Source organism: Gigantopelta aegis, chromosome 3 (assembly GCF_016097555.1).
Source record: "Gigantopelta aegis isolate Gae_Host chromosome 3, Gae_host_genome, whole genome shotgun sequence".
Lineage (NCBI taxonomy): Eukaryota > Metazoa > Mollusca > Gastropoda > Neomphalida > Peltospiridae > Gigantopelta > Gigantopelta aegis.
The window spans coordinates 66,630,732-66,702,820 of NC_054701.1; the positions used below are offsets into that span (position 1 = coordinate 66,630,732).

Sequence of the window (72,089 nt, forward strand, 5' to 3'; positions counted from 1 at the left end):
GAAACTTAAGCCAATTAAAAAGAAAATCTTCTTCTTTACTTCCAGAAATGCAATAACCGAACAGTAATCATAACTGTAACGGTCAACAGATGATTTGTCTAATTTGTTAATGTCACTGACGTTGGGTCCACCGTTTGTCCCCGGAGGGTGAACTTTACTGTAATAGAAAGTTAGAAATGCACATCAATGATTACTTCACGCTACTACCTTCAACTTGAGTTATATGGCATTATGTTTCCACTACCTTTAAATGTTGGAAATTCCGAAAAACCTCAATATCACAAAGGTCGAGCCATTATTTTTTTTGTCGGAAAAAGTTGACTAAACATGAACTTTTCCTCTTCTATTTGTCCAGAAGTATACAAAAACTGTTTTAAAAATATGATAAATCACATTTTATAGAAATAATAGAGTAATCTGATCAAAGAAAAATGGCCCAATTGTAAGCGTCAGTTAAACAGTGACCTAATTAATGAACCAACCATGTAAAAATGGAGATCAATGATTACCTCCTGTTATCACTTTCATTGTGAGTGGTAATATGTAATCCTTCCGTTAACACGTTCAGAGTTATGTGCCATTATAATTTCCTTATCCTTAAAAGTATACAAAAATAGTTTAAAAGATTTGATCAACCACATTTTACAGAAATGCTAGAGACGTTTGACTAAACAATGGCCCAGATTTTAAGCGCCAGTCCAAATTGGTGACCTTTTGACCTCTGCTGACCTAATTAAAATATTGACATTGTTTGAAGTTTATGAATTGATAACATAGACCAGTAAGGGTCATTTGTTATTATATCGTGTATATTGACTGAACTACAGACATTTTAGTTATCACTAACCCTAATTCCTCCATGGCGCAGATTTCAACACTGTTATTAAAAACATCAAAATTTTGAAAAATCGGAATAGATTTGGCAACTAAGAACCCCAATTCCATAAACTACATATATTAAGGTATTCAAAAATACCCTCAGACCTTTTGGACCTTTGGGGTTAAATAAGCACCCACTAGCTCTTGAACCAATACATAATCAATCACTCTGTCTGTCTGTCTGTCTGTCTAATATTCACAGACAGTGGCTTTGGCAACACATGTATGTATTAATTGATAATTAATTCAAAATTATCGTTATATGATGTGTTATGATGTATAGTTACTGATATTAAAGTTATGGCTTAAATACATGAAATTAATTCACCTCCTTTACATGTTCCATGTAGCTTAGGTTAATTAATCCAGCTAACAATAAAATATTACGTTTTTAACTGAAATATGGTTAGACACTAATATAATTTAATTATCAGAGTTATATAGGTTGCACTATACCAATTAATTTCCGGCTGGGTCGAAGTTCGAGGTGTACCGAACTTTTGATACAGAAGTTAACACCACAAGTCCTGTGATTGGTTATAAATGTGAGTTTGTTGGTTGTAAAAAAAATTAGTTTCATCTGGGCTAAAAATGTATGCAATTTTATTTGATGTAGTACCACCGTGTCAAGTAGCCTTGTGCTTGGAACATGTATGGGGTACCTGTAAAAAAAAGTACTAAAATTTTGTGCGAAACTAGGGGTGTTGCAGAAACATCTGGTTATACCGAAAATGAGCCATGAAAGGTACCATTTTCTGCAGTTAATACTTTGAGGTAGGGGTTGTAGTACTGATATTTATGGGTCACAGTTTGGTTGATATATTGCATATAGTGTTTTTAAACACAAACGTTAACATGGTCGCCTATGGGATTTGAATTGGTATAGTCCAACCTATAGCACATATTCAGTGCATAATAAAAAAGCGTTATGATTTTTGTGATTTAATTCAATTAAACTACACTATTTGATTAATTAGCCGTCACTCGGCCATGCAAGTTCACAATGACCTTGACCTTGACAATAATTACTGTACATAGCTCTGAATGGAGTTTGAACAAAAATTAGCACTGAGGAAAAGTTGGTTTTGGCCTATAATTCATACTATACAGATTTGAATGTTCTTATTTACATGGTGTTTGACTTGCCATATACAACTGCTCTTAAATATGTTAATATATCTAGGCAGTCTGAACTTAGATTTTAATAGCAATTTATTTTTATATTAAAAATAACATGTGCCAATATTGGGGATAATGTCTTTAACTTCTATAAACATAGTTAATGTTTCATGTGTGTACTTCTGATAGCTTAACTTTTTAAAGACCTTGATTTTTATTGTCCTTTTGGCATATTTATAGGGTGCTAAGTCATATTTTAGACAAATTTGTAGTTTTAGGGGAAACATTTTTTTACTTTGAAGAATTTTTTTACCAAAGCCATAATTAAAAATTTTGTCACTATTGTGCCTTCTGTTCTCATTTATACATAACAATAAGCTTGTTAAAACATATCTTTAGGTCTCCAGATCAAATCTTTTTTTAAAATAATCACTTAGTTTGCTCCCATGAAGTGTATTTTAAGTGTATACTAGATTTGGAACCAATTTTTCCAGATTTGATTATCTACCTTGGTGTAATTTGATGATTTATTTTATTGTTAATGCTGTATTATCCAATGTTAATAGCTAAATGATATGCTGGATTACAGATTGTAGGAATACATCCAATATACATATTGTATTGATCTGGATTAGAAAATAATGCAATAAAATAGATGTTCGGGTAATTATGTCACTTAAAAAAAACAGTTTTTTTTAGTAATGAATCAAAAATAAATATGCGAAAGCTGCATGATAATTCCAGATATCACAAATTTTTAAAACCTCCAACTGCAGTAGGGTATACATAAAATATAGTCAGGAATATTGGTGGCTGCCAATGGTTTTGATGGTCCAATTTGAAAATCTGCATAGCTGATGGATTTGAAATTCCCGCACATGGTAACTTGAAGATGCCCACACTCAGCATACAGGATTTTCTTCCAACAGTGATGTGCAGGACATTAAGTCATTACTTCATACAGATGCAGTCATGTTGGTTTTTTCCTTCCTCAGACATTGTATTTTTTTAATACTGATATTTCTTTGATGTGCCTATTGAGGTCTTCATAATCTAGGGGTCAGTCAAGTACATGTGTTTCAATGGAATAAGTTTAAGGAGTTGAGGTACTCTGAATAGCCATGCTGTCTCTACATATATAGCTGAGCACACACACACATCTGACAATAAATATCTTCAGGAGTATTATTTTTAAAAAAATTATTTTTTCAAATATGACATATTGCATTTGTACAAAACTGTACAAAATACATGTGTTTTTGTGAGGTGTACATTAAATTAGGTTGCACTGTAGAAACAACAGTTTCAGTGAGGTTGTCAGTTTATGTCAGAAGACACCAGATCCTGGTTGTCATAAAAACACATGATTCACCACCTTTTGAAACATGTATGTTATCAGTATAGGTTGCACTATACCAATTAATTTCCGGCTGGGTCGAAGTTCGAGGTGTACCGAACTTTTGATACAGAAGTTAACACCACAAGTCCTGTGTATTGGTTATAAATGTGAGTGTGTTGGTTGTAAAAAAAATTAGTTTCATCTGGGCTAAAAATGTATGCAATTTTATTTGATGTAGTACCACCGTGTCAAGTAGCCTTGTGCTTGGAACATGTATGGGGTACCTGTAAAAAAAAGTACTAAAATTTTGTGCGAAACTAGGGGTGTTGCAGAAACATCTGGTTATACCGAAAATGAGCCATGAAAGGTACCATTTTCTGCAGTTAATACTTTGAGGTAGGGGTTGTAGTACTGATATTTATGGGTCACAGTTTGGTTGATATATTGCATATAGTGTTTTTAAACACAAACGTTAACATGGTCGCCTATGGGATTTGAATTGGTATAGTCCAACCTATAGGGACTTCTGATTAAAACCCAGCTCTTATGTGAGCGAAAACACACATACACACACGTCCATTATGTTTAATTATAACTGAATACGAAATACACAAAATAGAAAAAGACAATTCGGGCAACTTCATATTGATAGATATCACTATAGAAGGAGAGAGAATTATTCTTACGACCTTATACGGACCAAACGGAGATAATCCTAAATTTTATGAAAATATTTGTAACAATTTAGAAGATTTCCAAACTGATAAATATATAATTTGTGGCGATTTTAATTTAGTACTGAATCAGAATTTAAATACCAAACACTATAAATATATTAATAATCCTAATTCATGTAATACAATTATAGAAACAGCAGAAATGTTAGATTTAAAAGATTCGTTTAGAGAATGTTATCCAAATTTAAAACGATATACATGGAAGAAGAAAACTCCAGCAAAACAAGCCAGATTAGACTTCTTTTTACTTTGAAATAATTTAATACCATACGTACAAAAAATTGTAATCGAAAATAGTTACCGATCTGACCATTCTGGTGTAGTTGCCCAATTGAAAATAAGTGAGGTTGAAAAAGGAAGTGGACTTTGGAAATTTAACAACGCATTGTTAAGAGATAAAGAATATGTAAAAGTTATTAAAAATACAATTGAAAATGTGAAAACGCAATACGCAGTTCCTGTCTATTTAAGAGAAAGTATAAGTACAATACCCAATGAAGCGATACAATTCGTAATAAATGACCAACTTTTTATGAAACTTTATTAATGGAAATAAAGAGGCAAAACGATTTCATATTCTGCTTACAGAAAAAAAGAAACAAAATGAATTAGAAAAACAAATATGTGACGAAATTAGAATGTTAGAATGCAACGAAGAAATGACTATTATATATTATATATATATATATATATATATATATATATATATATATATATATATATATATATATATATACTGAACAAAAAAAGAAACTTCCGATTTGTACATATAGTATTTGTTGTGTTAAAGAATTCATTGTGTAATGAAATTATATAGGTAGTATTAGCCTTGAGCTGTATTATCAGGATTCATGAATTTTATCGATTATTTTTGCACTGTTAATCGTCGACAACGTGAAATTCAATTTGCACATGCATGCATGGTTCGACATGTCCCGTGTAGTATTCGGTCAATTTGTTTTACTTGTCTTACTGACATTGTTGTCAAGTGAACGAAAACGCTTCAAAATTTGTAAATAAATTAACGTTTTTTACATTGTAGCATTTTTAGTATGCAAAGAATACCCAATAATTTACGCGAACGGGCGATTGGCATGCTTGATGCTGGCATGTCGACACAAGACGTTGCAAGGCATGTTGGGAGTTCTACTCGAGCGATACGAAATCTTCGCGTAAGATTTCAAACGACAGGAAGCACCAACGACTTGCCACCTCGTGGACGTACGCGTGTTACAACACATGGTCAAGACCGCTATATCATGAACACGCATTTGCGCAATCGATTCCAAACTGCCACTGCTACTGCTGCTAACACACCTGGGCTTCGCAATAACCGAATCAGTGGGCAAACTGTTCGTAATCGTCTGCGGGAGAACGGTTTACATGCACGACGTCCTTACGTCGGATGCGTTTTAACGCAACGTCATCGTCTAAATCGTCTTAATTGGGCACGTGTACACACTCGTTGGATACGGCGACGCTGGAATACCGTTTTTGTTTCGGATGAATCCCGATTTTCTTTACAACGTGGTGATGGCAGGGTGCGCGTCTACCGTTGGAGAAATGAACGCTATGCTGACTGTTGTGTTCTTGAACGAGATCGTTTCGGGGGTGGGGGTTCTGTCATGGTCTGAGCAGCCATTGCCCATGGTTATCGTTCACCACTAGTCGTCATTGATGGCAATTTAAATGCTCAACGTTACCGCGATGACATTCTCGCTCATCACGTCATTCCTCTGTTCCATAACAACGCCAACATCTCGATTTTTTAGCATGATAATGCCACCAGCTAGAAACACTGTAAATTTCCTTAGGACAAATAACATTGATTTCATTGATGACTGGCCCTCTAAAAGTCCTGATCTCAACCCCATCGAGCATGCCTGGGATAGTCTAGACAGACGATTGAGGCGTCGTCCCAACCCACCCGCTAACGTCAACGAACTTCGTCAAGCGCTCATTCAGGAATGGAACAATATTCCACAGGCAGAAATCAACACTTTAGTCAATTCTATGCGCCTGCGATGCACTGCAGTGGTCAATTCAAGAGGTGGTCATACCAGTTATTAAGTGGGTGTTTTTATTTTTATCCCCTACCACACTTGGTCAAAATTTCTCCCAGTTTCTGTTAACCTATGGCCATGATTTTTGCACCAAACGATGCATCATGGAACACTCTTTAAACGCATATATAACACTTATTCCCCTGGTTTGTTTTCATCAAGTTATGTTCAAGCAAAATTAGCGGAAGTTTCTTATTTTGTTCAGTATATATATATATATATATATATATATATATATATATATATATATATATATATATATATATATATATAATAGAAGAACAAAAACTACAACTAGAGAAATTAAGAGAAGAAAAATCAAAGGGGCATTATATAAGATCAAGAGCGAAATGAGTTGAAGAGGGAGAAAAGCCAACGAAATACTTCTGCAATATGGAATCGAGAAATTATTACAACAAGTTGATATCAAGACTAGAGTTAGAAAATGGTGAAGAAATAACAAATCAGAAAGAAATACTTTTAGAAACCCAAACATTTTATAAAAAAACCTGTATTCTGCGCCCCCAAGTGAAGTAAGTGACGAGATTATAGATAAATTAAATGGACTTAATTATAATAAGCTAACTGACGAGGAAGCAAATGCACTGGAAGGAGAAATAAAATATTCAGAAGTGCTATCATTTTTTTTTAAATATGAAAAATGAAAAAAAAACCTGGGTCTGATGGATTCACTGCTGAATTCTTCAAGTTCTTATGGATTGATTTAGATTATTTTATCATTAGATCAATAAATTATAGTTACATTGTCAAAGAAATGTCTGAAGTCCAAAAGCTGGGTATCATTACCTGTATTCCCAAACCAAATAAACCAAAACAGTTTTTTAAAAATTGGAGACCTTTAACATTGCTTAACTGTACTTATATAAACTAGCTTCAGGCTGTATTGCCAATAGAATAAAAACAGTACTTGATAAAATAGTTAGTAACGATCAAACTGGTTTCATTAAAGGTAGATATATTGGTGAAAACATTCGATTAATATATGATATCATACACTTAACAGACGTCCACGATATTTCAGATCTCCTGCTTTTGGTAGATTTTGAAAAAGCTTTCGACTCTGTATCATGGGTATTTATTGAAAAATCATTAGATATTTTTAATTTCAAAGCCTCAATTGAAACCTGGATTAAAACTCTATATAATAATTCAATGTCGAGGGTGATTCAAAATGGCTTTCTGTCAGACACATTTAAATTAGAAAGAGGGTGTAGACAAGGCGATCCACTTTCTCCTTATATTTTATTATTTGCGCTGAAATTCTAGCTATATTAACAAAATAAAAAAATAACGAAAAAATAAATGGAATAACAATCAATGGTGAACAATATTTAATATTTCAATACGCAGACGATACAACTTTTATATTGGACGGAACTCCTGGATCTCTGTTTAATACTTTAACACTATTAGAATATTATGCCACAGTATCTGGATTAAAAATAAATTATACAAAATCAAAAGCTATTTGGATAGGCAGTAAAAAAACCTCAAAAGATGTTTATCACCATTCAAGATGGAAATTGGAATGGAATTCAACAGAATTTAAGATGCTGGGAATAACGTTTACAATAAATGTACAATTAATTGTTAAAGCGAATTACCCCACAAAAATTAATGAAATTAAACTATTGATAAAAGTATGGTTAATAAGGAATGAATGAATGAATGAATGAATGTTTAACGATACCCCAGCACGAAAAATATATCGGCTGTTGGGTGTCAAACCATGGTAATGCAAATAAATAAAGCGATGATCAACATCAATATAAAAATTCAAGACCTAAACAAACACAGTGTAAAGAACTGTGCAAAAACACAAATATCACAGAATTTTACGGATACTGAATTTTAATCAAAACTTAATTTTGTGCTGTATTGGCCATTCTCAAAGAGAATGTTACACCCCTGCACAACGGTGAGGTTACAGCACACGCAGGGGGGTTAATAAGGAAGTTAACTGTCTTAGGAAGAATAATCGTATTAAAAACACTAATAATACCTAAAATTACATATTTACTAACTGCACTACCAAATTCATCCAAAAAAGAAGTTGACAATTTGAATAGATTATTTCATAAATTCATTTGGCAAAATAAACCCGATAAAATAAAACGACTCTTATTAGCTCAAGAAGGCGGATTACAAATGTTAAATATATATAATTTCATGATTAGAGACCTTGTAATAAATGGAGATTATTATTTGAATATAAAAAGAAAGAAATTAAAAAACATGTTTTGGAAAGATGTTTTATACAGTTGGGACTTAATTCAACAAAAACAAATTTGGAAAAAAATAGAAGACATTTTAAGCTCAAATATTTGGTACAACAGCAATATAACAATAAATACAAAACCATTCTGTTATAAAAATTATCTAGAAAAGGGAATAATATTTATAAACGATCTTCTTGATGAAGATAGAAATGTCTTTACATTTGAGAAATTAAAAAATATATATAACGTAAACTCACACTTTTTAGAATATTCATCGTTTATAAACAGCATTAAGACATTTATAAATAAAGCAGACAATGTTAGAAATGACCACTTTACATTGCTAACTAATCCTGTATTTCCGGTAAAATTTAATATTATTCTTAAAAGTCAAACAGGTATTAAAGACAGATATAAATTATTAAATCACGAAATTATTACACCACCATCACAAATAAGATGTAGAAATCAAGGTTTTGCTTTTGACTCAAAAGAATGGGGAAACTATTATAAGGTGCCTTTTATAAGTCTCAAACATACAACTTTGATATGGTTTCAATACAGAATTATACACCAGATACTAACAATTAATACTTTTTTACATAAAATTAAATACATAAATACTAATGAATGTACGTTCTGTGGCAGTTCACCAGAAACATTAACACATTTATTTTACTATTATAATAAAGTGACTGATCTGTGGCATGCTGTTGTAAATTGGATTTTAAATAAAAAAGGAATTCGAATAAAATTAAATAAAACAATTATTTTATTTGGACAAATAGACGATATGAAAGACATATTTATAAACTGGCTGTTAATAAATATTAAATATTATATGTACAAGACAAAAATAGAAAAAAATGAAATAAATATAATAGCTGCTCAAAATTTTTTTGCAAAATAAATACAAAATAGAAAAATATATTCTTTCTAAAAAAACTGTAAATATTAAGAGTATAATACAATCTGGGCACCATGGAAACGACTCTTCAGTCAAGAAAGTAATTTGATGGAAGAAAATAGAAACAATTATCAAGCGAGCGCTTGACGTGAATTTTGACATTATTACTTATCACTATAATTACTACTATAGCTTTTCTTTTTAACAATCCTTCTTTCTAAACGTATATATTTATTTTATGTCCCCATTACATCAACCAGCCTATTTAAATATATTTCTATTAACTAGCCATTTATAATGTGTTATTAATATTACTATCTACAAGTACATATGCATTAATATTAAATATATCATCATCTACATTATTTGTAGAAGTATTACTATTACTATAATCAGCATACCACCACAATATGTATGTACGCCTAGTATTTAGCGTGTATAATTTAATTGATATTTTGCGAGGTGATGAATCAGGCACCCCAACCCAGGCAACGTCAAAATGAGCTGGGGACAAAATATTTAAATAAAAAAACAATTATTTTTTTTTTTTTTTTTTTTTTTTTAAACAAACTTTAACGGCGAACACAGGAAGTCTCTGGTGTCAAGGCTTGGCAGCATAGGTTGTATGGTTGGTCTGGCTAACAGCTTTGCGACTGTAGTACCATAAGAAAGAGAAAAACTTAAAGGAGTGATCAGCTTTATATATATAGGCTATAGCTAAATTTACGATGCACCGAGTAACTTTGTGAAACACTTTATTAATTAGCATTCATCTATTATTAATGGTAACGTATAACGATAGCCATCTAAGCAGATGTCTTGATATTTGCATTAACAAATCACACACACAGGAACACACGCACACGCACATGTAAACGTACACGAACACACGCACACGCACACACACAGAGAGAGAGAGAGAGAGAGAGAGAGAGAGAGAGAGAGAGAGAGAGAGAGAGAGAGAGAGAGAGAGAGAGAGTTTATTACAGGTATTTTCCATAGACTTGAGTTCGATGTCCGTGTTGGTTTTTGTTGGTTTGTTAACACCCAACTGCCAAGCATATTCCATTGGATTCATTACGATAAAGATACTGAAATATGCTGGTGATTTGAGATGCAAATAGCACATCATTTTTAATTCTACCAGGATTTCCTCGGCAGAGCCTTTCTTGTACAGTTGTCTGGATACATCTGTTGTCCATCAACTTTTTCTTTAAAGTCTTCTCCTAGAGTTTTAATTGACTATTTATGAAACTACAAACTGGGACTTTTCCAAGCAGGTAGTACATTCTTTCAGTTCATTCTACGAACGTTCAGCAAGATAAAAATATAATGATAATTTGAAATTAAGTAAATAAATTTGCTTTATGTTCGGATTTTTTTTCATTATTATGTCAAACATTAAACCTTGTTTGTATTTATGAAAATTTGATGTAATATTCAGTGTTATCTAAGAGCCCATTAGTGGTTATGATTATGGTTAATAACACTACAGAATATATATTTTTAATTATATAGGCCTATTTAAAAAAGCGCATTGATGACTATCGTTATACTATACCATTAATAATGCCTGAATGCTAATTAAACACGTGTTTCTCAAGTACCACAATATTTATTCTTTTATATATGTTTTTTAAAAAGTCTGCATTGAAGGCTATTGTTTCACAACTGGTGTAACAAAGGCCGTGGTATGTACTATCCTGTCTATGGGATGGTGCATATAAAAGATCCCTTGCTGCTAATCAAAAATAGTCCATGAAGTGGCGACAGCGGGTTTCCTCTCTAAATATCTGTGTGGTCCTTAACCATATGTTGAGTGCGTCGTTAAATAAAATATAACCTTCCTTCCTGATGGCTATCGTTATACGATACCATTAATAATGCATGAATGCTAATTTAAAGCAGTCTGCATTGATGGCAGTTGTTAAACGATACCATTAATAATGCATGAATGCTAATTTAAATCAGTCGGCATTGATGGCAGTTGTTAAACGATACCATTAATAATGCATGAATGCTAATTTAAAGCAGTCTGAATTGATGGCAGTTGTTAAACGATACCATTAATAATAGACTAATACTAATTGTGTTCAATAATATATATATATATATATATATATATATATATATATATATATATATATATATATATATATATATATATACTCTTCAAAAAAGTAGGGGAACTCTAATAACATTGTACGGTATAACAGCTGTGGGGAATGGTTATATGTAATAGTGAATTAATTGGGCAAACAATACAATCAGTTTTTCAGTATTACAGTAGGTTTTATGACCACCAAAGATCTTGAAGGACTATTGGGGTCAGAAGTGAAATTTGAAAGTTGACGTTTTTTATCACTAAATCGCAAATTCAAACAACAAAAATGACTAAATCAAAACAATAACAACTGCATGATCAACAGAATGAAAAAGATTGACAGAAATAATGTTCCACAGTGATTAATGAACCTTCCTGGAAATTGTCAAAATCGAGAATGATACCCCACGCACGTGTACGGGGAAACTGCGTGATGCATGCACAAGCTATGGAATGTGTTTCGGTGTGTTGATAAACAGATCTGAACGTTCTTTACTAGGATGTCTGTGGTCAAAACGTATGTTTTAATATTTCAGGTTCCCTACTTTTTTTGAAGAGTATAATATGAAGATCAAATAACCTTTGAGAAATCTAGATATGGTTTTAGCCGATATAAAATGAAGATCAAATAACCTTTGAGAAATCTAGATATGGTTTTAGCCAATATAAAATGAAGATCAAATAACCTTTGAGAAATCTAGATATGGTTTTAGCCAATATAACATGAAGATCAAATAACCTTTGAGAAATCTAGATATGGTTTTAGCCAATATAATATGAAAATAACCTTTGAGAAATCTAGAGATTAAAGACGTACCTGTCGCGCTGGTAGACGGTAATTGTTATTCAAGATGCTCTTTACAGAAAGTTCAACTATTTTTCTTACACACCCGTTGGTGAGAACACCATGCGTTATTTTTGATACGTCTTTTAACAATTTCAAGACGATTGGATGCTCCTAGGTAAAGACCAGGTCACCACTGCCATACATCCAATGAAAACCTACACGATGGAAATCGATTATATTGTGACGTATAGTTAACCTGACAATCATGGGTCTGTGACGCGTAAGTTAGCTACAAGTGCAATGGCTGTAAATAACTTTTAGTCGAAAAAGATGTTAAAACTTGCGTAAAATCTGGTTTTTGACGATATGTAAGAAATAGAATAATACATTCATGTTCGTTAGATACCATTTATCTCACAACTCGTTGTTTAAAAACGTATCAAACGCACTTTCGCTCGTTAGATACATTTTAAAACAACTCGTTGTGAGATAAAAGGTATCTAACGGCCACCCATGTATTATTCTCTATGTACATTATCATAAAAGCAAAAAAAACATTAAGATTAACGTTTTATGTCACAATTTACCATTTGTGACACCCAATAGCCGATGTGTATTTTTGTGCTGGGGTGTCGTCAAACATTCATTAATTCATTCATTCATTCATTTTATGTCACAACTGAAGAAGTTGGTTAAACATTTAAATTGATAAGAACATATTAGACTATGACATGCGTATGTGTCTGTCTGTCTGTGTGTGTATGCGCGTGCGTGTGTTTTAAAATGGTGTTTTCGCTCTCATAAAGAGCTGGATTTTGATCAGAAGTCCATATATAACTCTAATGGGCGGGATGTAGTCCAGTGGTAAAGCGTTCGCTTGATGCGCGGTCGGTCTAGGATCGATTCCCGTTGGCGGACCCATTGGGCTAGTTCTCGTTGTAGCCACTGCTCCACAACTGGTGTAACAAAGGCCGTGGTATGTACTATCCTGTCTGTGGGATGGTGCATATAAAAGTTCCCTTGCTCCTAATAAAAAAAAGAGTAGCCCATGAAATGGCGACAGCGGGTTTCCTCTCAACATCTGTGTTTAGTGCGTCGTTAATTAAATTAGTGTCTAACCATATTTCAGTAAGACGTAATATTTTATTGTCAGCTGGATTAATTAGCTTACGCTACCTGGAACATGTAAACAAGCTTAATTAATTTCATGTATTTTAACTCCAACTTTAATATTAGTTTAAGTAACACATCATATAACACTAATTTTGAATTACCAATTAATATATAACTGTGTTGCGAAAGCTTTGTCCGTGAATATCGTCCAGTCAGTCAGACAGACAGACGGAGTGATTGATAATGTATATAGATTATATTTTACAGAAGGTTCATGGTGATGACTGTCAATGTTGTTTGTGGAGAACCGATCAACCCACATTTACATTTACACCACAAAACCTATATCAGTCGATTCCTAGAATGATAATCTTTCTACCTATATCGTTTGATGGTATTCACTGAATAGTTTTCATGCCATATTTACCAAAAACTTGCGCAATTTCAACTAAAACTCCACTTGGTTCCATCAAAAGTGAGTTTAGGCTCCGTCCACCGATCTTTCAATGATTGACCTAGATTTCGTCCCCTTTGTGGATGAAGTAAGGTCATTTCGTTATTATTACCATAACGGGGAGGGACGTAGCCCAGTGGTAAAGCGTTCGCTTCATGAGCAGTCGGTCTGGGAACGATTCCCGTCGGTGGGCCCATTGGGCTATTTCTCGCTCCAGCCAGTGCACCACGACTGGTATATCAAAGGTCGTGGTATGTGCGATCCTACCTGTGGGATGGTGCATATAAAAGATCCCTTGCTGCTAATGAAAAAAGAGTAGCCCATGAAGTAGCGACAGCGGGTTTCCTCTCTCAATATCTGTGTGGTTCGCAACCATATGTCCGACGCCATATAACCGTAAATAAAATGTGTTGAGTGCGTCGTTAAATAAAACATTTCCTTCCTTCCTTATTACTATAAAGCCCAATGTCGGTCTTCAACTGGAATGGTCGAATATGCTTCAACAGAACACCCTGAGGGTGAATTCGATTACAGACGTCATGTTCTGGATGGAAGAGATGGAACTTTCAAATACCAAGGTGAAGGACAGACATTAAGTGTTCTGTCAAACTTCAAAGTTTTAAAATTGTATATCGTGACGCAAAAAAAAAAGGAAAACAAAATCACGGACGAAAGATGGTGCACCAGTGATTCAGACTATAATTTCGAAAAATACAATTTTATTAAAACAAATTCGACCAAACTTTCGATCATTTACTCCAATTTAGTAAAAGTAGGACAAAAAGACACGATTTTTTTAGTTTTTGGAAACGGTTGGCAATCGTTACAAATGATATTTTCCCTTGGATAACAGTACTTACATTTTGGTTCTGGGTGTTGTCAATTGAATGTAGTATTCGTATAATACTACCACACAGATGCGATTCAGTGATGCAGTAATCAAATTTTGGACAGTTGCTTGCAGACTCTTTCATGTAAAACTTTTACCGTTCAACTCAACACATTTTATTTACATTTATACGGCGTCGAACATATAGTGAAGAACCACACGGTTCATGGGCTACTCTTTTCGATTAGCAGCAAGGGATCTTTTATATGCACCATATAAGTACATACCACGGCCTTTCATATACCAGTCGTGGTGCACTGGCTGGAACGAGAAATAGCCCAATGGGCCCACCGACGGGATCCCACACCGACCGCGCGCTGTACCACTGGGCTACGTCCCGACCCTGGTACCAGTTGAAAAAGAAAGACACAAACTGAATCGAATGTGACAAAACACACCGCACTGTGTTGGCGCGAACTGCAAATCTGGCAGCAAAAGACATAGAACATGCTTTATATTTTGACTTTATATTTTAAAGCTGCAGTCCCTGGAATATTTTTATTATTTAAGCATACAGAATAGATGATTCATTTCTGTTTGGTACATAAAAGGTCCACCACATCGCTATAGTTTCGTAATGCTCGCTTATCTACATTATCTAGGTCAACTACAAACGCATTGACCAGCTTTGTTTTTCTTCATTTAGCGGGACTCCAATACAACTGGGACTTTACGTGATTTGCGCAGGCGCTGAGCTTCTCGCGTGATTTTGAACAAATTTAACTGTCTGGATCGAGGGGTCGTCTCATATCTCCAAAACATATTTATATCCATAGAGGTATGGTACAACACCTTTCCAGGGGTCGGTGGGGGATTTGACTTCAAATGTTTCGCTCTCATTCGGAACTAGCCAGCGTTTTGAATTAAACATCTTGAAACAAAAAAACAAGTAGCTTCTTGCAAAGAATGTTTACAAAGGAACAGCGTCTGACGTCACAGTCACTAGCAGCCAGTGATGTAGATCTTGTTCTGGGCTTATAAAACTTGAGTCCAGACTCAATCTCTAATGACGTCACACGAATGCAATTTGTATGTTGTTGTCAAGACATTAGTGTCTCAGACTCTTAGAGTCTCGAGTCTAGACTCTAAAAGTTTTATAAGCACCAGGCCAGAGCACACATAAACTTGAATTTATTTTCACAGAAAAGGGTACAAAAATTGTAATGTTGTGACCCAACAGACTTTGAAATATAATCAAAGTATTTTATTTAAAATTTGGAAACACATAACTTTTAGGCTAGTTATGCCATTCCCAAGATGTTTTCGGGCACCTGCTATTGTCCCGACTCCCGGTAGTAGTTTTTACACAATAAAACTAATAGTTTCTATACCGCTTTTGACTTAAACATATTACAAATAATATTACTTGAAAAGGGTTGCATGATTTAAAAAATACATAAGGTTACTACGTTTTGATATCTTGGTTATTTGGCACGGTTCAATAACGGTGTAACAGGCGAGCTTGAAACTCGCCTGTTACACCGTTATCTATACCTCGCCAAATAACCAAGATATCAAAACGTAGAAACCTGATATCCTATATTCATCAGTTATAGATGAATTATTCAAAAATTTAACTTATTTTTTCAATCATACTATGGAAGACTGTCACTTTTGGGTAGTACTATCACTTACATCAATAATAAATTAAGCTTAAACACAAAAACAACACGTTTCTAGGATTACTCCAGAGTGCTTCAGAAGCTTCTGTGTCGTATTTTATCTCCAACTTTAATATGGACTCTACAGACAAGGAGTTCTCTTCTGAGAAACGGACAACACCGTCCATAGAGTCCTGAAGATCATCGCCGGCGCCCATTACGTCCAGCTAGCCAAGACCTTGCTAGCCCACCGGTGGAGGAAACTGGTTCCGCAGTTCGACGCGAAGCACTTCATCTCGTCCCCGTAGTTGCCAACCGTTCCAAGGGCTTAGTTGGACTTTAAAACTTTTGGCCGGCATTCAAAATTTTATTCCATTTTATTTTTTAATTTAATTTTATTTATTTATTTATTTATTTGTAAACAGTCCGACGCACTTTATTTTGGCAGCCCGTCTAAAATGCTCAAATCACCTTAAAACCCTTTCGGTCGAGCACTCTAATTTTATTATTTGGACTTAATTTTTTGTCCAAACATGAGTAGTATGAAATTAGCTCATTTTGGCTTTAGGTCTTTGACCTAACAACTAAATTCGTATTCCAAATTCCGCCCACCTTAAATCCCCCCCACCCCTCCTGGCCTGGACCATATAGATTGGACTTTAAACTTTTAGACCTCCGTTCATAATTTTATGTCGAAATTACTTCTTTTTTTTTAATATTATTAAATAGTCCGATCCTCTCTTCTTTCTCTTATTTATTTTTGGACGGTCCTTCTAAAATGCTCCAAATTATATAAATATTCGGCCGAGCAGTCAATTCTTTTTATTTTTGAATTGTACATTTTTTTTTTTTTTCTATTCTATTAACTTTTTTACTAATTTTTATTTTCCAAATTCTGCCCATTTTCAACTCTATCCCCCTCCCTCCCCCCCCCCATCCGAGTCAGGCCACCGATCTTATCGGAGGTCGGACTCTGGATGGGCAGATCAGGTCAGGTCATAGGGTTTTACGTGCACATTCAGAACAAGCTGTTGTAGCTCACGCCTGTCCATGACAGGAAAGGTGTGGGGGGGGGGGGGTTGGAGGGACCGCCTACACTGGCAGGTGCAAGGGAGCACCAGCAGCCCGATTGAATCGGTGGCAGGCGGGTGGGGGTGGTGGTGGTGGTGGTGCTATGGAATTGTGAATGGAGCCGTTAATGCCAAAGAAAAAAGGTGCGCAGTTTTGTTGAGTAATTTTGGCGCAAATTTGAACGGTCAGTCGAAAGGTAAATGATCGAGCTAGTATAGGTTTTTGAATCGAGAGTAACTCGTTAGTGAATCGAGAGTAGCTCCTTAATTATAGACCTTCATGATGCTGGTTGTCTCCCTAGGTTGTCCGTAGGGTCCTTTAAGGACCTGACCTCTTCTGGTCGTGGCATGACAACCCAGAGGAGACTCGTGCAATTGTGTAGACACTGGCAGGCAAGGCGGTTTGTTCCGGGGTGGTCGACGTGCTGATGTTGGCATGGTCCTCCGTTTCCTCCTTAGTGACACCAAGTACATTTTCCAGCAGCAAGTATTTGGGGATTGGGTGGGGGAGGCCGATATTTTTTGGTTCGGCCTCCTCCGGGTGCATTGCAATTGTGTACTCGGAACCGGTATTCTTTTGTCCGGGTCCTTATTAGAGCACGTGCTGGGCCATTAAATGGGGGGCGGATGCATTGTTATCATTAGTCAATGCATCCTGTGTACTGTTGCGGTGAACGTGTAGTCTGTGTGTAAATCCTAGTTTGGTGTTTAGGTTGTACTTATTGTCTTACGTCCCTATTCTAATGGTTCCAACGGTCATCATGACCCCCCCTCCCCCCCCCCCGTCCTTGTGTAGCGTTGTGAACACAATGGCGGGGGGGGGGGAATTACTCTATTCTAGTTATCTAATTTGAAGGGCGAGCCCTTATAGTGTAAGTATTGGTTAAAAAGCCTAGTGCTTAACATAGTTTTAACTTTATTACTAATGAACAATCTAGTCACAGGTAACACAACTTTCAGCCACACACACAACCCTAGCGTACTAGTTAATTTTGATTCCCGCCCCCCCCCCCCCCCCCCCCCCCCCAAAAAAAAAATAAAAGATGAATTGACTGGTGAAATGAATAATATCTATATGTCAGCAATTGTATAGAGTAGTTTGTTGGGCTTACGCCCCTGTAATATACTGGCTTATTGTCTTACTTGGTCTATCTTCAGTTCTCTGACTTTCAGCTGTTCTTCTGTGCCCTAAGTGACTTACCGTGGTCTGCCAATTTTATTCACTAATAATAAAGTGCATGCTGCGAGTTCATGAATTGTGCGATATATACATGTGGTTTTTCCTGGATCGTGGTTGGCTGGATTGGACCAATGGGCGTGCTGTAAAAAAGGTGGTAATTAATGATCTTATCCTGGTTGATTGCTTGGCTAGGTTGATTGGTTAATTGCTTATCCAATTGGTTTGCTGCAATCTCAATCCTATCTTGGGGGATAAAAAGGGTTGGAGATTGTTAATCGGTGTTCAGTACTGTACTGATGGGCGTGTTCGAAACCCTAGTGGTATATGGTCACGTTAAACTAGTTATCTATCTATCTATCTATCTGTGTCGTATAAAGCTCACACATTCATCGATCTTGACACTTGCTCAAAGACGCCTCGGCTCAGGTAGGTGTTTTTAAAACTATACTTCAAAGTTTGTTTTCTTTAACGACACCACTAGAACACATTGATTAATTAATCATCGGGTATTGAATGTCAAACATTTGGTAATTTCGACTCGTAGTCATCAGAGGAAACCCGCTACATATTTCCTAATGCAGCAAGGGATCTTTTATATGCACTTTCCCACAGGCATTGTAAACTGACTGTCCTGTATTGTGATTGGTTAATTAGATTCTTTTTCCGGGATCAAATAGACAATAATACCCGGAAAGCTAATGACGTCATTAGAAAGTGACGTCATTAGCTATTGGAACAGGCGAAGTTGACGACGATTCAAGGGTCTACAGTTAGATTGTAGCCAGGAATGCTTTTCAAGAAATACCAAATATACAGTGAGTTCCGTTGAAAAACGATCCAGTTTACATTGGACATAACCATATTGAGTTTTTAGATTTGCGGGTGTTATTGTCTATTTGATGCCCGCAAATGTTTCATTTTTGGGATCAAATAGACAATAACACCCGCAAATCTAAAAACTCCACATTATGGTTATCTCCTAAGGAAAGCACATACCACGGCCGTTGGTGAGTTGTGGTGCATCGGTTGGAACGACAAAAACCCAAATCAGTTGAATGGATCCACAGAGGTGGTTCGATCCTGCGACGCAAGCACCTCAGCCGAACACCCAACTGACTGAACTGAATTCCGCCCCTTAATGGGATTCAGAGTCAATAATTTAAAGTAGGCATTGCCTGTTGGTCAATCCCGAACGTTAATACAAACGTTAATAAATATCGTTATCCATTCATCTGATCGGGTCTTTTCTGGTTCCGATCAGTGCACCACAACTAGTCAAAGGCCGTGGTATGTGCTTTCCTGTCTGTGGGAAAGTGCATATAAAAGATCCCTTACTACCAATGGAAATGTGTAGCGGGTTTCCTCTCTAAGACTATATGTCAAAATTACAAAATGTTTGACGTCCAATAGCCGGGCGACAGCGGGTTTCCTCTCTCAATATCTGTGTGGTCCTTAACCATATGTCTGACGCCATATAACCCTAAATGCAATGTGTTGAGTGCGTCGTTAAATAAAAATGTATTTATTTCCAATAGCCGATGATTAATAAATCAATGTGCTCTAGTGTTGTCGTTAAACAAAATAAATTTTAACTTTCCTTTATACAGTACAGTAGACTGTTAATAGAAAGTCAAAACGGGTTACTGTGTTTACAAGACATTGATAATTTCAACAGACACAAAACCTAATGGGATTTCAACTCAGTAATTTTATATTAAAATAATGAAAACTAAATTAATATTAGCGTTTCTTTTCTTGTTCAGTATATTATATAGACGGTTGAGTTGTTTAATTTTTGAAAATAAAAATAACAGTTTTTATTATATTGTACAGCACAAATGTTCGTGATGTATGGGCCACTTTGGTTTGTGGTTATCGTTATCAATCTTGTCACTGGGGAACTGATCATCCGTCACGGAGACTTCCGTCTGAGAACGTGCACCTCGGACACGTTGTCACGGTTACAGACGGTCAGACGGTTTGATGACGTCAGCACTCTTGTGACATGCGGCGTTTATTGTACACGCGAATACACCTGCAGCGCCTTTGTGTACCACGAGTTGAAAAAACATTGCCAACTTTATGAGGAAAGACAAAACAAGGTAAGTGTGGATAAAGAACACAACACAAGAGATCGAACCACCTCAATGTACACATTCTCTGACTGGGTTTATCCCCGTCCCACCCAGTGCTCCACGACTGGTATATCAAAGGTTGTGGTATGTGCTGTCCTGTCAATAGGGAAAGTACATATAGCGGATCCTTTGCTGCTAATGGAAAAAGGTAGCGGGTTTTCTCTAAGACTGCGTGACAAAAAATTACCAAATGTTTGACATCCAATAGCCGAGGATTAATAATTCAATGTGCTCCAGTGGTGTCACGAATGACCGACTACCATTTGTGTTACGAGTTTGAAAACGAATCTTACGAACAGAACAGAACAGAACTTTATTCAACTCGGATTACCAAACGGTGATACATTGAGGTAGTTTACAAACATATTATACAGAGAGCTGCACTAAACGCTTGACAAAAATATAAACTACACACACACACACACACACACACACACACACACACACACACACAAAATACACAATAGGTATTATAACCTAACAGTATATATGTATGTGTGTGTGTATGTGTGGATATATATATATATATATATATATATATATATATATATATATATATATATATATATATATATATAAAACACACACACACACACACTACAAAATAGGTATAATAATATAACAGTGTTATGAGCAGGAGTATACCTTAGATGTTAAACACTTCGTACTGTCTATAATTATGTTATATAGATATTTTTGAAAACATGAGTTAATCACATTTAAGAACATACATAATTTCTTTCTCGTTGATAGCTTTTTCGAATTAAATAATTGACAAAATGTACTGGGTCTGTCAAAATATTTTTGTTTAGATATATGAATCACTCATTTGCGAAATATGTACATTGAAGTAAATAATGATATTCATCACGTACAATGGTGTTATAAAGAGGACATTTTCGTTTTTGTCTTTCGATATTTTACCATTGGCCAGTTTCAATTGGTAGATAGTGATTACAACTCCTGAATCAACAATATATTGTTCGCAGTTTTTCAGGTAAATATAGAAGATAATTTGGCATGAAAGGGTCGATTTGAAAATTCTGTATGTGGAACATTTCGGATATGAATTTAAATTATCATTCCAAGCCTGTCTATACTGATCTCGTAGTCTTTGACTTACAATATGAGTGAATGCTTTCTTACTTGTAATATTTTGATTTAACCAATAATTTCCCAAGCCTAACATGTTCAGGGTATCTTTTATATTAATTAACCATTTAAATCTATATCCATGATTAATAGTTTCACATATCATGATTCTGTATAATATTGCTGATATTTTAGAGGCCTTTCCAGTTATGAGTGCGGCCCAAACATTTTGCATCCTGGTTTTAATCTTAATACCTAGGGGGAAAACTCCCAATTCACCATAAATCATAGGGAGTGGGGTACTCTTTCTAAGTATCGGTATGTCCATTAAGCAATTTAATTGAATTTGTTGAATTAGTGTTTAATGACAACCCCAAGCGGCCAAGGGCATGTGCAGAGATTTCGGGGGTCATATAATAATAAACTAAAAAAAACCCAAACATTTCTTCACAGATAGATACGGCTGTTGACAACATAACGCACGGAGCTAGTTGTTGGGTCCGGATGAAAACTGCTTTATCGAATAAAGAAATGAAACAAAACGGTAATGTAATAACTAATGATTGTGGGTGCTGCATGTGTTGACTTTCAAGTGGCCATTACTGTAAATCATGAAAATATTACCAGGGCCATAGGTAGGATTGTTTTGTTTTCTTTAAGTTTCTATAATGCATTCCGGATTTTTTTCTGTGGGGCAACTGCCCCCTTGCCCCAACCCCCACCCCCCTCCGCTAGCTACGGCCCTGAATGCGTCTGATTTTATTGCGTTAGGACTAGTGCAGGGCGCACATTAAGTCAATAATTTCCTTAATGTGCAGAGCGAATTGCTTCCCTCTATTTAGCAAATTTAAAATGGCGTGGAAATTGTTTATGTTGTTGATGGAAGATTTATTATTTTAATAATAATGATGTAAGTAGGCCTACTTTAATCGGGATTTAGTGAGTATGGAAGGTAATGGTTGAAACATGGTGCCACAAGTTTTGAATACCAGCTATATATAGTAGTGGTGTTCCAATGATCTATTGTAATCGAAAATTTATCGGATTGGCTTTTATGAAGTGATGATCGATTATAAAAATCCACAATCGATTGTGTGGGAAAATGTTAACTACAACTCTTCCTCCATATTAGATGATAAAATTATGCAAATATACAGTGGTTTGGGTTTGTTTCCATGTGTACATAAAGAAAAACTATAATAAATAGTTAATAAAAGTACAATTAGCCATTTGCAGGGTGCACACGACAATACGTACATGGTCTTTATAATTCAAAGCCTTCTTATGGTCATGGAATTCTAACCGATTTTTGGTTTGTGTGTCGAAAGTTGATCGGTTGGTGCCAATCGATTATAACCGATGAAATCTAAAACGATTCTCATCATTAATATATAGGGTATCTAATGCCAAAAGAATGAAAGTTATAGATTTGCGACCGAACAATTTTAAAAACACATGAGGCTTTTTTTCGTTATTCATTATTCATATTGATCTATTATTTCCATACTAGATTCAAGTCCAAATAAGGTCTTTGACATATTTGAAGGTGGACGTGCGAGAACCGAAGTTTTCCATTGGTCTATTCGATGTGCTGAAACAGAAGGACCAATCACATCGTTTCACACATCAAGAGTTCGGCAATTCTCGTAGACATTACCACTATTGACAATACTATTAACGATTTGAAACTTGAATTTGTGTGATGATCATTAAGTGCCTTTTTTGTGCAAATAATGAAACATTTATTAAATAATGAAAATTTTCAGCTGTACCTTTCACGGCATGCGGGCGGTGGACGCAAATCTCATGGCCTAACAATAATCGGACGTAGAAATAACCACACTTTCTACGTCCCTTCGGACTACGTTGGGACAGGTACACACTAAAATGTGTATTTTTATTAATGCGTCTGGCAAATGCAACTTCCCCCTCCCCCCGAAAAGTACGGCCCCGCAGAATGCATTCCTTTTACGTCTGTGTTATCTTGTTCACTACATGATTATTTTCTAATGAAATAAAATAGCACTGTCATTCTGTTAAACAGATATACATGTTTGGTTGTGGGGATTTTGTTTTGTAATTTTGTTTTGTTTTGGGGTTGTTGGGGGCTTTTTGGGAAAGGGGGTTGTTGTTGAAAAGGAATAGGCTTTTTAGCAACAAATGGGCACAAAGTTACGGGTCTAACAAATGCCACAGGGTCATAAATATGCCAACGTTTCCCAGTATTTAATCAACATAATAATACTTAAACTAAGCAATGTGAACGACAAAACTGTTATCCGCAACCAAGACCGTAGCTCGAATGGGCAAGGAATAAGAAAGTTAATATTTAAAATGTTAAATACATCCAACCCAAACATGTATAGAGTTTGTATATGAAGTAGGGTGAGAATACATATTGACACCAGGAACATATTTTAAAAATATATACTTTTTTAAATGCACAATTACCTTTTATTTTCAGCCCGAAATGTGCGCATACACGACTATAGCTCGCCAAAATTGGTGAAAATAATTAGAGTAGTGGACAACGGGTCTTTGTTTGGAAGCATCATCACCTTCCCAGTGGGGCAGGTCAGATACCTGGTTACCTATGGCAGGCAAAAACAAAACAAGCTGTTTCGTATAAAATGGTCAGGCGAAGAAACATTGTCGTGGAAAAGTCTAACGGTGGACTACTGGGCCAGCGACATGGCGAGATTGACGAACAGCCAAACAGTGACAACAGTGTCCTTCAATGGAGCCGTCATCATCATCGACGTCTTTCCCTTCTTCAAAATAAACCGCACCATCAATCCCTCGGGACGCTTTCGCCGCATCGACGTCTTCAGTGAGCAATTGGTCGTTCTGGCGGATGTGAGGAAAGTCTTCCTGCTGAACTTAACCTCAGAGGAACCAAGCACTGCATTCCGCCCAGGAAATTCAATTGACGGTCTTGCCATTTCGCCAGACGGCAATCTGCTTCTGGCTCACCCTACAGGGGTAGCTCTGTACAACATGTCCGGGGCTGTTATATGGCAATACGAAACAGCCAGAGTGATTCTGTTTGTCAGGTTTGACGGGATGGGGAATATTATATTAGTCAACGACAAAGACAAATCGATGGAACTGATTTCAGGAAAAGGTGAATTCCTAAAGACTATTTTGAAGAGAAATTCTAAGTGGAATTATAAACCAAGCTATATAACATTTGATGAAGAGGGAGATTTATACATGTCTGACAAAAAGTCCAATTTAATTTATATCTTTCATTTTCAATGATTAATTTCCGCATAATATTACTGAATCATGATAGTCCACGGTGCTGTATTTGAGGGTGTGGGTCGAGGTTATTGCACTTTGCATGGCGTAGTAGAACATGATTTATTAACTAAATGTATATAATATAAATACAAATCAAACGTACATCAGTTGAGCGAAAACATTATCGTGAGCTTAATTTTTATTTTTATTTTTTTAAGCCACTGGCCCATCGGGCTCCTGGGTTTTCAGTTGTAGCTATTCCTGGGTGTCAGGCTAGTGGATTTGTCGAACTCTGGATTAGATTAACTGTTCAGTGTTTTATCAAAACATATATATGTTTTACGTTTGTTTGTTGTGCTTATATAAAAAACAACCCAAATGTTTATTAATAATCTAAGGCAAATTACAAAATGGTTTCCTCAACAAGACGACAATCAGTGTTTGTATATAACATTTTTGAGGCATAAATATATATAACAACTTTGATGTCTTAATCTTGTTAGATGTCGTATAAATTAATGGTTATAATAGTAAAATTGTTTGGTTAAGAAATATAGCATGCATTCATAATTTTAATATACTGACAAGTAGTAAGGAGGCCTGTTGAGTGCCATGACCTACTTTCCGTGACCTTGACCTTGATGACGTAACGGCCTTGTGCCGTGACCTCGTCCTACTGACCCACTTAGACTGTCCTTGACCTTGATGACGTCACGGTCTTGTCACGTGACTTCGTCCTACTGACCCGGTCCTGACCTACTTAGACTGGCCTACTGTGCCGTGTGCAACGTCCTACTGACCCGGCCCTGACCTACTTAGACTGACCTTGACCTACTTAGACTGGCCTACTGTTCCGTGTGGAACGTCCTACTGACCCGGCCCTGACCTACTTAGACCCGCCCCTGACCTTAGACTGGCACGAAGAGTATAAAAAGGCTAGATACGGCTTCATTGTCATTCGCTCGCTGAAAACGATCAGATCTACGTTCGTTTTACTAGAGAACAGACGTGTTTTATGATTCTGACATTCTTGTGTCTTGTTGCACTCTATCTGGAACGAAGAAGATGGCATCGGGATATTCGAGCAGTGTTAGTAGCAGCAGCAGTAGCGACGAGGACGACATCTTGGTCTGCAAATGTTCAGAAAGACATACGATCAAAAGAGTGGCTACCAAACCAGAAGAAGTAAAGTTTGTTTTATTTAACGACGCCGCTAGAGCACATTGATTTTTTATCTTATCATCGGCTATTGGACGTCAAACATATGGTCATTCTGACACTGTTTTTAGAGGAAACCCGCTGTCGCCACATAGGCTACTCTTTTTACGACAGGCAGCAAGGGATCTTTTATTTGCGCTTCCCACAGGCAGGATAGCACAAACCATGGCCTTTGTTGAACCAGTTATGGATCACTGGTCGGTGCAAGTGGTTTACACCTACCCATTGAGCCTTGCGGAGCACTCACTCAGGGTTTGGAGTCGGTATCTGGATTAAAAATCCCATGCCTCGACTGGGATCCGAACCCAGTACCTACCAGCCTGTAGACTATTGGCCTGCCACGACGCCACCGAGGCCGGTAAACCAGAAGAAGAACATTTCATGGATCAAACGGATGCTGTCTGTGACAATATGGATGAAAATGGTGAAATCAAAGAAGCCGTGGATCAAACAGAAGCCGCTCGAGAATATAAAACAGACGCTGCCTGGGATGATGAAGAAGACTGCTGTTCGAGACGTTACCTGTTCTGTCATCGTCCCGAAATGCGCCACATCTACACGCGGATGCAGACATTTGGGTGGTGGCCCATACAGTTACGCCAGAAACCGAGGGAGCTCGCCAAGGCCGGTTTCTTCAACACAGGGGATCACGATGCCGTCGTCTGTTACTGTTGTGGACTAGGCGCCTACCGATGGCAGAGAATGGACGACCCAGTGATGGAACATTACAGACTGTCCCCGAGATGTCCCTATGTGAATAACGTGTTCAGACATTAACAGTTTCAAACACGCGTGAGACACTTGAATGTTTTTGACATAACTGTATGTTTTGTCATATATTTTATGTACTACATTTTTGTTGTTTAGTAATAAAATTTTGCGTTGTATCCTTCCGTTATTTATAAATAGCATGACTTTGTGACACGTATGTCAGTTGAGAACCATGTCTCGGTGGGAAAGGTACCTAGAGTCTATTTACTACGATGTAAAACATCCTGGGAGTTATGCAGGTCCTAGTAAACTGTATCAAGCTGTTAAAGCAGAGGGTAAATTTAAAATTCCTCTGACACGTATTAAATCATGGTTGAAAGGTCAAGAGACCTATACCATGACACATCAAGTGAGGCGAAAGTTTCCACGTAATACCTATGTTGTGGAAGGGTTAGACAGTCACTGGCAATCCGATCTAATGGATATGGTCAGTTTGGCTAAATACAATGACGGGGTGAGATACCTCATGGTGATCATTGACCTGTTCTCCAGGTACTTGTGGGTGCTATCACTCAAGTCGAAAACGAAGAACGACGTGGTAGAGACTTTTGACAGAATTCTGGAAATTAGAGTCCAGAAAACCCAAACTGTTTCAGTCCGATTCAGGGTCAGAATACAAGAACCTTAAGGTCAAAGCATTGTTGAAGTCGCTTGGCATAACACAGCTGTTTGCTCTAAATGAAACCAAAGCTAGTTATGCCGAACGGGTCATTAAAACCATCAAAATGCGTCTCTATTGCTACATGTTAAAAAACTTTACTTACAAGTACATGGATGTTCTAGAGAAAGTCGTCTATAGCTATAACCACACCAAACATCGAATGTTAGGTCAAACACCAGCCAGTGTCAACCAAACGAACAAAGGAGAGGTCCGTCTGTCTCAGTACCTGATCAAACCTAAAAAGGCAATCCACAAAAAGAAGTTTACATTTAACATAGGTGATAAAGTACGAGTCAGTCATCTTCGGGGCACCTTTGATCGGGAATACCAAGAGAAATGGTCTGGCGAAATATTTACCATTGAGAAAAGGTACTGGTCTCAAGGTAAAGACTTGTACAAATTAAAGGACTGGGGTGGTGATGCCATCGAAGGGACATTCTATGCAGCTGAACTTCAAAAGGTGACTGAGAATCCTGATCAACTGTACCGTATCCAAGACATTGTGAAAAGGAGAACTCGTAACAAACAGAAAGAAGTGTTGGTCAAATGGCTTCACTGGCCTAAGAAGTACAATTCGTGGATTCAAGAAGCAGACGTTGTTTGATATCAGACAGTATAAAAGACCTCAGCACATGTTTGACTTTTCATTATCATCGAAGAAATTGTAGAGACACAACCTCTGTCAAGAAGTCATTCGGGTGATACCTGGACATTTTTTGGTAAACGTGTGGTCAAATCGGAAACGGTATTTTTCTCTCAAATCATCATCATATACGTGGTGGTGATTACGTGTATCATCAACTTATCTCTTCATCAAGGTCATTCTAACTTGTGGACAGCACTACTCAGCAGTAGCTTGGGTTATTTGCTGCCAAATCCCAAGATCAAAACGAATAAGCACCATGGATAGGTACATTACCATTCGAAGTACAGACAGCAAGTCTTACTTTCCCGACAACACACACTGGTCTTTTAGAGTCAATCTATATGACAGACTACATCTCGGAAAAAAGTGGGTGGTAGCAGCCACCGAAATCACCATTCAGAACTGGGAAGTTTCGAGAAAATCAGACAGCCATGACATTTACGTGTGTTCCAACATCTGCTACAGCTCACACGTTGGAGAAAGAAAGGAGCCCTTGCCGAGACGCATCTGTTTGATTGGGAATAAAAAGGAAAGATCTTTTGTGTTTCCAAACTATCATTACGTACCCATGAGACTGGAAGATGTGCAGATCGTGGACATCTATATACAGGACGCAGATGGCAATCCAGCCTCATTTATCACGGGACCAGTGACGGTGACACTACATATAAAGCCGCGGCCTTTTTGGTTTAGAAACATGGCTGAATACGTTCTAAAACATTACAATTATTTAAAACTGATGACGAATATTCACGATTACCATATGACTCTGGGATTACTGAATGATATGAATGAAGAACAAATGTTGGCCTTGGTGGAAATCGTTCAATGGTTGCTGGACGGACGTATTCACGTCGGAGCAGGACAGAAACGTCGATTTTTACAGTCTAACAATGAATATCTGAACATGATAAAAATGCTCGTATCACCTGCCGTGGTCAATAGAACTAGAAAACGTATATTGAAACAAAACACCCCTTTGTTAGCCTTCATTTTGAACGACAGTCACCTGGATCAGATGAAAGCAAAAACCGTATGGTCAGTGGTCACGGATAGCTGGAGATATGCAGAATCTCTATAAATAGGATGTCTGTCAAAAACCATCATCATTTGAGATAGAACCTTCAGAGGAGCAACATGTCAGACCAGTACAAGCTGTACGTTCCCGACGTGGATAAGTGGACCCGTTTCTACAAACTGCAGGCATAAGGCAAACTTCAACCTCACTTCGAAATTCAACGTGGTGGGCAAAGTCAGATCATGTACAGTGTGGATCGATGTCTAGAACTCTACGATCCCACGTGGAAAAAAGAAAATGAGGAACAGAACAAACCCCCGGCACCCAATGTTGTCATGGTCTCCCCAAAGCAACAGGTGGTAGAGCAAGCCAAAGCCGATCTGAAACGGAAACAACAACAACAACAACAACAAAGTGGTACGGGTTGGAAAGCCCCGAAACTGCAGAAGCATTTCTAAATAAACTATAAAAGGAACTATGTGGGTCAGATATCGTCATTTCATTTAGAGTCGTCATGCAGAGCACATGTTCAGAATGTGGTTTCACATTCTCGAGGAGAGACGCCATTTTAAGACATTTTCAACAAAAACATGCTAAAGGTCTACCACCACCACCACCAGCATCCCCTAAGATTGCTACATCCCTTCACCATGATCGTGTCGGGACCCACGTCGTGTGGAAAGACAGTTTTGTTGTAGAAACTGCTAAGGGATGGTCAAATCCAGCCGCCTCCCCAGCGCATCATTTGGCTCTACAAACGATGGCAACCCCTCTATGATATGATCAAAATGGTTGCTCGAGTGAAATTTGTTCAAGGCATACCTGAGAATTTAGAAAAGGATCGTTATTTATATCCCAGAGTCAGAAATCTCATCGTGCTAGACGACCTGATGTCTACAGCTGGAAAAGACCCAAGGATCACCGACCAGTTCACGGAAGGAAGTCACCACAGAAACCTCTCTGTGATTGCCATCAACCAGAACCTGTATCACAGCAAGGACCCGACACAAAGAAGAAACTGCCATTATCTCGCGCTGTTCAACAACCCCATCGACAAGCAGCAAGTTCTGACTTTGGCACGGCAGATGTATCCTGGAAATACTCGTCATTTCATGCAGCGGTTTGAGGAAGCTACCCACAGGCCCTACGGACATCTGTTGGTGGACTTGAAACCGACCACACCCGAACATTGGCGTCTTCGGCCTAATGGTTTAGAGACGGGGCCGTCCGAATGGTATAAAAGCACGAGCGTAACGGCGAATGTCTCAGAAGAGTTGCAGCCACCGACGAAGAAAGAGCTCTACATGCAAATCATGCAAAGAAACGCATTCAAGAGAAAACTACCAGGCATACCCGCCTACGAAAGTGACGACGAAGAAGATGATGAGGTAGAACCCTATCTGAAAAAAGTCAAGAGGATGCAGTTTTGCGATACGTGTGGTCTGGTCTTTAAAGACGGAAGCGACTTGCAGCGACATCTGCGATTTAAAACGTGCGAAGAGGGAAATGAAAAAGAAGAAGAGCCGTCGCCCGACCTGGAAAACGAAGGCATTCGTCTCATGGTGGAACGTGAATTCGACATCAATCATGACTATCTCGAAAGCAAGAGGAAACGCTACGAAGAAAAAAAGCATGTCCCAAGATGCCATTGAAAGAAACATGAAGACATTGCAATGGAAGTCATTTAAAGACACGTACTCTCGCTTTCACGCCATGGAACCGTGGACTGGCGATGCCAGAACATGGATCCATGGTGGGCGTGCCTGAACCATATATGGATAGGGGCACGAGAAAATAGTTCCAGTTCTCGCTTTCTGACCTATATGCATTACTTTGACAAAGGTCCCAACACCAGAAAAGGTTTACAGTTTGTGAATCCAGGCAAAGATGTGAGACCACAGATTCGTTCTAAATTAAATCAGTATCGTTCATGGATCGGCGAATATTTGGATGAACAAGACGACGACGATACCGATGATGATGATACTGATGAGGACGACGACGATGAAGAGAAATGAACACTCATATTATTCACATGTCGCCCTTAAGGCCTCTCGATGTAACCCAATGTGTGCCCATTTTATATATACTCTTCAAAAAAAGAAACGCAAAAGGGTACAAATGGGTTATAACTCCGATTTTATGTTTCCTACCGGTTCATGCTTTGTGAATATAAGGTCATTGCATGTCCCAAACACATTCCCACGATTACATTCGATAAAACGCAGCTACTGTACAATAAAGTTCCAAAATGTGAATATTCGCAAAAACGCAGCCACGTGCAAACCATGTCACCACTGCACGTGCGTTGTCTGCACGTGCAACATGAACACCGACAGTATAAAAGTGCAGGGTGTTCGCTTGCCTGGCCTCTGTATCTGGCCGACAGTTGACAATCCAGGACATGCCCCGTCTCAGTGAACCGCAGAGAAACAATGCCATCGGCCGACTAGACGCAGGCGAATCCAAAACGGCCGTTGCCAGGGCATTCCATGTGTCCCCAAGCACCATCTCCAGACTGTGGGACCGTTACCAGCAACATGGATCAACACGTGACCTCCCTAGATCCGGTCGACCACGGGTCACTACCCCCGGGCAGGACCGCTACATCCGGGTACGTCACCTTCGGGAACGATTGACTACTGCCACCTCCACAGCCGCAGCAATACCAGGTTTGCGCAGGATATCCGACCAAACCGTACGGAACCGCCTACGTGAGGTAGGAATTCGTGCCAGACGTCCAGTTCGAGGTGTCATCTTAACACCACAACACCGTCGACTCCGACTGCAGTGGTGCCAGATTCATCAACAATGGCCTCAACTGCGATGGAGACAGGTGTGGTTCAGTGACGAGTCCCGATTTCTGCTCCGACGTCATGATGGAAGATGTCGCGTGTATAGGCGTCGTGGTGAACGTTATGCGGCAAACTGCGTGCAGGAAGTGGACAGATTCGGCGGGGGTAGTGTCATGGTGTGGGCAGCCATGTCACACACTGGAAGAACTGACCTGGTCCACGTGCAGGGCAACCTGAATGCACAGGGCTACATTGACCAGATCCTCCAGCCACACATCGTTCCAGTTATGGCCAACGCCAACGCAGTGTTCCAACTTGACAACGCCAGGCCTCACACAGCACGTCTCACAACGGCTTTCCTACAGAACAACAACATTAATGTCCTTCCTTGGCCATCGATATCACCGGATTTGAACCCAATTGAGAATCTATGGGACGAGTTGGACCGACGCCTCCGACAGCGACAACCACAGCCCCAGACCCTGCCCGAGCTGGCAGCAGCCTTGCAGGCCGAGTGGGCCACCATCCCCCGGGACGTCATCCGTACTCTGGTTGCTTCAATGGGCAGGCGGTGCCAGGCAGTTGTCAACACACGCGGAGGCCACACCCGGTATTGACTCCAGATGACCTTGACCTTGGTGGTGTGTCCTGTCACTTACTCACAATGGACTAGAGTGAATTGTGAACAATCCTGCGACATTTGGTAATTATCGGACTCACCATTCAATAATTAAATCAATTCTCCAAATGTTACGACAATGTGGTTTTGCGTTTCTTCTTTTGAAGAGTATATGTGTCAGTGATTTGTAATTTAGAAATAAATGAAAAACCAAACCATTGCGTTTGTTTTTTGTGTTTTTTACTCTATGACTAGATTTGTGATTGGATATTTCTACCGCTACTTTATAGTAGCAAGAGCTGTGTGTACAAGACAGAACATACCACGACCTTTGATATACCAGACATAATACACTGATTGTACTGGCTTGTACTCTAGGGAAATACGTGCAGCTAAAAGATCATAGTTTAGGTAGGAGCGTTGAGTTGCAGTCACGCGTTCTTTCTGCAAAGCAATGGGCTGGGGATGTTTCACTCTCTTTCACACACACACACACACACACACACACACACACACACACACACACACACACACACACACATTCCTTTCTTCCCTTAACAAACATTCCTTTCTTCTCCTTAACACATATGCCTTTCTTCTTAACAAACATTCCTTTCTTCGAGACAAATGTCTTTCTTTCCCTATGACTAAAACAAAATAAAATATTTGTATTCAATTAATCTTTATTTTACGAGGAAGGAAATGTTTTATTTACTCAACATATTTTATTGATGGTTATACGGACATACGGACCACACAGATATTGATTGAGGAAACCCGCTGTCGCCACTTTATTGGCTACTTTTTTTTTATTAGCAGCAAGGGATCCTACACCATCCCACAGACAGGATAGTACATACCACGGCCGTTGTCCAGTTGTGGAGCATTGGCTGGATATAGCCCAATGGGCCCACCGACGGGGATCGATCCCAGACCGACCGCACATCAAGAGAACACTGAGCTACGTCCCGTCCCCACAGGGTTATTAGAGGCTGCTTAAAAAAATTAGTAACATAATAAATAAATAAACAAATAAATAAATAAGTAAGTAAATAAGTAAAATAAAAACAAACTATAAATTATTATTTTGTTTTAAAAATAATAGAAAAAATATAATTTCCCCACATGAGATACGAACGAAATACCCTCAGCGCTGGACGCAAAGTCGTTCGCAGCTGACTACTTCAAGCATATTAACAAAACATGTCATTTAAACCGTTATATGTGCAAGCGGCGAAGCGCGGAATGAAGTGACGAAATAAGTCAGTTAATAATAATCTTGTAAATGCGCTATCAGATAGCGGGAACCAGATAGCGTAGAACGAAAATTCTGTTTTACACCTATTTAAATCATTTCTTATTTCACGTCTTTAAGAATGTAACTTCTAGTTCCGAAGAGTATTTTATTTAGAGACTGACAACATAAGATACCACCGCTTCCCGGATGTAAGCAGTGATAACCATTCATCATTCAGTGCGCTAAAATTAAACACACTACCTCGCGTCGAGTCCTTAGAAGTGGTTTTGTTTAACGACACCACTAGAACACCTTGATTTATGAATCATTGGATATTGGATGTCAAACATATTTTGGACAGTTTTAGAGAGGAAACCCGCTACAGTTTCCCATCAGTAGCAAGGGATCCTACACTTCCTACAGACAGGATAGCACGGGCGTTGCTAAGTACAACGGATCGGGGTCGGGCTAAATAGGTCAGGGGCCGGTCTAAGTAGGTCAGGGTCGGGTCAGTAGGACGTTGCACTCGGTACAGTAGGCCAGTCTAAGTAGGTCAAGGTCAGTCTAAGTAGGTCAGGGCCTGGTCAGTAGGACGAGGTCACGTGACAGACCGTGACGTCATCAAGGTCAAGGTCAGTCTAAGTAGGTCAGTAGGACGAGTTCACGGCACAAGGCCGTGACGTCATCAAGGTCAAGGTCACGGAAAGTAGGTCATGGCACTCAACAGGCCTCCTTACTACTCTGACACACTGACACACAATGAAAACGCAAAACAGATATTTTTCAACAATTTATGAGAGGAAGCCATTGATTGGTACTTTTGTCTGGGTTTTAATCCTGGTTTTGTTCCCGTTACACATACAATAGCAGAAACACACAGAATGGTGTGAAATGCGTTCACTACATGCTCAATCATGCTGCATGCAATGCACGTGAAATGCCAGCATGTGGACACATAAAAGTCACCTACCCGTGTCATATTCTTCGTCACATTAAGAATGCCACGACTCGGAGAAGAACAAAGGGAGCGAGCGTTGGGCATGGCTCAAGGGCGGACTTCGCAAAGCCAAGTTGCTAGGACCTTCAGAGTCCATCCATCAACTATTGGACGTCTTGTTGAACGTCATCAACAGAACGGGAGTGTTCGTGATCGACCTCGACCTGGTCAACGTCCCGTTACAACCCCACGCCAAGATCGGCAGATTCAACGACACCACCTCCGTGACCGGTCCAGAACTGCGACGATGACAGCAAGCAACACGATAGGACGTTATGGAAGGCCTATCCATCCGATGGCGGTCATCTGTCGACTCAGAACGGCTGGACTCAGATTCAGACGCCCGTACAACGGTAACATCATGACACCGCGACATCGTGCTGCAAGACTACAGTTTGCCCTCCAGAATGGTAATCATCCACCAGCCTTTTAAAGGAGCACTGTTTTCTCAGATAAGTCCCGTTTCTCTGTCTCCTTTGCCGATGGAAGAGCACGTGTGTACAGGAGACTATGAATGGTACGCTGACGGATGTGTGAGGGAACGTGATCGGTTTGGCGGCGGTTGTCTGATGTTATGGGGGGCAATCAACTGTGATTTCAGGAGTGATCTCATCATTGTCCACGATGCCCTTACAGCCCAGCGTTATGTTGACGTTATTCTAAGACCAGTTCTCCAGCCACTTTTACGCCATCACCGAAGACCAAGATTTCCCCTTCTGTTTCAACAAGACAATGCCCGTCCACATACTGCAAGAATTACCCAGGCATTCCTGCAACAAGCCAGTATCACCGTTATGAACTGGCCCGCCGTTTCACCGGATTTGAACCCAACTGAACACGTGGGATGAGTTAGGATGTCGTGTACGTCACCGCCAGCCACCACCGCGTAACGTCGCTGGCGTTGCAGGAGGAGTGGAGGAACATTCCTGTGGCTTATTTGAGATGTTTGTTCCAATTCTTTCCCCGTCATCTTCACGCATGCTCACGGGCCAATGGTGGACACACCAGATACTGACCTCGATATCTCATGAATACCAGTCATTAATGTCACATTACATTATCCATCAATTCATTAATAGTTTGTCGTTATTTGCAATGAAAAGTTGTTTTTGCGTTTTCATTGTCTGTCAGTATATATAAACAAACTACTTCCAATTCTTTAAAAATCATGAAAAAGGGTATTAACAACTAATCCGTGATTGTGAGTCAATGGCGTAGCCAGAATTTTATAGTTAGGGCGATAGGCAAATTATATAAAAAGTGATGGGGAAAGAAGTGTGCTTGGAAATGCAGGTGGCCCCATGCATGTCTCCTCCTGGTTAACCCAGTGTTATGAGTGGGTTAAGTTCTGTCTTGATTTCTTTGCTTGATTTAACCTCATTTTTAGGACATATCTGTGAATGTGACACACCACACTTTAGCAAGTTTATCTATTTAAAAAAAAGACCCCACAAAGTATAAATACAAGCCACATTTTTTCGTCTTACTAATGTGAACGATGTCGGAAATCTGCTAAATATACGTACTATTGCGCAGTCATCGCATACACACAAGCACGCTGTCCTGGGCACACACGTCAGCTATTTGGGATGTCTGTCCAGGACAGTGGGTTAGTTGTTAGTGGTTAGTGAGAAAGAAGAGCGTGTAGTGGTCTTGCACCTACCTATTGAGTCGTTAAAACTCGCTCTGGTGGGAGCCGATAGCAGGATGCGTGTACCTATGTCCGATAGCTTAACCATCATACCACCGAGGCAGGTTGCATTAAATGTGTTCCAGGTGTGTAGATTATAACCACACTTACCGTCCATTTTGACGGGTTGAAACTAGGGTCTGCGACTTTAACAAAATAACACTACTTCACTATTTGGCATGTTTCTTTTTATAAATGTAGTTAATTTTGGCGAGAATATAAATGTATATTATATGTGACAGCAGAGTCGAATAGTTATTTTAGTTTAACCATTTTTTCAGAAAATTTCAACTTTAAAATGACTGTGTTAATCTAAAAAAAAATCATGAATTTTCAGCCAGTTTATAAATTAACTACATGTAATTCACTCAGGCACTTTCGCAAACTGCGTAAATCTGATTTTGCAAACTGAATGATTTTAGACATTTGACTGTAACATAATATAAGTATACGAATACAGGTCACATTTATGGGTGATTGGTTGCTGAATATGCATTCCAGTATGGACTACATCATAAAGTGTGTACATAGCACAGTAATAAAAAAATAAAAAAATAAAAATTCAAAAATTTCAAAACTTTACAAAAAAGGATATATATATCATTTGATGTTACAGGAAGTGTAAATGTTATATTTATTTATGCAGTTCAACAATTATTGCTGTAAACGGAGGGAAAATGAGGAATCGACCTACCTGAAAATTGAGTCATGCGCACAACTCATTTCCTAGTGACATAATAACACTTCGAGTTATCATACTGACCTACATTCTGCCTCCTGGCTTTAATCAAGTTAAAGGGTTTTTTAACGTCACCACTAGAGCACATTGATTTATTAATTATCGGATATTGGATGTCAAACGTTTGGTAATTTTGACATGTAGTCTTAGAGAGGAAACTCTCCACTTTTCCATTTATAGCAAGGGATCTTTTATATGCACCATCCCACAGACAGGATAGCACATACCATGCCCTTTGATATACCAGTCGTGGTGCACTGGCTGCAACGAGAAATAGCCTAAAGCTGAGATTCCTTTTGTCCGGTTGCGTTTGCGGCTCCGTTTGCGGTGCGGTGCGGCTTAATCAAGCCAGCTTGATCCATTGAGAGTGAGTCCATTACTGCGGTCCGTTTACTTTTAGTTATCCGAAACCGCATGCGCTTATTTCAATCGCTCCGTGGGGCGATTTATCCGTTTCACCGTGCGGTAATTTTAGGGGAATCCCATGTGTAATTTTCACCAACGTGTAGATTGGCACCAAAAGGTTGTATAAACGCATACTTTGTCGTCGAATGGATTCACTCAAAACGTATTGTAAACCCAACCGCAAACGGAGTCGTAAACGGAGCCGCAAACGCAACCGGACAAAAGGAATCTCAGCCTAACGAGCCTCCGACTGAGATAGATCCTAGACCGACCGCGCATCAGGCGAGCGCTGTACCACTGGGCTACGTCCCGACCCTGGTACAAATTTGAAAAAGAAAGACAAACTGAATCGAATGTGACAAAACACACCGCACTGTGTTGGCGCGAACTGCAAATCTGGCAGAAAAGATTTAGAACATACTTTATATTTTGACAACGCAGACTCAGCTTAAGTGGCTTTGGGCCGGGTCTTTCTATAAATAGAGATCAAAACGTATTGAAGACACCGCATATATTTTTAAAATCTGGAAGTCAACTGCTTATTACAATGGACTGGATACGCCATAATTATCTAGTAGAGCTACTATTTGACAATTGTTATTTTATGTTATGGTGAAAAGGAATCATATTTAATTAGCTTATAAAATTCTGGGACAAAATCAAAATCTAGCTTATAGTTTTAACTCATACTAACGTGAGCGCATACGAGCATATAAAAATAATGAAATTTCCATTACTACAGGGCTTATTCCAAAGGTCAGTTAATTGTCGTTGTCGGTATTGTTTTAAGTTTAAGTGATTTGCATGAAATAAGAACAGATCAGACCTAAATTGACACCAAGACTTACATGATGACATAATCCTCCAAATATTACTGTAATACACAATAAGTAGGCTACGTTATTTATGCTTTCTAATATGATAAGTACAAAATCTATTTTGGTAAAAAAGTAATTTGTACATATTTATTTTTCTTTCGATATTTATTTTATTAGTAGCCTACTATTGTAGCATTTACAATATCCAAATTGAAGCACTATAGGAAGACAGTCACGCCCGAGAAATTCTTTACTGGAGATTTTACCACTCTTGCATCTCAGTTTATTTCATCCCTCTGGCATCGCCAGAAAGAGGACTGCTACCATAGACTATTTGTATACTATAGCACGCGCAGTTCTACCTTTATTCTCTTTGTACTGCATTATTATTTATTTAATTACTTCAGAGACAACGCAAGTCAAGCTGCATACCTTGGCTGTTCTAGCATTTTGTATTCACCCCTGTATTAAACTGAGATTAAATCTGTATAATGTAATGGTAATTTGTACTGGATTTCTTTTCTTATTTTATTTTTATTTTATTCATTGTTGGCGACCATGGTTTTCATGTTTATTTTCTAACATGATATATGTATATGCATATATATATATATATATATATATATATATATATATATATATATATATATATATATATATATATATATATATATATGTATGTATATATGTATATACATATACATGTATATGTATATATATATATATATATATATATATATATATATATATATATATATATACATACTTACAACTTACCTTTATTGTTTTAGACTGCCTACTAACCACGGTCAGTACTTTAAAATATGTCTTTCGGACGCAATTGATTGATCCCAAAATATATGGACACCAAATCCATCACTAAAATCACAAAATTACCATAATTGTTTGAAACAAATAAATAAAATATCATGTGTAATAACCACACAATATTTTACTCTAAACTGCACAATTATTTACTCTATTAATTTTTTAATCGTAAAATGCATTACTCGAAAAAAAACATCACTTTCACTTAGCCAAACGTTGGTTTGTGTCGTGTAATACAATCTACACAACTGTAACTGAACTTTTCTCTTTAAAAAATGTTTGCACTAATTGTATTCTTAATTTTTTTTACAAGTGCCTGTTATATATACACTCAATCTTATTTCAACACAAATATGGGATAGTCCAGTGGCAGAACAGAAAAGCATGTTTTAGGGTATATACAATGTTTTATCTTTGTGTCTAGTAGATTGGACCTTCCTGGACATATTTCAGCCGGGTGACAAGCTGTCACCCGTGAGCAATTTGTTTTACAACCTAAATTCAAAATGGCCGCCACGAAATATTGGTTTTTGCTATATCTTTGCTAATAATGGACATAGAGGGCTGATGTTTGTGGCAAACTCCAGGTTTTCATATGCTAGAAGCACAATAACATGGTTATATAGGGTCTATAATAAAACTTTCATTGGTGTCCAGGTACATTTGTGAAAAAAAATATGAAAAAAATGCCCGAAAACAAAATCATACTCATGATTTTGAAGATGACCTTCAGTATGGCAAATGAAAGGATTTAACTACTTTCCAAAACTTCTGAAAGATTTATTTTTCATTTTATCTTACATCTTAAAATACCAATGAATAATAATAATAATAATAATAATAATAATAATACATGACATATACATCAGAGCAGCAAACAATCACACGTCTCCAAAAATCTGAGATGAGAGAAGACATCCTTCCACACATACCAGTGCAACGATATGATGGTCCCCAGAAACCCGACATGCCTGTTGAGAAGTCTACCCATTCACCTTTGCCACTCAGGATAGTTGCTTCTCAACAAATCTCAATACAGAGGGCCCAGTACATGGGCTATACCTTCATGCAAGGTGTAGTGTGTGAGCCTACCATTCCTGAGTTTAATGGCTTCAATACAGGTCATTCCAGGGAGCAAGGACATACTGTTAAACCTAAGACAAGGGTAGTGTACTTGCCTTTGGTAGATATGATACCTTCTAACCCTGATACGATGCTTACAGCTATGGCTGAAGTACAGTGACAGACTAATAGCTGTGGACAAGCATATACCATCTTCACTAATGATCAACAGCTATATCGAGTGGTGGTTACCATAACATGGTCGCATCCAGAGAGATTTACACACTTCATCCCACGTCTGGGTGGCATGCACACTCTCATGAACTTTGTTGGCTCAGTTGGAACATTGATGAGTGATTCAGGCTTGGAAGACATAATGAAAGCTGCCTTTGGAGGCATTCACAAAATGTTGTCTGGCAAAAACGTTCACCAGAATGTTCGGGCTTTGCGGATAGTAGTTAAGGAATTGCTACGTAGCATCCTGACTGGTACTAAAGATGTCACATGTTACACAGACTTGATGTCTCTCCTGAAGGAGACATGTACATAGTCAACTTTCATGCGGTACGGTCATGGGCCTGGTGGCATCATAGGTATCACGCTGAAACCAACACCTCTGAAAAGATGGGCTCTTGGTCTTCACATCTGTAGTCGGCTGACCAAGGGTGTAGCAGCAATGAGAGAAGGTGATGACCATATTACTGTGACAGCTCACAAGGAACAAATGTCATATAGGAAAGGGCTGATGTGGCTGATAGACAACACATACTAGAAAAGCTAGCTGTGTGCATCGATCCTCTCCAACCAGACAGTCACCCGAAAAGGCTCATCAACATTGTGACTGGTAAGATTGCTCCAGATAGTGTAAATGCTGATAACTATGTTGTGACAGGCAAACAACAGATGGGAGAATACGAAGAGAGTTGGTCTGGCAGTTTTCACAAGCCCCTAAAGGAGGTAATCACCATGGCAGCATCAAGGAAGCAGATCAAAGTTGGTCAAGTGCTGTATATGATACCACACTGATATATTCCAGGGTCTTAGGTCTACAGAAAGTGAGGAATATTGATTTAGAGTGTGTTCTGAAGTACGAACTGGTACCTGTACCCACCTCCATGTTTGACAATAATGGTGACATGCGGCTACACAAGTCAAAATCAACTCTTAAGAAGAAGTTACAGGTTGAAATATCTGACAGGACATTCCATCCCCCAGAGGGCATTATAATGGACGGATGTGCAGTGCTATGGGTGATCAACTGGCCATCACATGGAACTGTCCAGGATTATATCCATAATCTGCTCAGTTATCTTGCACAAGTTTAAACAAGTGTGATACCTACCTTGTTTTTGACAAGTATTATGACAACAGTATAAAAGCTGCCACTTGGAATGCCAGAGCAGAGAAGGATGCAAGCAGACAGCACCAGTTGTTATTGAGCACACCTCTACCAGTCCAGAAGGTCATCCTAACGGTCACACCAAATAAGGTTCAGCTCATCAAACTCATATGTACCTACCTCAGAGACCATGCAGATATACTGCCACAGAATGGAAACACCCTAGTGATAACAGGACCTGATCCCACTCCTGTCCATCCAGCAAGCTGTCCATCTGGCAACAACAGACGTTAACAGCATCAGAGTGGTAGCTGATGACACAGATGTGTTTGTGCTGTTGCTGTATATTGCACCACCCAGCAGTTGACCTGTAATCTCGTGATGGCTGGAACCAGTCATGGCAGGACATCAGTGGACATAAAAGCCACTGCAGAGAAGCATAGTGGCATCATTCCATACCTGTTGGCTGCACATATTCTCTCCGGCTGTGACATTGTTGCCTACCTGCTGGGGATCGGCAAAATAACTGTTGTGAAGGTATTATCATCTGGGAAACCACTAGGGAAGCTAGGTGACCTACAGTTACAAATGGTTGATGTGATATCTGAGTCTACCTTATTTGTTGCTGCTTGTTATGGATCACCGGGATCAACCGACACGACTTCGTTGAGGTACACTGTTTGGTCATCTAAAATGTCCAATCCAAAGTTGAGTTCAGCTCCAGACTTGAAAACCCTTCCGCCAGCAACTGAGGCTTTTGAGGAATATGTGTATAGGGCACACCTGCAGACAGCTATATGGAAAGCTGCTCTCGATGCTGATACACCATCTATCAATCCTGTACATTATGGGTGGTCACTGGATGAGTCATCTGGCACTCTGCTCCCCGTAGCCAAACCACCAGATGTTTCACCAGCTCCTGTTGATGTGTTGAAGTTGATTAGGTGTGGGTGCTTATCTCCAAGGCCTCGCTCAACATGCAGATGTAGTTGTCTGCAGCTCAGCTTTCATGTCCCATGTTCTGTGCATGTCATGGTAACACGGACTACAACAATAACCGTACAAGAACTGCTACAAATACTGTTGATGATGAAGATACTGGAGATGAATGATATATGTATGTATGTATGTATGTATGTATGTATGTATACTGTATTGTTCTAGTTTTGATAATATACCTACTGACACTAGTTTCATATCAGATCATTAAAAAATACTGTATGACATTGGCCAATGTTCTTAACTAAAAGTGAACATAAATATATAATGGAGTAATTTTACTCCATTGTAATGTTTGAGCTTCTATTGTAAATGACATAATATAACTATATAAACAGTATATCTTCATTGTTTTGGTGTCTGACATTTCATTTTTCATTGAATACTAACAAAGGACATGATAAAACCAACACACGCCTTTTTAGGCAATTAAAATGGATTCCTGGCGTATGAAAACATACAGTCTATGTTAGGCCAGGAGCATTAGCATATAACCTGGACAAAATTAGTAGAAAGCTGAATTTTTCAGTAAAGCTCCAGAAAGTCATACCTGTACCAACATCATAAAGTTCTGCAAATTCTACCTTGTGGCATTTTTTCAAATTCAAGATGGCCGCCATTACCATCAGCGATAAATGGGAAAACTCCAGAAGCACAATAACTGCTCAACCACAGGCTTCAGAACAATGATTTTAATGTGTAAATCCATGGTTGGAGTGTGCTGAATCCAGTGTGTGCAAATAATCCAAGATGGCTACCAACAAAGCTAATAATCGGCTAAAAAACAGGCATTTCTTTACTTTAGAGCTATAATAACACATAATTCACAATACATTAAACTGAAGAGGGGTTTTACAAACAAAATCTTTATAAATGGAGATAGGGCAAAACACAAAATGTCTGTTCTTGTTCAGCATGTGTGTGAATTATGTGAATTTTGACCTTGCGTATCAGTTTTCTTGTTCTTGTTTTATAACATTATTTTACCAGTGGACTAAATACGTTACTAATTGCACTATCATTTATTTGTTGGGTAACAATAATTTACCCTTTTAGCATTGTAGGAGTACCTTCTGATGGATTGGCTAGTATTTTTCCATTTGATTTTCAATAAACAAAATGGCCGCCAACCCATATAAGGACAAATATGGAAATATGCATAGCATTAGCTAAATGTCATTTACACTTCGTTTCCTAATATTATCAATGAAGAAGATAGACCCCAACTTGTATAAATCTCGAGAACTGGTTGATTTATTGAGTAGCTTGTCATTTGCAGATGATTACAGAGAGTTTCAGCGTCTGTATGATGCATTTTTTACAGATGAGCAGTTGTATGATATTGAGGGTGATCTTGTAAATTTTATATATGACAATGCTGACATCAGTGTTAGAACCCTTACAGGTCATGGCACTTGGCACGTTCTTGGTGATATTGCACGTGTTACCTCTACAGGTGACAAAGTAGACCAGCCTGCCATTCCTAGGTCAACTCAAAAAGTCATGACTTTTGTCCAAACAGGTCAACTTAGAAAAGTACAAATCAAAGTGTACAAAAAGCCCACTGCCCCATGATTGAAGTCCATCGTGATTGGGCCTCTTGAACCTCCCAAACCAAACCCACATATCCTGAAAGTGTCCAAATACTTGGATAGTATTTGGTTAGCAGGTTTCTCACTTGGCATCCCTGTTTCACAATGTCCATTATGGAGTAGATTCATGCAATGTGCTGTGACAGGAGATAATCATGAGAAAAGTCAGATTCAGATCTTGCCATTCATTAATCAGGACTCATCTCAATCTAAAACTATCTATTCTGCTTTGTGTTTTGCACAAAAGTTTTCCGAAAAGCATTCACTCGGTGTTTATCCTGTCACATTTGACCAATCCCTGTACATCAAGGCAATCGAAATTGTGACATCGTCTTTCCCAGAGCTCAATAAGATTGTTTTTAAGAATTTGGAGATTTCACTTACTCATGTCGTATATGGGGTCAATTGGATATGTAATGGGTGGCAGTGGTTTAGAAGATCTGTGGGCAACTGTTTATGCTCCAGATACTGTCATCCATATGAAGACAGGCCATACGTATACTCGTGCACCCCGCGCTCTTCTTTTGTTATCAGTAGCTATTGTGTCCAAATTACTACAGACACCTGGATGTCTCAGTAGCATAAATCTCACTCATCTCCAGGCTATACAACAATGTCTGCTGGATGGTCAATGTTCCACTGACTTTGTGGGCAATGATGAATATGTCCAAAAGCTCACACATATTATGGATAGTCTGATGGAAGATGCAGCCACTCAAAGTAGAACGGGTAAACTTTGGGTTGAATATTTGAAACAAGTGTCCCTCATTAGGCGTTTCATCCGAGCACAGCACACTGTAGTCAGTGAAATGATCCCCTTGTTCCATGCTGCTGGTCATAGGTCATATCGTATATGGCATATCTGCCCATTTCTACCTTGATCAGATGAATGGGCTGATGGATATCATGTGTGCTAAGCAGTATTATACCTTCATCAAGAGAGGTTATTTTACCATTTGAAGAACAGATAAATTCTGGAGTTAAAACGTCAGTGACCAAACAATGGAATAAGATTTGATGCAATTGCTGAAAACCTCTGGAGGTATGGCACATGGTCGAGGAATTACAGACAGCACACTGAGCAAATGGTCGCATGTTAAGCCCCGCTGTATCCCAATCTGTGATGTCTTTACAGGTGTGCATTGTAACACCTCTGACAAGCATGTGGACCTTCATGTCAGTAGCACAGCACGAGATGGAAAAGACTATGAAACCTTCCTCCATTAGCTGGATGTGGATTCTCCATTCTCCTATGGAGAGCATAATAACTCGTTGATCTGTGTAGCAAGTGGTTAAAAAAAAAACGTATCACTATCCGTGGTGTTGAGTTTGAGGTAAATAGCACATTGTTATTGTTGAGGGTTACATTTGTGATTAAGGATAATTCTGAGATGGAAGCTTATCTCCTTCACAAGTTTGCCAAACAGCCTTATTTGATAAAGGGATTATGAGGAAAAACACGAAGAGTGTTCTTGATAACATCCTAAAGTCAAAAGTAAATGTCCACCTTCACCTTTCTTATGACGCACGCTTCATCCTTGATGGAGGTCGCCTTCTACAAAGCTTGCCTTGGCGTACTGGTGCCACATATGACCAAATCTGTGACCACTATGTATCATATGTGCTTGAACACTATGGGCCAGACCCTGTCTTAGTGTTTGATGAATATGGCAGTGCAACCTCAACAAAATCTGCTGAACAACAGCGATGAGCACAGCAGAACACATCAGCTGATATAGTCTTTGATTTTGAAATGAAAACTATAACATCTAAACAGGATTTTTGGTGAAATGGCAAAAATAAAGATTGCTTAACCAAAACATTGATTGGAAAATTTAAGGGAGTAGGTCTGGTTGTGAAGCATAGCATCGCAAATGCTGTCTGGCTGATTGCATCAACTGACATGGATACTGCCCAAACACAAAATTGTTGTTGGTGTGACGACTGACACTGATTTGCTGGTGATGATGGTTGCACACGCCACCTCAAACATGAATCTATATATGCTTTCTGGGCACAACCCATTGCAAGTATAATGTACAGGTGAAATTCAAGCAACTTTTAGCAACGTCAAACAACAACTAATGTACAGATACAGTGTCTGTCCTCTACAATCAAGGGAAGAAGAAGGCTCTTGCACAGGTTGATGATGGTGACAACTAGGACTGTTTGAGTGTCTTTTTCAGTCTAACACTCTCACAATTCTATACCAAGTGTTGGAGAGTTATTTCTGCTAAAGCTATATGGAGCAGTTAGGTTGAAGTCACTGGACAAGCATCGTTATGTCATGTATTTTCGATCTGTCCATAAAGCATCTTTATCATCATCTGGTTGTTAAGATAGAATCACTCCCTCGAACTTCAGTAGCTGGAAAATATCATAGCTTTAGAGCATACTATACTTTCCAGCAATGGCAGGGGAAAGAGTTGTCACCAACTGAATGGGGATGGCCGTACAGGGAGGGACTGCTTGTTCCAATTGAAACTGACAGGCCTGTTGCTCCAGAGAAAATGCTGAACATTATATCCTGTGCCTACAAGGTTAACTATGAGTAGTCAAAAGTTGGTTTTAATTGCTTATTGTGATCTCTTTTATAGTATATAGATGCAAATATAATATTTCTGTAGTACATATATAGTTATAAAGTTATGCAAATATTTCGATTTCGGAGCCAAATATTGGTCTCGTTGGCGGCCATTTTGGATTTATAATAATTAACTCAGCTCCAAGACAAATGTATATAGCTTCACTGGATTCAGCACACTTCAAATATGAATTTACACATTAAAATCATTGTTCTAAGGCTGGTGGTTGAGCAGTTATGATATTTTTTTAGAGTTTTCCCATTTTTCTCTGATGTGATGGCGGCCATCTTGAATTTTAAAAAATGTCACAGGGTAGAATTTACAGAACTTAGTGATGTTGGCCTAGGTATGGTTTTTTAGAACTCTCCTGAAAAATTCAGCTTTCTACTAATTTTATCCGGGTGCTTGTTATATTTTGGCTAATGCTCCTGGCCTATGTGCATTATTAGCTAAGATATGGCAAAAACAATATTTCGTGGCGGCCATTTTGAATTTAGCCTTGTCACCCGGCTGAAATATCTTCAGGAAGGTCCAATCTTCCAGCAATAACAATAAAACATTGTATATACCCTAAAACATGGTTTCTTAAAAAACCTCCATTATGCCACTGGACTAGGTGAATTGCTTGAAATCAACACTCTCCTCTAACCCCACCCCACCCCCTTCAGTAACATGCAAGGGGCGGGACGGGTGGTGAACTACTCGCTTGATGCGCGGTCGGTCTATGATCGATCCCCGTCGGTAGGCCTATTGAGCTATTTCTCGTTCCAGCCAGTACACCATGACTGGTATATCAAAGGTCGTGGTATGTGCCATCCTGTCTATGGGATGGTGCATAAAAAAGATTCCTTGCTACTAATGAAAATATGTAGCGGGTTTCCTCTCTAAGACTATGTGTCAAAATTACCAAATGTTTGACAATCACAAGATGATATAATGGACTACTCGTATGATAATGAATACATCTGAATCAACATACTGAGCCATGAGTTATTTAACAAAAACTGAACTGAGTAACAAATGCCAAGTTTTGCCACTGAAACATTTGCAGATAAAATTATACATATTTTTTCAGGTCACTGAAACAGAACAGTTTAAGGACCTCTCTATGTTAGTACCTTTGTGACACCTTTCTGGGTGGTATATGGAGACTCACCTCTAAAACCTATACCGGTATGTTAATGGGTGTTTTTTGTAGTTTAGCCTCCCTCACAAAATAATTCTCTCTAAACCCCGCTCTCAGCCCCGCCACCACCACCCTAATCTGAAATTATATAATCTCCCCTGCTTTTGAAAGCTATATATCTGCATGTGTATCTCAAACCACTTTTGCAAATCTTTACTGAAAATATATGACTACATATTTCACACTGTCCAAATAACCCAATTCTGAGATGGAGGGTATACTTTAGTTTTTGATGTTAATAGCGTTCTAAAATCATAGATATTTCCACACTATATATGCATTTTATTGCTAATATACTGGCCTTGGTAATAAACATAAAATTATTGACAAAGACTCCAAACCTTTATACTTATATCATTCGAAATGTGATTTTGTCAACAACAAAAAAGCCAAAAAATTGAGGGAAAACGGGACAATGATTTAGGATCAAACTTGACAAAATAGGTTAGGTCATGCAGTTTAAAAAAAAACAAATTATTAATTTATTTTTCAAACTTCGTTCACCTGTACAAGTCGAGATAAATTTTTACTAAATAATACTAATACTAATAATACATTTAAAAAATAATAATAATAATAATTTTATACTCATGTACATTAAAAAAGGAGAAGAAAACAGGTCGGTACTATAGGGGTTGGGTTCCTTGAAACATTGTTTTTCAGCCATATATAAAGTGTGTTGTAATTGATCAGAAATTTGGGCTAGTGCTTTATTTTGGTGGACTAGTGGAATTTACAAACCCACAGCCCTGTGGGCCGTGGCTAGTGACTTTTAAAAATATGTGTCATACCGCAGCCTTTGATATACCAGTCGTGGTGCATTGGTTGGAAAGAGAAGTAGGATCGATCCCAGACTGACCGCGCATCAAGAGAGAGCTTATCACTGGGCTACGTTTCGCCCCTGGCTTTATTACAGTCGTGTGTTTCATTGTCCACCGAATCGCCAGCTGATAAAACATGTCATCATGCAACCATGCTTCCTATTTACCTAATAACCCCTGCCTGATAATTCGAAGTGTTATTATGTCACTAGGAATGTTTGCTCAATTTTCAGGTAGGTAATTTCCTCATTTTTCAAACATCCATTTACAGCAATAATAGTTGAAATGTATAAATAAATGTAACATTTACACTTCCTGTAACGTCAGAGTCCAGACTCTATCTCTAATGACGTCACACGAATGCAATTTGTATGTTGTTGTCATGACATTAGTGTCTCAGACTCTTAGAGTCTCGAGTCTAGACTCTAAAAGTTTTATAAGCAACAGGCCAGGGCACACATAAACTTGAATTTATTTTCACAGAAAAAGGTACAAAAATTGTAATGTTGTGACCCAACAGACTTTGAAATATAATCAAAGTATTTAATTTAAAATTTAAAATTTCGGACACCTGCACCGACTTCCTGTAGTATTTTCTACACATTAAAACTAATAGTTTCAATACCGCTTTTGATTTAAACATATTACAAAAATATAACTTGAAAGGGGTTGCATAATAAAAACAAACTACATACACGGTTCGATAACGGTGTAACAGGCGAGCTTGAAACTATATACCTCACCAAATAACCAAGATATCAAAATGTAGAAACCTGATATTCTGTATTCATCAGTTCTATATTCATCAGTTATAGATGAATTATTCTAAAATTTAACTTATCTTTTCAATCATACTATGGACGACTGTCACTTTTGGGTAGTAATATCACTTACATCAATAATAAATGAAAGAAAGAAATGTTTTATTTAACGACGCACTCAACACATTTTATTTACGGTTATATGGCGTCAGACATATGGTTAAGGACCACACAGATTTTGAGAGGAAACCCGCTGTCGCCACTACATGGGCTACTCTTTCCGATTTGCAGCAAGGAACTTTTATTTGCGCTTCCCACAGGCCGGATAGCAGAAACTATGTCCTTTGTTTAACCAGTTATGGATCACTGGTCGATGCAAGTGGTTTACACCCACCCACTGAGCCTTGCGGAGCACTCACTCAGGGTTTGGAATCGGTATCTGGATTAAAAATCCCATGCCTCGACTGGGATCTGAACCCAGTACCTACCAGCTTGTAGACCGATGGCCTAACCACGACGCCACCGAGGCCGGTCAATAATAAATGAAGCTCAAACACAAAAACAACATGTTTCTCGGGTTACTCCAGAGTGCTTCGGAAGCTTCTGTATCGTATAAAGCTCACAAATTCATCGATCTTGATACTTGCTTAAAGACGCCTCGGCTCAGGTAGGTGTTTTTGAAACTATACTTCAAAGTTTGTTTTCTTTAACGACATCACAAGAACACACTGATTAATTAACCATCGGGTACTGAATGTCAAACATTTGGTAGTTATGACACGTAGTCATCAGAGGAAATCCGTTACATTTTTCCCCATGCAGCAAGGGATCTTTTATAAGCACTTTCTCGCAGACAGGAAAGTCCGAAATGTAGATAAAAAAAATTCTTTTATTTAATGACACTGTTAGAGCACATCAGTTGATTTGTTAATCATCAGCTTTAGGATGTCAAAAAGTTTCAAAGGAAACTCGCTACATTTTTCCATTAGCAGCAAATGATAATTTATATAATTTCCAACATAGAGGACAGCACATACCACGGTATTTGATATACCAGTCATGAGGAAACTTGATGGAATGGGGAAAAAGCTAATTAATGGGTCCACCGATGAGGTTCGATTCTTTGAACATTTCAAACAGCCAATTCTCCCTGTATATATGGCATGTACAGGTGTCAGTGGCTTAGTCGTGGAGCGGGGGGTGTCCTCTCTAAGACTTGTCAAAATTACCAAATCAATTTTTAATATATATATATATATATATATATATACATACATACATACATACATACAGTATGGGTTGCCCCCCAATATGCCACCCCCACCAAAAAAAAAAAAAAGTAAAAAAAAAAAATAATAATAATAATAATAATAATAATAATAAATAAATATATAAAATCCTGTTGAGGGGATTGTCTCTAAATCCATCAATGAAATTTAAACGTTATTAACATCGTTAACAGCGGTCGTGGACTGACACATAAATTATTTAAATAAATTTTAATTGCATTGATTTATTTTAAAAAAATAATTTAAAAAATAGGTGGCTCTTGTTTTTCTCTTGTTATTTTCCACGTAGGTTTCGAAACCAGATCTTTGAAAATAATATAATACACACGTATATGGCACGTATATACTGAACAAAAAAGAACGAATACTGTATTATAAATAATAATTTGAAAATAGCATCATACAGTACATTGGGTAAATAGACTGTCAAAAACGGGTCACAGTGATAATTTTAATGGACACAAAAACTAATGAGAAAAAAAACCCAGATTGTTTTATTTAACGACAACACTGGAGCACATTGATTAATTAATCGTCGGCTATTGGATGTCAAACATTTAGTATTTCAGACTCGTAGTTATCAGAGGAAACCCGCTACATTTTTTCCTAATGCAGCAAGGGATATTTTATATGCACTTTCACACAGGCAGGAAAGCACATACCACGGCCTTTGACGAGTTGTGGTGCACCGGTTGGAACGACAAAAACCCAGTCAGTTGAATGGATCCACTGAAGTGGTTCGATCCTACGACTCAAGCACCTCAGGCGAACACTCACTTGGCTGAACTGAATTCCGCCCCTTAATAATTTAAAGTAGGCATTGCCTGTTGGTCAATCCTCAACGTTAATACAAACGTTAACAAATATCGTTATCTATTCATCTGATCGGGTCTTTTATCGTTCCGATCAGCGCACCACAAATGGACAAAGGTCGTGGTATGTGCTTTCCTGTCTGTGGGAAAGTGCATATAAAAGATCCCTTGCTACTAATGGAAATGTGTAGCGGGTTTCCTCTCTAAGACTATATGTCAAAATTACCAAATGTTTGACATCCAACAGCCGATGATTAATAAATCAATGTGCTCTAGTGTTGTCGTTAAACAAAATAAACTTTTAACTTTCATGTATACAGTATAGTAGACTGTTAATAGACTGTCAAAACGGCTTACAGTGTTTACAAGACATTTACAATTTCAATAGACAAAAAAACTAAAAACTCAATAATTTATAATAAAATAATGAAAACTAAATTAATATTAGCGTTTCTTTTCTTGTTCGGTATGTTATATAGACGGTTGAGCTGTTTAATTTTAGAAAATAAAAATAACAAGTTTCTATTATATTTTACAGGAAAAATGTCCGTGATGTTTGCACTCTTGTGACATGCGGCGTTTATTGTACACGCGAATACAGCTGTAGCGCCTTTGTGTACCACGGGTTGACAAAACACTGCGAACTTTATGGCGAGAGACAAAACAAGGTAAGTGTGGATAAAGAACACAACACAAGGGATCGAACCACCTCAATGTACACATTCTCTGACTGGGTTTATCCACGTCCCACCCAGTGCCCCACGACTGGTATATCGAAGGTCGTGGTATGTTTTGTCCTGTCTGTGTGGAAAGGGCATATAACGGATCCCTTGCTGCTAATGAAAAACGGTAGCGGGTTTTCTCTGAGACTGCGTGTCAAAACATTTCCAAATGTTTGACACCCAATAGCCGTGAATTAATAATTCAATGTGCTCTAGTGGTGTCACGAATGACCGACTACCATTTGTGTTACGAGTTTGATAACGAATCTAACGAACAGAACAGAACTTTATTCAACTCAGATCAACATATGGTGATACACTGAGTTGGTTTACAAACATATTATACAGAGAGCTGCACTAAACCCTTGACAAAAATATAAACTGCACTCACACTCACACACACACACACACACACACACATACTGTTATAATACCTATCGTGTGTATGTGTGTGTGTATGTGTGTGTATATATGTGTCTCTGTGTGTGTGTGTGTGTGTGTGTGTGTGTAGTTTATATGTTTGTCAAGCGACTACAAGTCCTGAATCAACAATATATTGTTCGCAGTTTTTCAGGTAAATATAGAAGATAATTTGGCATGAAAGGGTCGATTTGAAAATTCTGTATGTGGAACATTTCGGATATGAATTTAAATTATCATTCCAAGCCTGTCTATACTGATCTCGTAGTCTTTGACTTACAATATGAGTGAATGCTTTCTTACTTGTAATATTTTGATTTAACCAATAATTTCCCAAGCCTAACATGTTCAGGGTATCTTTTATATTAATTAACCATTTAAATCTATATCCATGATTAATAGTTTCACATATCATGATTCTGTATAATATTGCTGATATTTTAGAGGCCTTTCCAGTTATGAGTGCGGCCCAAACATTTTGCATCCTGGTATTAATCTTAATACCTAGGGGGAAAACTCCCAATTCACCATAAATCATAGGGAGTGGGGTACTCTTTCTAAGTATCGGTCTGTCCCTTAAGCAATTTAATTGAATTTGTTGAATCAATGTTTAATGACAACCCCAAGCGGCCAAGGGCATGTGCAGAGATTTCGGGGGTCATATAATAATAAACTAAAAAAACCCCAAACATTTCTTTACAGATAGATACGGCTGTTGACAACATAACGCACGGAGCTAGTTGTTGGGTCCGGATGAAACTGCTTTATCGAATAAAGAAATGAAACAAAACGGTAATGTAATAACTAATGATTGTGGGTGCTGCGTGTGTTGACTTTCAAGTGGCCATTACTGTAAATCATGAAAATATTACCAGGGCCATAGCTAGGATTGTTTTGTTTTCTTTAAGTTTCTATAATGCATTCCGGATTTTTTTCTGTGGGGCAACTGCCCCCTTGCCCCAACCCCCACCCCCCTCCGCTAGCTACGGCCCTGAATGCGTCTGATTTTATTGCGTTAGGACTAGTGCAGGGCGCACATTAAGTCAATAATTTCCTTAATGTGCAGAGCGAATTGCTTCCCTCTATTTAGCAAATTTAAAATGGCGTGGAAATTGTTTATGTTTTTGATGGAAGATTTATTTTGTTAATAATGGTGTCATTAGGCCTACTTTAATCGGGATTTTGTGAGTACGGAAGGTTATATATTTTTGGTTTGTGTGTTCATTTGTTGCACCATTTCGGTTGAGAAATGGTTGAAACATGGTGCCACAAGTTTTGAATACCAGCTGTATATAGTAGTGGTGTTCCAATGATCTATTATAATCGAAAATTTATCGGATTGGCTTTTATGACGTGATGATTGATTATAAAAATCCACAATCGATTGTGTGGGAAAATGTTAACTACAACTCTTCCTCCATATTAGATGATAAAATTATGCAAATATACAATGGTTTGGGTTTGTTTTCATGTGTACATAAAGAAAAACTATAATAAATAGTTAATAAAAGTACAATTAGCCATTTGCAGGGTCCACACGACAATACGTACATGGTCGTTATAATTCTAAGCCTTCTTATGGTCATGGAATTCTAACCGATTTTTGGTTTGTGTGTCGAAAGTTGATCGGTTGGTGCCAATCGATTATAACCGATGATCGATCATGAAATCCAAACCGATTCTCATCATTAATATATAGGGTATCTAAGGCCAAAAGAATGAAAGTTATAGATTTGCGTCGGAACAATTTTAAAAACACATGAGGCTTTTTTTCGTTATTCATTATTCATATTGATCTATTATTTCCATAGTAGATTCAAGTCCAAATGACGTCTTTGACATATTTGAAGGTGGACGTGCGAGAGCCGAAGTTTTCCATTGGTCTATTCGATGTGCTGAAACAGAAGGACCAATCACATCGTTCCACACATCAAGAGTTCGGCAATTCTCGTAGACATTACCACTATTGACAATAATATAGACGATTTGAAACTTGAATTTGTGTGATGATCATTAAGTGCCTTTTTTGTGCAAATAATGAAACATTTTTTAAATAATGAAAATTTTCAGCGGTACCTTTCACGGCATGCGGGCGGTGGACGCAAATATATAACTTTCATTCTCATGGCCCAAAAATAATGGGACGTAGAAAGAACCACACTTTCTACGTCCCTTCGGACTACGTTGGGGCAGGTACACACTAAAATGTGTATTTTTATTAATGCGTCTGGCAAATGCAACTTTCAAAGATCACACTGCAAACTAAAACATCATGAGTTGTTTTCACAGAGTTTACTCTAGTTTTAGCTCACATCAACTTAACATCAGCAGATGGCATTTGTTTTAACAGTCCAACCACTGGAAGCTAAGCCATTTGTATTAGTCGGTAGTAATTTCCTGTACATCTTATGCAGAGCACCACAAGGCACTAATGTTTTTATAAACAAATGAAACACTATACAAATTAAACCCTGAAATGTGTATGCTATTCTCGGGGGGGGGGGCAACTTCCCCCCCCCCCCCCCCGAAGGGTACGGCCCTGCAGAATGCATTCCTTTTACGTCTGTGTTATCTTGTTCACTACATGATTACTTTCTAATGAAATAAAATAGCACTGTCATTCTGTTAAACAGATATACACGATTGGTTGTGGGGGTTTTGTTTTCTAATTTTGTTTTGTTTTGGGGTTGTTGGGGACTTTTTGGGAGAGGGGGTTGTTGTTGAAAAGGAATTGGCTTTTTAGCAACAAATGGGCACAAAGTTAAGGTGTCTAACAAATGCCACAGGGTCATAAATATGCCCACGTTTCCCAGTAGTTAATCACCATAATAATACTTAAACCAAGCAATTTGAACGACAAAACTGTTATCCGCAACCAAGACCGTAGCTCTGCATAATGCAGAGTCGAATGGGCAAGCAATAAGAAAGTTAATATTTAAAAAGTTAAATACAACTATCCTAAACATTAATAGGGTATTTTTCAGATAAAATTAGTCCATTGTGAAAAAATATTATACAACCTAAGTTTGTACATGAGGTAGGGTAAGAATACATATTGACACCAGGAACATATTTTAAAAAATATATACTTTTTTAAATGCACAATTACCTTTATTTTCAGCCTGAAATGTGCGCATACAGGGATAGTTCTGTACAACATGTCCGGGACTGTCATATGGCAATACGAAACAGCCAGAGTGATTCTGTTTGTCACGTTTGACGGGATGGGGAATATTATATTAGTGAACGACAAAGACAAATCGGTGGAACTGATTTCAGGAAAAGGTGAATTCCTAAAGACTATTTTGAAGAGAAATTCTAACTGGAATTATCAACGCTCCTATATAACATTTGATAAAGAGGGAGATTTATACATGTCTGACAAAGTCCAATTTAATTTATATCTTTCATTTTCAATGATTAAGTTCGGCATAACATTACTGAATCATGATAGTCCACGGTGCTGTATTTGAGGGTGGGGGTCGAGGTTATTGCACTTTGCATGGCGTAGTGGAACATGATTTATTAACTACATGTATATAATATAAATACAAATCAAACGTACGTCAGTTGAGCGAAAACATTATCGTGAGCTTCATTTTTATTTTTTTAAGCCACTGGCCCATCGGGCTCCTGGGTTTTCATTTGTAGCTATTCCTGGGCGTCGGGCTAGTGGATTTGTCGAACTCTGGATTAGATTACAACCAAAACTTTTCAAAACATAACTGTCCAGTGTTTTATCAAAACATATATATGTTTTATGTTTGTTGTGCCAAATGTTTATTAATAATCTAAGGCAAATTACAAAATGGTGTCCTCAACAAGACAACAATCAGTGTTTGTATATAACATTTTTGAGGCATAAATATATATAACAACTTTGAGGTCTTAATCTTGTTAGATGTCGTATAAATTAATGGTTATAATAGTAAAATTGTTCGGTTAAGAAATATAGAATGCATTCATAATTTTAATGAATATATACTAACACACAATGAAAACGCAAAACAGATATTTTTCAATATTTTGTTGTGTTTAATGAAAAATATATTTATTGGACTTAAAATAACAATTTATGAGATTTATGATTGGTACTTTTGTCTGGGTTTTAATCCTGGTTTTGTTCTCGTTACACATACAATAGCAGAAACACACAGAATGGTGTGAAATGCGTTCACTACATGCTTAATCATGCTGCATGCAATGCACGTGAAATGCCAGTATGTGGACACATAAAAGTCACGTAACGGTGTCATATTCCTCGTCACATTAAGAATGCCACAACTCACAGAAGAACAAAGGGAGCGAGCGATGGGCATGGTTCAATGGGGGGGGGGGGGGGGGGGGGGGGGGGGGGGGGGGGGGGGGGGACTTCGCAAAGCCAAGTTGCTAGGACCTTCAGAGTCCATCCATCAACTATTGGACGGCTTGTTGAACATCATCAACAGACCGGGAGTGTCCGTGATCGACCTCGACCTGGTCAACGTCCCGTTACAACCCCACGCCAAGATCGGCAGATTCGACGACACGACCTTCGTGACCGGTTCAGAACTGCGACGATGACAGCAAGCAACACGATAGGACGTCATGGAAGGCCTATCCATCCGATGACGGTCATCCGTAGACTCAGAACGGCTGGACTCGGATGCAGACGCCCGTACAACGGTATCATCATGACACCGCGACATCGTGCTGCTAGACTACAGTTTGCCCTCCAGAATGGTAATCATCCACCAGCCTTTTACCGGAGCACTGTTTTCTCAGATAAGTCCCGTTTCTTTGTCTCCTTTGCTGATGGAAGAGCACGTGTGTACAGGAGACTCTATGAACGGTACGCTGACGGATGTGTGAGGGAACGTGATCGGTTTGGCGACGGTTTTCTGATGTTATGGGGGCCAATCAACTGTGATTTCAGGAGTGATCTCATCATCATTGTCCACGATGCCCTTACAGCCCAGCGTTATGTTGACGTTATTCAAAGACTAATTCTCCAGCCACTTTTGCGCCATCACCGAAGACCAAGATTTCCCCTTCTGTTTCAACAAGACAATGCCCGTCCACATACTGCAAGAATTACCCAGGCATTCCTGCAACAAGCCGGTATCACCGTTATGAACTGGCCCGCCGTTTCACCGGATTTGAACCCAATTGAACACATGTGGGATGAGTTAGGATGTCGTGTACGGCACCGCCAGCCACCACCGCGTAACGTGGCTGAGCTTGCACAGGCTTTGCAGGAGGAGTCGAGGAACATTCCTGTGGCTTATTTGAGATGTTTGTTCCAATTCTTTCCCCATCGTCTTCACGCATGCTCACGGGCCAATGGTAGACACACCAAATACTGACCTTGATATCTCATGAATACCAGTCATTAATGTCGCATTACATTATCCATCAATTCATTAATAGTTTGTCGTTATTTGCAATGAAAAGTTGTTTTTGCGTTTTCATTGTGTGTCAATATATATAAACAAAACTACTTCCAATTCAGTCTTCAAAAATCATAAAAAAAGGGTATTAACAAATAATCCGTGATTGTGAGTAATGGCGTAGCCAGAATTTTATAGTTAGGGCTACAGGCAAATTATATAAAAAGTGATGGGGAAAGAAGTGTGCTCGGAAATGGGGGTAGCCCAAGGCATGTCTCCTCCTGGTTAACCCAGTGTTACGAGTGGGTTAAGTTCTGTCTTGATTTCTTTGCTTGATTTAACCTCATTTTTAGGACATATCTGTGAATGTGACCACACTTTAGCAAGTTTATCTATTTAATAAAGATCCCACAAAGTATAAATACAATCCATATTTCTTCGTCTTACTGATGTGAACGATGTCGGAAATCTGCTAAATATACGTACTATTGCGCAGTCGTCGCATACACAGAAGCACGCTGTCCTGGGCACACACCTCAGCTATTTGGGATGTCTGTCCAGGAGTCTGGGTTAGTTGGTTGTGGTTAGTGAGAAAGAAGAGCGTGTAGTGGTCTTACACCTACTCATTAAGTCGTTAAAACTTGCTCTGGTGGGAGCCGATACCGGGCTGCGTGTACCTACCAGCCTTATGTCCGATAGCTTAACCACGATACCACCGAGGCAGGTTGCATTAAATGTGTTCCAGGTGTGTAGATTATAACCACACTTACCGGCCATTTTGACGGGTTGAAACTATTTGGCATGTTTTCTTTTTATAAATGTAGTTAATTTTGGCGAGCATATAAATGTATATTATATGTGACAGCAGGGTCGAATAGTTATTTTAGTTTAACCATTTTTCAGAATATTTCAACTTTAAAATGACTGTGTTAATCTAGAAAAAATTATGAATTTTCAGCCAGTTTATAAATTAACTACATGTAATTCACTCGGGCACTTTCGCAAACTGCGTAGATATGATTTTGCAAACTGAATAATTTTAGACATTTGACTGTAACATAATGTAAGTATACGAATACAGGTCACATTTATGGGTGATTGGTTGCTGGATATGCGTTCCAGTATGGACTACATCATAAAGTGTGTACACTGGTGGCACCTAAGTCTGCGCACCTAAGCATTCGTGTTATATTTTAAAGTTAAAATATTTCTTTAAAAATATTTGTTTCACCGCCACAGTACAATGGAACAATAAACGTGTTACAACTAAAGTTATTTTAATTTTAATGTTTTTCAAACTCAAGTAATGAGCGCATTTTTAGTGGGACCTCTTTGCATTTACTGGCCTACGTGACGGCACATAAGTCTGCGCAGCAAACATTAAAACAACCACTTCTGTCGCTAATGTTTACATAAAACAGCAACAAACAATGGATCCGACTTTTTATAAGTTCTAAATAACAAACACTTCCTGTTATAGTCTGTTTCAGAAACATTTAGATTGTACAAATGAGATAAATATAAATGGTGTTCCATGCTCCTTAGTTTGGACAACACAACATGACAATATAGAAAAAGCCAATGTAAAAATATTTGATCATTATTCAACAAATATTGTGTTATTAACTGTGTAACTGAGCACAAATAGTGTTCGTTAGACACATAGGACAATCAATGATAATTTTGAAACAGACTATAGCTAAAATAGGTCATGCTGTAAGTGCAATCTTCAAAGTCTGTGTGCAGCCATTTTGCATTGTGTCACTCGGAGGGAAATTCAAAGTATGCTTGGATGTTTACGTTAATAGATTAAATAAGACATTCATTTTATTTATGGATTGATAAATTACAATAAGGTATATATTGCAGCTTCTATGTAAATTTATGTAAGTTGATATGCAAGGTTGATCATTACAACGTTGACAGACACGTGTTGACAGGTGATAGAAAAACACGTTGATAGAGGCTGGAAAAAGTATACTTTTAGTGCATTAATTCAGAGTTTTTTTCAATAAAAGTGTTATCGACCAGTTTTATACATATATTCACAATCAAGATGTGTTGTTTTAACAACGGTTTTGTGAATTAAATTAACGTTGTTTGTTTGTTTACAAACATACCCCGACACTTGTTTCAAGACGTAACGTTGTTAACGTGCGCAGACTTTTGTGCCGCGCAGACTAAGGTGACATGAGTATACATAGCACAGTAATAAAAAATTAAAAAATTAAAAATTTTTTAAACTTTACAAAAAATGGTATATATATATAATTTGACGTTACAGGAAGTGTAAATGTTATATTTATTTATGCAGTTCAACAATTATTGCTGTAAAAGGAGGGAAAATGAGGAAACGACCAACCTGGGAAATTGAGTCATGAGCACAACTCATTTCCTAGTGACATAATAACACTTCGAGTTATTATACTGACCTACATTCTGCCTCCTGGCTTTAATCAAGTTAAAGGGTTTTTTTAACGTCACCACTAGAGCACATTGATTTATTAATTATCGAATATTGGATGTCAAACGTTTGGTAATTTTGACATGTAGTCTTAGAGAGGAAATTCTCCACTTTTCCATTTGTAGCAAGCGATCTTTTATATGCACCATCCCACAGACAGGATAGCACACACCATGGCTTTTGATATACCAGTCGTGGTGCACTGGCTGCAACGAGAAATAGCCCAAAGCGCCTCCGACTGGAATTGATCCTAGACCGATCGCACATCAGACGAACGCTTTACCACTGGGCTACGTCCCGTCCCTAGCACAGCAAGTCAGAAACATCATCTTCTATCTCACTAAGCTCTGCTTGGAGCAGCGTGCTTGAACATTGATTTAATACAGACATGAAAACAAAATAGTTATATAAACTACTTATGAATTCACTTTCTATAAATAGAAGGAAGGAAATGTTTTATTTAACGACGCACTCAACACATTTTAATTACGGTTATATGGCGTCGGACATATGGTTAAGGACCACACAGGTATAGAGATAGGACACCCGCTGTCGCCACTTCATGGGCTAATCTTTTCGATTAGCAGCAACGGATCTATTATATGCACCATGCCACAGACAGGGTAGTACATACCACGGCCTTTGATACACCAGTCGTGGTGCACTGGATGGAACGAGAAATAGCCCAATGGGCCCACCGACGGGGATCGATCCTAAACCGACCGCGCATCAAGTGAACACTTTACCACTGGGTTACCGCCCCTTTCTAAAATAAAGGTTATCATACTAAGTTCAATTTATAAATAGAAAATATTCAATGATCTATAGGCACAATTCTTAGAAGACTACCATCGTCTGCAATGGCGGATCCAGCGTCAAATCGAACAGGGGTCACAACGAGGCCCTGAAGCCGGCGGGTGGAGGAGGGAGGGGTGGTAGTAACATTGTACGTTTTTTAATAGTATAAAAAAGGCAGGGGCGAATGCCGGAATTTTCTAGGAAGGGGGTGCAACGCTTTAAAAGGACACCTACAGTATTCATAAGTACACTAACATCACAAACCACTGGCGTAGCCAGGATTTTATATTAAGGGAGGAGGCAACCCACAATTGGGGGGAGGGGGCAACCCACACTGTATGTATGATTTTATAAAATTTAATAGGGTGAAAAAAAGGCTTGATTGTGGGGCAATGGCCCCCGTGCCCCCACCCACCTAGCTACGCCACTGTCATAAATATGTATTATCTTAATGGTAAATATTCACAGAAAATTTATATCAAACTGACCGTTGTAAACATGTTTTCCATTAGCAACCAAATTTAAAAACTTCGAACTTTGGAGTGGGTGCACACCTCTAAAACCCTCGAGGGTAGTTCCTACGATTAAATAATACCACAAACTGAATTAACCTCGCGAACATTTATTGTAGTCTCACGAATATGCATTAGTGTAGCATGGTTCTCCTTCCTTCCAATGTGGGTGGCCCCTCAATATAAAATTCTGGCAACACCAATGCCTACGCTACGCACCCCCAGTTCCGACTTCGACGGTCCTGATAAACAATTAAACAATCAAACAAACTATCATTTTGAAAGAAAGAAAGAAAGAAATGTTTTATTTAACGACGCACTCAACACATTTTATTTACGGTTATATGGCGTCAGACATATGGTTAAGGACCACACAGATTTTGAGAGGAAACCCGCTGTCGCCACTACATGGGCTACTTTTTTACGACAGGCAGCAAGGGATCTTTTATTTGCGCTTCCCACAGGCAGGATAGCACAAACCATGGCCTTTGTTGAACCAGTTATGGATCACTGGTCCGTGCAAGTGGTTTACACCTACCCATTGAGCCTTGCGGAGCACTCACTCAGGGTTTGGAGTCGGTATCTGGATTAAAAACCCCATGCCTCGACTGGGATCCGAACCCAGTACCTACCAGCCTGTAGACCGATGGCCTATCATTTTGAATACTTACCTCTAACATTGCAATAGAACATCACAGTAGTTAGCTGTCGTCAATAGATCCGGTAGTATTAAATCCATGCACAGATATTTTACATTTATACACATTTGAAATAAATATGATTATAAATGTCAAAGGGCGATTCTGTTCGCACATCTCTTAAGTTAAACAATATCCAGAAGAATGTACGTAGTATCGCTTTGACATCAATAAGCATAATTAAAACATCAAACCATTGTTGACGTCACGTAACGTTTCCGGATATTTTCGGAAATTTTCAAAATACCACTAAAATCCGCACCCCAGCACCCTCCTCTTGCGGACCCGTAAGAACCGCAGAAATGTGGGTCGCGGGCTTGTAACTCCCCACTAGAGGACAAAAATAAATAAATAAATAATAATAAAAATGGTCCAAATAAATAAAGATACAAATCCGGTTTGTGCCCCTTCCCACTCTAGATGCCTTGATACGCACCTGACAGGGAAGAAAGCTAGCGCTGGACTGTACAGGCCGTGGTATGTGCTATCCTGTCTGTGGGATGGTGCATAAGCCTATTAAAGATCACTTGCTACTAATGATAAAATGTAGCGGGTTTCCTCTCTAACACTATCATGATAAAATTACCAAATATTTGACATCCAATAGCCGATGATTAATGAATCAATGTGCTCTAGTGGTGTCGTTACACAAAACAAACTTCTTCTTTTTTTCTCTTTTTTTTTCCTCTTTTTTTTTCTCTTTTTTTTTGGGGGGGGGGGGGGGGGGGGGGGTGATTGTCGGGCACTTGTAGTATTATTGTATGAGACGGCCCCTGGAAGACGGAATGGCTGAGTGGGCGATCATGTGTCACGATATACAATGTAGGTCGGCGAACTTACTGCTGTCCGGAGTTTGCCGAAGCTTAGTTGAATGTGGGTGCTGTCGGGTTTCTTTCTGTAGTGTGTGTATTAGTGATTAATATCTTAATTTTTTAATCAAGGAACTCGAAAATGGTCGATGTAAATGTAATTGACGTCAAACATAGGATTGTTGTGGTATTAGAGCGGAAATCTTTGACAACTTTTTGGTTGTCGGCAATTGCCATTTTGGACTTAAACAAAAAACAACAAAACATTTCGCCCTGCACCCGACCAAGAGCCTGCAGTCCCTGGACCCTGACTAATTTTCTCGGGGGCGGGACGTGGCCCAGTGGTAAAGCGTTCGCTCGATGCGCGGTCGGTCTGGGATCGATCCCCGTCGGTGGGCCCATTGGGCTATTTCTCGTTCCAGCCAGTGTACCACGACTGGTATATCAAAGGCCGTGGTATGTACTACCCTGTCTGTGGGATGGTGCATATAAAAGATCCCTTGCTGCTAATCGAAAAGATTAGCCCATGAAGTGATGACAGAGGGTTTTCTCTCTCAATATCTGTGTGGTCCTTAACCATATGTCTGACGCCATATAACCTAAAATAAAATGTGTTAAGTGCGTTTTTAAATAGGCATATTTTTCACTATTAGAGCCGTTTATGATCACTGAAATCAAACATTACTTATATTTTATTGTTTAGATTATCCATTTCCGTACAACCGAAGTGTTTCTGGTCATACTGATGTTTATAATACCACAAAATGCATTTTTCATATTTTTAAAAACGCACGTGCGTCCGAGAAGTAACGGTTATGTAGTCGTGTTTTAGTCTATTTTAAGGGTATTTCAACGTCACAATCTGTTGTTACGGGTTGAAACTAAGGTCTAGGTGAAAAATATACCTTAGTATTTAAAAACTAGGGTCTGTCCCTTTAAGTAACACCGTTTTATTAGACGATACCACAGTGAAAGAAAGAAGTGTTTTATTTAACGACGCACTCAACACATTTTATTTACGGTTATATGGCGTCAGACATATGGTTAAGGACCACACAGATTTTGAGAGGAAACCCGCTGTCGCCACTACATGGGCTACTCTTCCAATTAGCAGCAAGGGATCTTTCATTTGCGCTTCCCACAGGCAGGATAGCACAAACCATGGCCTTTGTTGAACCAGTTATGGATCACTGGTCGGTGCAAGTGGTTTACACCTACCCATTGAGCCTTGCGGAGCACTCACTCAGGGTTTGGAGTCGGTATCTGGATTAAAAATCCCATGCCTCGACTGGGATCCGAACCCAGTACCTACCAGCCTGTAGACCGATGGCCTGCCACGACGCCACCGAGGCCGGTATACCACAGTGAATACCGAGTGTAACATTCGGCAGTTATGGCACATGGTCTAAAGAATTAGAGGTGAAACCTGCTGCTGATTCCAGTTACAAACAGGAGGATATTGTACATGTATAATGTGCATATACTTTACCCTAAAATATACCACAGTTTTCGTCATAATACCTTTTTGTTTTTGTTTAATGACACCACTAGAGTATATTGATTTATTCATCATCGACTATTGGATGTCAAACATTTTGATGTAGAGTCTTAGAAAAAAAACCTGCTACATTTTTCCGTTAATAGCAAGGGATCTTCTATATGCACCATCTCGCAGACAGGATGGCACGTACCACGGCCTTTAATAAACCAGTTGTGACGCACTGGCTGAATCGAGAAACACTCCGATGGGACCACTGTGGTATGTCCCGCCCCAGTATGAGTAACCATAATTACAAAAATAATACACACATTCCAATAAACACACAAACACAAACGCGTGTGCGCACGCACACACACACACATGGACACACACAAACACGCATACATACGCGTACATACACACGAACACGCACACGCACGCGCACACGCACACACACACACACAAACCAGAACAAATCGAACGCTGTCCATAATGCAATGATCACTGGTTTTCATATTTATTTCAACATCGTAAATTATTTATTGTCCTGTCATAATTGGGGTTTTTTTCCCCATTTTTCTATGATTTCAGTACAACACAAAAACTAAAAGGTGTTGGGTTTTTTATACTTTAGTATGGTAATTATGAAGGTTTTAAGAAACAATGTATAATTTATTTGATGACATATTAAAAGCTGATTAAATTTCTCAGCTATCGAGAAACATCTTTCATCTCTTTTTTTCTTCTTCTTTTTTGTTGTTGTTCAGTAGGTAAATTCACTGTTGGCAAAATGTATTTTTATCTCGTTATCATTTAGACGTATGTAGTTATAAAAAAACATTCTAGATTGAAATAGCCAAATTCTATTGCGACTGAATTGTTCAAAACCAACAAACTAAATTGTGTGTGCATAATGTTTTAAAATGGTCCATTTGTTTTTCAATATAGATTTGCATTAATTGATACACAACACTGAACAGTAAACAGTAAGGAATGTAACATTGTATGTCTTTTAATTATTTTTAATTATATAAATCACAAAGCTCATTCAAATCGGATACACAATTATTTATTATATGCTAACAAGTGTGCACCTAAGTGGTCAATTCAAGTACCTGTAAAACAAAAATCACGAAAAGTTACAAATGTATTCAGACTTAATCCATACCCGTGAAGGTAGAATGTTTGTTATTTAACGACGCACTCAGCACATTTTATTTACGGTTATATGGCGTCAGACATATGGTTAAGGACCACACAGATGTTGAGAGAGGAAACCCGCTGTCGCCACTTCATGGGCTACTCTTTTCGATTGCCAGCAAGGGATCTTTTATATGCACCATCCCACAGACAGGATAGTACATACCACGGCCCGTGTTATACCAGTTGTGGAGCACTGGCTGGAACGAGAAATAGCCCAATTGGTCAACCGACTGGGATCGATCCTAGACCGACCGCGCATCAAGCGAACATTTTTCCACTGGGCTACGCCCCGCCCCTCCATACCTGTGACGTCACACTATTGCTCTAGGTGTTGGTTATTTTTCAAGAACCAACACCAGTGAAACAATGCAATTTGAACTTATATGCGTTCATATCAGGGATTCGAGCCCACTATTGACAGAATTTATACAATTGTAAACAAGTACTACGCTTTAGCCCACGAGGCCAGACATCAAATCAACATGTAATTTAAGCCTTGTAAACCAGAAACTAGTGATAGTAATATATTCTGGCGGAATACAGTGAAGATTGTCGGAAACTAAATCGGAAATCAGAGATTACACGTTTAGCACGTGCATCAACGCTTAATGTCAACCATCCACTGATGATGATTTCCTGGCCGAATCGTTCAGGTTAGATCCGAAAGGATCCTATCGTTTTGGGTTATTAGTTTTGAAAATATTTTTTGTCCTTTTAACTAATATGTTCATCAAAAAAGATAAAATAGAAGTTAATTTAGCACTAAACTGCCAAATATCTACTGAACTCTGCATTGTGCAGAGATACAGTCTTGATCGAGTATAACGGTTTTGCAAATACAAATAACTAGCCTTGCACATAGATCTATGGGAATGTACACATATCACTACAATCCAAACGTTTGCAATGGATGGCATTATTTGAGCGTTGTGTAATCTAAAGTCTACGACTGTTATCAGTGGAGCCCCAGACCGTGACTGTTTTCGTAAGTGACCGAGTAGTCTTTAGAATTAAAATGCTGTAAAATTAAATGTTTCCACAATTTTATTACATACCCATTAAATCTTACTATATAAATACAGTCCCAAATACAAAAATGAAATACGCTTTTCCGTATTCAAGTGAACTTCCGGAACTATGCCGTATTTATAGCACATGGGAATGCCCTTGGCGATATGTAAACAAAGTTGGTGCTTGGTTTGATTCACAGATATCCCCAAACAACAACGTCAAATATATAGACAAAACTACAAACTGCAGGGCGACCAACCTAATGGAAATATTTTTAACTGCGGCATCGGGGTTTCCTGCAGGAAATACACTCGTGGCAGGCCCGTACGCAGGATTTTTAATGGGTGGGTGCGAATTGCTCATGATGGGACCAATCAACATAAAAATAACCCCTCAAAACAACAACGATTACGTAACATTATTTAAATTTAATAGAGAAAAGTGGACCTTTAGTAATTTGGGGGGGGTGCGTACACACCCGTCGCACCCCCCCCCCCCCCCCCCCCCCCCCCCCCCCCCCCCCCCCCCCCCCTGCGTACAGGCCTGCGTGGAATACAATACAATACAATACAATAACTTTATTTCCATGTTCATATATGTATAATAAAAACATAGTCTGGTTGACCAGCAAAAATAAAGTACATAAAATTAAACGCTAACATCAAAAAAACTAAACTACAACTCTTGTTTAATAAAGTACATGTAGTGTAACAGGTTCTATTGTCTTTTGTCTGTTCTTCGATATTTGGTTAATTAAAATAAATAAATATTATTAAGTGGCAGGGGGTCTAGTTAGAAGGCTAGTTCGTGCTGTGTCCAAATCTGAGCAGAGTTGTGCGACTGTAATGAGTTGTGTTTTAGGGCAATTGATGATATAATAAAATTTTCGTATTTATTTAGTGTTTGGAATATTGGGAATTCTTGTGCGAGTGTAATAAAATATTTTCTTCTGTTCGTTTCTAGCTGTTTGCAGTCCACGAGAAAATGTGCCTCATCTTCCACTGCCTCTTTGCAAAGCTTGCAGAGTCGGTCTTTTCTGAGAATATTGTGATACCTGCCTCTTTCGATTTCGAGGCGGTGTGCACATATTCTAAGTTTAGTTACATGTCTTCTTAGGTTACAATTATTTAATGTTTCGAGGTATAGGGCAAGTTGATATGGTCGTACTATGTGTTTATAATATAACAGTTTTTCGGAGTCTTTTAACTTTTGTTTAAAGTATTGCCTGTAGTTGTGTTGTAGTTTTTCAGTTACTAGTTTGTTGAGAGTTTTCTTGTTTTTTGGTGTAGTGTCAATAGCTGTTATGTCGACGCAGTTTTTCTTAAGCATGTTTGTTGTGTAGTTGTGAAAGCTGTTTTTGTTATTGTTATCAAGTAGCTTGCTGTATTGAGCTGCATCAAGTAGAAGTGTGCGTTCTTGAGGTAGATTTTGTAGATGTGCCCAGTAGCTTATAATTTTCTGATTTATTTCATGTATTAGTGGGTATCTGCCTAGTTCACTTTTACATGCAATATTGGTCGTTTCTTCCTACCTGTAAGTTGAATTTGCTAAATTTTATATGTACTTTTTCGAATGGTTCCGATTCTAAAATGTCTAGTAGTTTATTAGGGTCATGTATTTTCATCTTATTATTTAGTTCAATGCCCCAGATTTCACAGTTATAGAGAAAGATCGGTTTGATTAGGGTGTCGAATAGTTTGTTATATATCTGGGGAGGTGGAGGTGATCCAGAAAAGGATTTTTGGAGTCTGAATAGGGTTTTACGTCCTTTAGTTGCAAGATCTGTTTTGGTTGTACTCAAGTTTCCATTGGTGTTAATGGTACAGCCCAAATAGATATAAGATATATGTGTGTGTCTGTTCGATTTGTTCCATGCCATACTGAAATGCTACATGTTTTGGTTTTCCTTTCTGTATAACCATGGAGTTTGTCTTTTTTAAGTTGACTGACAAGTGCCATTGTTGGCTATATGTGTGGAGTTCGTCTAACGCTTTTTGTAGACCTTGTTGAGTTTCTGATAAAAGTACTAGATCATCTGCCCATAATAAATGCGACATTCTTTCATTTAGTAGGTGGGGCGAGTGGCAGTCGCTGGAGAATGTCACATCGGCTAAATATATGTTAAACATAGTGGGACTTAAATTATCTCCCTGTTTCACTCCTACTGTAGATGGGAACATGTCAGTTATTTGATTGTTAATTTTGACGGCTAGTTTGGTTTTGCTGTACATAGCTTTTAAGATCTGAAAGAATTTCCCGCCAATACCCAGTCTAAGTAATTTAAGGAGTAAGCCGGTTCTCCAAACAGTGTCGAATGCTTTGTGGAAATCAATGAAACAGATATAAAGCTTGCTTTTTTTCTGTTCAATGTATTTGTTAATCAGCGTTTTTATAAAAAAAAATGTTATCTGTAGTTCTTCTATTCTCTCTAAAGCCAGCTTGGTTGTCTGCTATTAGGTTTTCTGATTCAATGTGACGTGTTAATCGTTTATTTAATATGGAGGAGAATATTTTCCCTAGACAGCTTGTAATGGTAATTCCCCTATAGTTGTTTGGGTCTTGTTTAGATCCCTTTTTGTGTATTGGTGTGATATAACCAACTGTCCAAGAGGACGGTAGTATTCCATACTGGAATACTGTGTTGAATAATTTTGCTATGGGTGATATGATGATTTCATTTCCATATTTTAACATTTCGTTTGTAACTTGGTCTAAGCCACATGCCTTATTGTTTTTCAGTGATTGTAGGGCTGTTTTAATCTCTTTGATCGTGATACTTTGGTCCAGTACATTGTTATTAGTTTGGGTGGATTCCGTTATCAAAAGTTCATCGAGCAATCTAGCATCAGATTCTATATTCACGGTTGTGTTGGGTAGGTTCAGCATTTATATCTCTAAAATGTTCGTGTATTTTCTTTGCCATATTTTCTGGCAGGTTGATACTTTTTCTGGTTCTTTCTGTTAGGTTATTTATTATTTTCCAATAGGCCTGTGGGTTACTGTTGTGTAGGTTTTGGAGTTTGTCATACAACATGTTTTTTTCCGATTGTTTGTGTGCTTTCTTTGCTTTCTTTAGTTGTTTTTTATATTGGATGTATTTTCCCCTAATTCTAGTGTTATTAGGTTCCTTAGATAGTGATTTAACAACTTCGGTAAATTTAGTCTTGAGGTTTTGGATGTCTATTGGCATTGTTTTAATTTTTAGCTTTTTTGTTTTGTTATTGCAGATGCGAGTTTTGGGACATGATCTAGATGCTGCTCCAATGAGTATGTTGTTGAAGTTGTTTACTGCTGTTTCTATATTTGTGTAGGAGTTATTGATGGGGTCATTCATAAAAGTTTGTATTTTGTATTGTGCTTCATCTCCTAGGAGACTGTTTATGTATGCCATCTTGTTTTTTTCAGACAGTTGATATTTTGTATGTATTGGATGAAGTGGAATAGTGTCACTACTGGTATGGGTTATGTTACATTTCAGTATGACAGATAAGGAGCAGTGGATAGATTCTTCTGTTAAGTAAGAGATGTAAAGACCGACTACATGTTTCATAGTTCTGTCATCGGTTAGAACATAGTCAACTGCGCTGTTTCCCTGGTAGTTGAAGCATGTGAGTTTTCCTAGATAATCCCCAGGTGTTCGTCCGTTGAGTATTCTGACACCACTTGTTTTACATAGTTCAATTAACTTTTTGCCCTGATTATTGTAAGTTATGTCCTGCGAGTGTCGTTGTCGGTATATGCTATCGGAAATGTAATCAGATGGAAAAGGTATGTGATTTGTGGGATCATGTTCTATGTAGTCTACTTTAGGTAGGCGAGTATCCCCAGTCCTAGCGTTAAAATCACCCATTATCAAGACCGAGCCCTTTTCGCTGAATGTTGACAGTTCATTTTCTCGTGTTTGGAATTGGTCCTGAAAATATGGGGAGTCTGCTGGTGGTATATATAGACAACATATATACAGATCACGTGACCACCCAAAGTATGTTTTTGAAAGTCTGAGCCAAAGGCTGTATGCGCTGCTTGTTTGGACTGTGTGTACCTGTTTATGGTATTTTGTTTTGTAGTAGATGGCTATGCCACCCGATCCCCTGCCACTTTGAGTTCTTGAGTCCTTTATGGCAAGCTTTGTTGTGTTCGAGTAACCTTCAATATTGCTTTCTGCATATTCCTTATCTCGTATATGGGTTTCTTGAACTGCAATAAAATCATGTTTTGTAAATAATTCTCTAATTTCAGGTATATCTAGGGTTTTTTTAAGTCCATCTATATTCCATGACATAAATGATAGCATGCTGTTTTGGTTCATACTTAAAATAAGAAATATTGATTTAGTTGTCCCGGGAATCATACACTTATTCATACACGAAGATTACAGTAATAGTGTGTGAGAAACATATATGTATGTACATGTATATATATATATTTTTTTTTTTTTTTTTTTTTTTTTTTTTTTTTTTTAAGATAATTGTTCATTTAGATGTGTTAAGTTGAGTTTGGTTTATAGAAGACTAAGGTTTTGTTCTATTTTGTTCCTCCATGATGTAGATGTCTGTTAATAGATAGTAATGGAACTATGAAATATAGTTTATACATTGTTAAGTAACTATACTTTGCTAGTATTCGCTAGTATACTAAGAGAAAATGTACTCCAATAAATATTTCCATAAACATGTCTATTACTAGTGTTAGCTAGTCCATAATAATGTACAGGGCCAGCTCTGGGTTAACACAAGGTTTCGCCAAACTATCAATTAAACTTC

At 38.2% G+C, this 72,089-nt stretch overlaps 2 protein-coding genes across 2 annotated transcripts; both read left to right on the plus strand.

Annotated features, from left to right (window-relative positions):
• Window positions 1–18,447: 18,447 nt before the first annotated feature.
• LOC121391875 lies at window positions 18,448–25,348 on the plus strand. The gene is made up of 4 exons (XM_041523351.1): window positions 18,448–18,908; window positions 20,316–20,584; window positions 22,163–22,253; window positions 24,174–25,348. The coding sequence occupies exons 1-4, from the start codon at window positions 18,779–18,781 to the stop codon at window positions 24,968–24,970; spliced, it is 1,287 nt and encodes a 428-aa protein (XP_041379285.1). The 5' UTR covers window positions 18,448–18,778; the 3' UTR covers window positions 24,971–25,348.
• Window positions 25,349–26,581: 1,233 nt separating this feature from the next.
• Window positions 26,582–28,206, plus strand: LOC121368791. Its single transcript, XM_041493539.1, has 2 exons — window positions 26,582–26,830; window positions 27,538–28,206. The coding sequence occupies exons 1-2, from the start codon at window positions 26,582–26,584 to the stop codon at window positions 28,204–28,206; spliced, it is 918 nt and encodes a 305-aa protein (XP_041349473.1).
• The last annotated feature ends 43,883 nt before the right edge of the window (window positions 28,207–72,089 follow it).

Coding starts and splice junctions, on each gene's coding strand:
- LOC121368791 (XM_041493539.1), top strand. CDS start 26,582: ATGGATGAAAATGGTGAAATCAAAGAAGCCGTGGATCAAACAGAAGCC. Junction 26,831..27,537: donor CAGGGGATCACGATGCCGTC/GTCTGTTACTGT, acceptor AAACTGTTTCAG/TCCGATTCAGGGTCAGAATA.
- LOC121391875 (XM_041523351.1), top strand. CDS start 18,779: ATGGGCGTGTTCGAAACCCTAGTGGTATATGGTCACGTTAAACTAGTT. Junction 18,909..20,315: donor TCAAAGACGCCTCGGCTCAG/GTAGGTGTTTTT, acceptor TATATTGTACAG/CACAAATGTTCGTGATGTAT. Junction 20,585..22,162: donor ATGAGGAAAGACAAAACAAG/GTAAGTGTGGAT, acceptor ATTTCTTCACAG/ATAGATACGGCTGTTGACAA.